Here is a 72,089-nt window from a genome sequence, read left to right as displayed (position 1 = left end):
TGATTTGGGGCTTGGTTCCCACAGAAACTATAATCTATCAATTACTTGAACCTGTAGCCAGTATGATTTGGAGACATGTTCCCACAATATATTGGTGTTAAAAGGGATCAGCGACCTCTGACTACACAACAATGTAGCCTTTGCTAGTTTGTTGTAAAGATGTGAGGTAAACCAAGTATGCTATTTCCATCTTCCTTCCATTTATGTTTTCCTTATTTGGAGACAATTCCAACCTCCACCAACATTTACAATTTTCATTTAGTGTTTCATTACCTCACACTTGCCTGCCTTAAAATATTTATTAATTAGTTTAAAGCCTACTTTTTCCTGAAATATTTATATCTTAAGAAGGGTGAGTCTTCAGATGAAGTTCAGGAAGCATTTTGTTGGTGTGTGGCATTTAATTACTAATCAAAATAGGATTTAAGTGCCATACATGTTGATTCCAATGGAAAAGGAATTACTTGTTTTAACTTAAATATATAAAGTGGCAACCTGGTCATTATGAATGTTGTGGTGATTAATCAACCTATAAAGTTACTTTTCATTCTCACTCTAAGTCACACTGATTAAGGTTTGTTTGTTTTGTCTTGTTAACACAGCAAAATGTAATGACTTCCTTGATTAAACATATGTTTGATTAAACATGGTGAATTATTGGTAAGCTACCTTCTGTGCCCACCAAATTTCAATGTAGCCATGAATACAGGAAAATCAGAGAGAGAAGATTCTGCCTACATTGATATGCTTTCTTATCTATGAGAAACCTAGTAAGATACAGCTTCATGGAGTTTAGAACAGACTAGCCTTGGAAAATATAAAACTTATATGCTCTAGTAAAATTCACTGCACAGGAGGCAGATTCATGGGTATTTTTGTTGACCATTTAGTGTAACATCTGAAGATTTGGTCAATTTCATATTAAAATGAATAAACGTAATATTTTGAAAAAGTGTATGTACATTTTTCTTTTGCTTTTCCAAACACACAGTTGTAATTCTACTCTGCCTGAGGCATCCATCGGTCTGAAGGGGAATTAGAGTTTGCTACAGAAGAAACACAAAGACTAAGACCCAAATAATGTTCAGCTTTTGACATTGAAAATTAGGTTTTTGCCCAGCCCACAATCCTGAAGCTTTTCTCCTATGTATTTTTCTAATATTTTTGTATAATTTTTTTTCTAAAAAATCAGATATCAGTTCCTAACTGTTTAGCTGATTAGCTGTTTGCCAAGTGATTAGCTGCCTCTCTGTCCTCCTCCTGGTCCCTGTGGTTGGAGAAGCTACAGGATGGTGTGGAATCATTCACACTTAGCTTGTGATGGGCCAGGTTGCTTCATCTCACCTTGGGAGTTTACTGGCCCCTGGCAAGATCTCAACCCGCCAAGAGCTACAGTGTGTTATTTCATCCCCCATTTTTACGGAATGGGTCACAGGCAGGGTGAATAGTTTAAAAGCACACTCCATTTGTAGCTTTATCTCAGAAAATATTCATAGTTTTACAGCCTGAAGCGATCTTCTCATAGGGAATAGGCTAAAACCAAGGAAAGTTGTGATTTTCTCCAGTTTATAGAAGCTTCAGCTTCTGAATCCCAGCATGGGCTCTTTCCATTGTCCCCGCAAAACACCAGCCAGCTGACTGCGGGTCACTCCTTAGAGGACCATGAGCTACCTAGTAGCCCACCTTGACCTCTGCCCCAGCACAGAGAGCAAACAGCCCTGGCAGCTCACAGAATCTGCCAGGTTTTAGTAATTTAACCCAGTGCTCTCAAGAGGATCTGCTGCCCCAATGCCCAGCAGATGGCTGGCCTGGGTCTTCCTGGCAAGGGCTCCAAGCATCCTGCCCTGGCAGCCAGACAAGAGGGCACCCAGGGCTGGCGGTTTGCCTTCTGAAAGGACTGGGCAGGAGAATCATGTCTCCTTCCCATCGGGGTGGGGTAACGGTAGGGGCCTGCTGAGAGTGCCAGGTCTGTGCGGACCCCACTCATCTGGAGGCAAGCACTAATTCATATTCTTTCCTTTCTTCAGCTGGCATCTTGGGGAACACCTGCTGGGTGTGTGTCCCTGAATTAAGTGTTTTGAATTCTGTGCCAGCTTTTCTATTTAACCTCTTTCCCAGCACAGAAGATGCTCTTAAAAATCTTTCAGTTTCAGTGGACACCATCATCAATTTAGTCCATTGACATAGGTACCATCACCACCCCTTTCTGTGAGGAGAGCAGCTCTTGCTCCCACAGCCTTAGCTGATCTGCCCATGAGCAGAAAGTCATGCACCGAGCTTGGTGGAGAGAAGACACTGTAGAAATGGAAGGTTGTTTGGGTGTTTTTGATCCTTATTTACTTAGTGAAGTACTTGTGTTTTTTTTAAAGTTTATTTTATTGAAGTATAATTTATTTACACTGTTGTGTTAGTTTCTGGTGTACAACAAAGTGATTCAGTTATATATATATACATATATATGTATATATATATATTTTTTCATATTCTTTTCCATTATGGTTTATCACAGGATATTGAATATAGTTCCCTGTGCTATACAGTAGGACCTTGTTGTTTATCCATTCTATATATAGAATTTGCATCTACAAATCCCAAACTCCCAATCTATGCTTTCCGCTCGCCCCTTGGCAACCACAAGTCTGTTCTCTATGTCTGTGTGTCTGTTTCTGTTTTGTAGATAAGTTCATTTGCACCACATTTTAGATTCCACATATAAGCGATATCATATGGTATTTTTCTTTCTCTTTCTGACTTACTAGTAAAGTACTTGTTGTTGCTCATCTGCCCTATAACATGTTGTCAACAACTTTCCCTAGTACCATCTTGGGAAGTTCAGTTGGGGTATGAGGGCTCTCAGGCTCTCTTTTTATTATTCAGTTTAATTAAAAAGGGATAGTCTATAGTGGAATTATTGACTTGAGCAGATTCTTATTAGCTGGAGCTTGCAGGAACAATGGAAGAGCCTTGAATGATTTAGGTTGGGCCAGCCCTATTATCTGAAGAGGTTTGGGGACCACCTCCTTCTCTTTCTCCCAACCTCACTTCCTCAGGCAGCCCAACACAGATTCATTTTCTCCCCTGGGTCTACTTATTAAACATTTTCCAGTTTCCTTTGTCTGAGATTCTCCGACTAGCCCTGCCAACCACTGGGCTCTTTTCTAGTGTCTCTGCCCCCCAGGGAGACAGCATTTCCTTAGGGTCTGTGGCATTTCCTCAGCCTAGTGCTGAAGCGCCCTAAGATTTGCGAGCAGCTGACCTAATTTGGCTGAGGCAGGACAACTTTGTTCATAGCTTTCAGCTGTTCCTGCAGGGGCAAGGCGTTCACACTCATTGTGTGGCAAATAGTCATTTCTTGCAGGAAGAAAGTGCTATCGCTGCTCTCAAGTACCATAGCTCTCAGCTTGCCTGGATTTTTCTTATGATGAAGCATATTTGGGGTTCTGTCCTGGTAACGTGTTAAAGAGGAGATGTTTGTCCCCTTGGTGTTCTTGGTGAGCTGTAGTGGGGCTAGGAGGTCAACACTAGGCCAGCCCTGTGCTGGGAGGGGTGGGTTTGCCCACCCTGGGCATCCCTGTCTTCAGCATTGCTGTCAGAACACAGGACAGTTGACCTGACTCTCCTCACCCAGCTCTGGCCCCACATACATCCAGTGACCCATGAGGGCAGATGAGGAAGCCTCTGAAAAACAGCATGGGAGCTGTGCTGGATCCTTGCGGGGATGCAGGGTTTGTGGTCCTGACCCTGTCTTGTTCTACAGCCTGCACATCACTTTAAGGCCAGTGTGGTCCTGGATCTAGCAGGATACACGGCAGTGTGCTCATGGAGTCACCCAATTGCAGTCCAGCTCTCTTCCTGGGCAGCTCAGGGCACCTCCTTCTAGGTGGTGAGCAGTGCAGGTCTAAAGGAAGCCTACCCTGCTCCAGTCTACCACTTCTTGGTGCAGGCTAATGTTAATTTGTGACTGGAAAAGTGGTGATGTGCACTAGACGTAGTCACCAAAGCCATAAGCCCCAGCAGTCCCTAGGACACAGCATTTATTGGGCCAAAGGTGTAGGCTTGAGAGTCATGTAAGGGCAGGATCTGGCAAAGGGCTCCAATTTGTCTGTTTTACGTTTTCACCTGACTAATAAACAGATCTAATTTAAAATAAAGTATCAGTATTAGGGTTCTCAATGCAATTCCTAGATGGTCCCAGGCTCTGGGACTTATAGACAGCAAGAGCTGTCTTGGTCAGCTTGGATGGTCTACATGGAAGCTGGGACCAGGTGAGGGACGCACCTGTACTGGGTCTGTGGCTGTCTGTGCCACATGAGCACCCACAAGCCAGTGTGAGGAGGACATGAGGAGCCACAATGGACAGGCAGATGTGTAAGACCAGGTGGGGACCCTTCTGGTCCTCTGCACACTCACAGTCACCACCGGCCCCCAACTCAGGGGACTGTGGCAGGCAGTGTGGGGCGGATGTCTTGGGTGTACAGGCCTGGTCAGAGGATGAGAAAACATAGCCAGTGAGTGTAGCCAGGGCAAGTGGGGAGGACTTGTGTGTTAAATGAGAGAACTGAGCTGTGAACACGAGCACTGAAGAATTTGAAAGGCTTAGAAAGTGTTTACATGCCCTGTTACTTCCTTCTATTTTCCCCTCTTTGCTTGAAGTTCCCTGTATATGAAACAGATAAGAAGTTGATTAGGCCTGTTTGCCAGAGACCTGCCTGTGGGCCTGCATCTCATGGTGCTATCAGCTACCAGGGCCTCCTCAGACAGGAGTGCCCAAGGTGGCGGCCAACTGTCTGTCTGTCCGCGCTTACCTTCAGGGGACCTAGAGTGCAGCCTATATTTCATGCCCAAAACACTGACTCGACTATATGCACATGCATCTTTCTTTCAGAGAAGTCCATCCTGCCTTCTGCCAGGCTGCTGGCACTAATTTTGTTTCAAGAGTCTTGGAACATCTTCTCTATGTGCAGAGTTCAGTAAATATGATGGATTCATATGTAAATAAATTATTTTTATTAGGAGAATATATTGATTTGCTACACATGAAATAGGAGTTCAAAAAAATCCAAAGGCTCTGTAATGGATTTTAAAGACTTAATGATGTTTATTGTATAATGAACTAAATTGCTATAATTTTGTATCATGCATGCCTTTCCAGCATACGACCAGCAGCTTCTAAATAAAACTAGATTATATCTTTAAAATAATGTTTTTGCGTAGCCCTGAATCCTGAAGATTTTCTCTGATATATTATTGTAATAATTTTTGTCTAAAATTGTTTTCTAAAAAGTTAAAAATTTATATTTACATTTAAGTCTATGATCAATTTTGAGTTAATTTTTGTATAAAGTGTGAGGCTTAGTTACTATTTTTTCTGTCTTTGAATGTTCAATTGCTCCAGCACCATTTGTTGAAAAGGAAAAGTAAGGCTTGATAAATCAGCCCTTATCAAAATTAACAATTTGCTCTAAGACCTTATGAGGATGAGAAAATAAAGCAGACTGGGAGAAAATATTTCTAAACCACATATCTGACAAAGGACTTGTATCTTGAATGTATAAAGAAGCCTCAAAACTCATCCGGAAATAATGCAATTAGAAAATAAGCAAAAGACATGAACAGACATTTCACCAAAGAGAATATGCAGGTTATAGATATGCACCTGAAAATATCTTCAACATCATTAACTATCAGAGAAATGAATATTAAAACCACACTGAGCTATTACTATATACCTAACAGAATGGCTAAAATAAAAAATAGTGACAACACCAAATGCTGGTAAGGATATGAAGAAACTGGATCACTTGTTACTGCTTCTAAGAATGTAAAATGGTGCAACTCTGAAAAAGGGTTTGGCAATTTCTTATAAAACTAAACATGCCACTGCTCTGTGACCAGCAATTGTACACTTGGCGATTTATTGCAGAGAAATAAAAAGTATGTTCACACAGAAACCTGTACACTAATATTTACAGCAGATTTATATGTAATAGCCAAAAATTGGAAACCACTCAGATACCCTTCAAAAGGTCAATAGTTAAACATGTTGTGGTACATTCCTACCATGGAATACTATTCAGCCATAAAAAGAAACAAACTATTGAAATATGCAACAACTTGGATGGATCTTAGAGAAAATGTGCTGTGTGGAAAAAAAGCCAATCCCAAAAGTTTATACACTGTATGATTTCATTTTTGTAACACTCTTAAAATGACAAAATTATAGAAATGGATGACAGCGATTACCATGAGATAGAGATGGTGGGCTGTAACAGATAGAGGGTGGATATTGCTATCTCTCACATGGCATAAACAGGACCTATTGTAGTTAAGTGTTTGGCTTGAGAATTTGTAAAATGTAGTCACTAAAATGGAATCAAAGTGGCTTTGATTAGTGACAGTCCAGCTGAAAGTCCAAGTAAGCAATTTCATATAAGATAAAACCAGATTGGATATTTTTGCCCTGTGCTAACAAGTGAGTTGCTCCTCAAGAGGAAAGTAACATTAGCCAAAGACAAAAAGGAAATTATATTTTCTGTGTACTTATTCTATAATTGGGGATATGATTAGTTATCAAAAAAGCATCTATTCTTAACAGGTTTATTCTCTGTTAATTATTCAATCCAACTTGATTAAATTGAATCTCTGTTAACTAGAGGTTTGTCTTAAAATTTCATCCTACTGCTCAAAAAAGTAAGAGATTTCCAGGTTAACCAACAAAAAATAATTTGTTCCGGAACTGAATTTATTTATTCTTCATTTTAGAGAACATGGCAGTACAGACCCATAATAAAATGATAAAAATACCACAGAAAATTAGTAAGGACAAGGGTGGTCAATTAACACGAGTTCAAAATGTTTAACTATTATGTAAAAACTATTTAACCTTACTGAAAAATCAAAGAATCATAAATAGAAATAATGAGGTTCCATTTCTTTTACCCATCAAATTAAAGATTATCATTGCTACCATTTTGTCTGAGCTTGGGGAAATAGGCAATATCAAATATCACTGATAGGGCGTAAATTGTTACACCTTTCTAGAGTACAATTTGCCAGTATTATCAAAATCTCCCAAAACATGATATACTTTGACTAAAAAATACTGTTTCTAGAAGTTTATGCAAAAGAAAAAAAGCCAAGACAAATCCAGAAAACATATATACTAGGATGCTCATTGAAACAGTATCTAAAATAAAACAAAATGTCTTTAAAGAGTAAAAAGACCAACAATAGGGGTGTGGCTAAACTATAGTGCATCGATGCAGTGGGATACTCTGGAAGAATTAATGATAACTTGTCTTTATGTTTATTGACCTAGAAAGAGGTTCACAAATGTATTTCTAAGTGACGAAAACAAATCAATAACTATATATATATATATATATATATATATATACACACACATATATATAGTTATAGCTTAAAAAACATGTGCATACATGCAAACACACAGGTAAAGAAGGTAAAGATACCTTGAAGTATATACACAATAATACTTATCTCTTGGTGATAGGATTATAAAACATGGGACATAGTGGGGAGCTTTTCTGTGTTTTTATTAATTCTTTCAACAAATATGGATTTTTTTTAAGAAAAGGGAATACTTTCTTTTTGTATGAAAGAAAGAACATCAAAGCAGGTTAAATGAGATTCTGCTTAAAGGTGAAACAGCAGAACAGGTTATTTATGATCTCAGGAGTCTATGATTTGTTGGTTATTATCTTGCATATCAAAGGCCAAAACATGTACACTGAAATGATTGTGAAATCTATACAAATGACCTTTAGCCATTAAAGCTTATTTAACATAATATTCACTAGTAGCTATCTTGTTACATCAAAATTAAATATGATTTAAAATAGTTAATTTCAAGTATGAATCATAGATTAGTGATCAAATGTAAATCATAAAACGGTATTTTTCTGTCCCTTACTCAGGAAATTATTTTTATGGGTATAGTTTAAGCAGAGCAGACGATAGATAAGTGAGAACATTGAAAGGAGATTCCAGGTGGTAATGGGAAGTAAATTAATAGTCTTTCTTCCATATTCTGGTGATTCTCCTTTGAGATGTGGTTTCTTATCCAATTTCCACTAACATTTAAAAAATTGATATTCAGCTCTGAAGGCTATAAAATGTCAAGTAATATATTTAGAAGTTTAAGATTAGTTTTTGCACAGTGAACTGGGGTTGAAAAGCAGCTTAATTCAGAGATTTTGAATAGCTTTTTCTAAAATAAAAATAAAAACAGTATCTTTTATAACTGACCTTTCCAGTTCTTTTAATGTATGCCAAAGTCCAAAGACTCTGAATAGGAATAGTTGAGGTTTCACCATTTTCTTATGTTGTGTGTTTAGTAAACGGTCTTCTAATGCATGCAGCCTAGGTTTGGTAAGGAAAGCAGACAACCATTTTAGAATAAAGAACCTAATGCTTTGGCTATGCACATTCTCTAAATCTAGTTGTCTTCAGGTTGCTTTACAAATAAATAGCTTTTGGGTGGGGGAAGTAGCACCTTATTAAGATAATTCAACTCAGTCAATATTCTCATACTGGTCCTCCTTTGTAAGACAAGCACGATCCAGGTACTCAATAAATGCCAGAGAGAACTATAACTATAAAGGTGAAGAATGTCTTTTTCTTAAAATTTGATTATTTACCATAAATAAAATGAGAAGAAGAATTTTCTCTTTGTTAATATATAAATATATGTGTATTTTTATTTTTAAAAAATTAAGGGTGGGACTAAGATAAGAATGGTAATATATGGCCAATTAACCTGCTGAGCACAGGAAGACAATTCTCTGGTTACAAATTCTTTCAACTGAGTATTGTAGGGCTTGAGGTAGATATTCTGTATGATGACTTATGGGTCTACTATCCTACGATTTAACATTTTTTCTATTTCTCATATCAAATATATTAATCCTACTGTGATTTTATAGTGAATGTATCCAGTGGAAAGTTCTAAGGAAACATTTTCCACATTGGTGATGATTTGTATGCATCAATATTAATTTTAGAGCTTTTTGTCAAAATATTAATTTCCTTAGTGGCATAGTTGAAGGGTATACAGCTAGTTCTTTAATGATTAGAGATATTCATTTGTTGGGCTATACCTAACTGTATGCTAGGGAATACAATAGTCTAAAATATATAGCAATATTTTACCCACAAGGATCTTACAGCCTTGTTTATATTAGAATATGTTTCTTCCAACTGTAATATATGTAGGTATATATCAATGAATTCTGTATCTTTAATTAGTGTAATAAGAAATTAAATGGTTAATAGGGTTGATTTTCAATTAGTTTTAGGTGATTGAATGCTTGTTTAGTGCACCTCCCTGTTCTTTTAGCCTGACCTAAAATATGAATATTTAAGAACTCAAAATATTAGAAAGCATGTGTATTAATATACAACTCTTACATAGAACATTCTTCAGTTTCACCACATTTTCCTCCTGAATTATCTAGGGACAAAATGACAATTTCTTTATTTATATTGGAAAAGAGTTGGCATTTCAATTATTTCTAAAAAACTGTCTAATTACACTGTCCATTACATTAAATCAGCTTTTGATTGATTTATGACTCAGATTACAGTATTTTATCATGGAATAAAAGTTCTTAAGAAAATGATTTCAGGATTATTATGGTTCAGCAATATGGCCAAGAAAAGTTTGTATATTATAGAAGACAACTACTAAAATACAAGTGTGGCAAAGAGTTCCCCTAAACTTCAATTATTATTGCACATCAGAAAACTTTTTCAATGTTTGTTACCTTACAAACATTCTGTAATAGACTCTGAGGATAATTTTAATAAATATGGATAATGGAATCTGGTGCAATATTTTTTATTGATAATCTGTGAGCTGGACATAAAGAAGAAACTGACCATTAATTTTTATTATGCAAATAGTTCACTAAGGTGTCTATTTCCCTACCTGTATATTTCTCATTTTAATACAGACAACTTCCCTGAAAGAAAGTGCATACCAGCCATTAGATTAACTGTTCAGAGGATTTCAAACTCCAGAGGGCCTGTTAAATTCAGCTTTATGTTGGCATAAGTATCTGCAATTGTGTTAGCAATTTACATTTAGGAAGAGCTGAAGTCCTCTTCTTTCTTCTTTTTCTTTTTTTCTTTTTCTTGCACTTGTATGAATAAATCTGCTTAGTCACAGTAGGAAATTAAATGAACTAGTACTTTTTCCATATATATATGTTAGCAAACGGTATTTGTTATTCTTTCTGACTTACTTCACTCTGTATGACAGACTCTAGGTCGATCCACCTCACTACAAATAACTCAATTTCGTTTCTTTTTATGGCTGAGTAATATTCCATTGTATATATGTGCCACATCTTCTTTACCCATTCATCCGATGATGGACACTTAAGTTGCTTCCATGTCCTCGCTATTGTAAATAGAGCTGCAATGAACATTGTGGTACATGACTCTTTTTGAACTATGGTTTTCTCAGGGTATATGCCCAGTAGTGGGATTGCTGGGTCGTATGGTAGTTCTATTTGTACTTTTTTAAGGAACCTCCATACTGTTCTCCATAGTGGCTGTATCAATTTACATTCCACCAACAGTGCAAGAGTGTTCCCTTTTCTCCACACCCTCTACAGCATTTATTGTTTCTAGATTTTTTGATGATGGCCATTCTGACCAGTGTGAGATGATATCTCATTGTAGTTTTGATTTGCATTTCTCTAATGATTAATGATGTTGAGCATTCTTTCATGTCTTTGTTGGCAATCTGTATATCTTCTTTGGAGAAATGTCTATTTAGGTCTTCTGCCCATTTTTGGATTGGGTTGTTTGTTTTTTGATATTGAGCTGCATGAGCTGCTTGTAAATTTTGGAGATTAATCCTTTGTCCGTTGCTTCATTTGCAAATATTTTCTCCCATTCTGAGGGTTGTCTTTTAGTCTTGGTTATGGTTTCCTTTGCTGTGCAAAAGCTTTTAAGTTTCATTAGGTCCCATTTGTTTAATTTTGTTTTTATTTCCATTTCTCTAGGAGGTGGGTCAATAACGATCTTGCTGTGATGTATGTCATAGAGTGTTCTGCCTATGTTTTCCTCTAAGAGTTTGATAGTGTCTGGCCTTACATGTAGGTCTTTAATCCATTTTGAGTTTATTTTTGTGTATGGTGTTAGGGAGTGTTCTAATTTCATTCTTTCACATGTAGCTGTCCAGTTTTCCAAGCACCACTTATTGAAGAGGCTTTCTTTTCTCCACTGTATATTCTTGACTCCTTTATCAAAGATAAGGTGACCATATGTGCGTGGGTTTATCTCTGGGCTTTCTATCCTGTTCCATTGATCTATATTTCTGTTTTTGTGCCAGTACCATACTGTCTTGATTACTGTAGCTTTGTAGTACAGTCTGAAGTCAGGGAGCCTGATTCCTCCAGCTCCGTTTTTCTTTCTCAAGATTGCTTTGGCTCTTTGGGGTCTTTTATGTTTGATATTATGTGGGGCTGGGAGGTCTCTGGTGGACCAATGTCCTGAACTCAGCTCTCCCACCTCAGAGGCTAAGGCCTGACACCCAGCCAGAGCACCAAGACCCTCCAGCCACATGGCTCAGAAGAAAAGGGAGAAAAAGAAAGAAAGAAAGAAAAATAAAATAAATTTATTAAAATAAAGTATTAAAAATAAAAAAATTAAAAATTAATAAAAACAAGAAAGAAAGAGAGCAACCAAACCAAAAAACAAATACACCAATGATAACAAGTGCAATAAACTATACTAAAGAAAAAATATGTATAAAACAAGAAAACCCAAAAAAACAAAATAATGGTCAGATAGAACCCTTGGACAAATGGCAAAAGCAAAGCTATACAGCTAAAATCACACAAAGAAGCATACACATAGACTCTCACAAAAAGATTAAAAGGAAATAAATAGAGAAGGAGAGAAGATGGCGGAAGAGTAAGACGCAGAGATCACCTTCCTTCCCACAGATACATTAGAAATACATCTACACGTGGAACTGCTCCTACAGAACACCCACTGAACGCTGGCAGAAAATGTCAGACCTCCAAAAGGCAAGAAACTCCCCACGTACTTGGGTAGGGCAAAAGAAAAAAGAAATAACAGAGACAAAAGAATAGGGACGGGACCTGCACCAGTGGGAGGGAGCCGCGAAGCAGGAAAGGTTTCCACGCACTAGGAAGCCCCTTCGCGGGCGGAGACTGCAGTTAGTAGAGAGGGGAAGCTTCAGAGCCACGGAGGAGAGCACAGCCACAGGGGTGCGGAGGGCAAAGCAGAGAGACTCCCGCACAGAGGCTCAGTGCCGACCAGCACTCACCAGCCCGAGAGGCTTGTCTGCTCATCCGCCGGGGTGGGCGGGGCTGGGAGCTGAGGCTCGGGCTTCGGTCGGATCGCAGGGAGAGGACTGGGGTTGGCGGCATGAACACAGCCTGAAGGGGTTAATGCACCACAGCTAGCCAGGAGGGAGCCTGGGAAAAAGTCTGCAGCTGCCGAAGAGGCAAGAGACTTTTTCTTGCCTCTTTGTTTCACGGCGCGCTAGGAGAGGGGATTCAGAGCGCCTCCTAAACGAGCTCCAGAGACGGGCACGAGCCGCGGCTATCAACGTGGACCCCAGAGACGAGCATGAGATGCTAAGGTTGCTGCTGCTGCCACCAAGAAGCCTGTGTGTGAGCACAGGTCACTATCCACACCGCCCCTCCCAGGAGCCTGTGCAGCCCGCCACTGCCAGGCTCCCGTGATCCAGGGACAACTTTGCCGGGGGAACGCAAGACACGCCTCAGGTTGCCGCAACTTCCCGCCAGCCTCTGCCGTCGCAGGCTCACCCCACATCCGTACCCCTCCCTCCCTCTGGCCTGAGTGAGCCAGAGCCCCCAAAGCAGCTGCTCCTTTAACCCCGTTCTGTCTGGGCGGGGAACAGATGCCCTCAGGCGACCTACATGCAGAGGCGGGTCCAAATCCAAAGCTGAACCCCGGGAGCTGTGCGAACAAAGAAGAGAAAGGGAAATCTCTCCCAGCAGCCTCAGAAGCAGCGGATTAAAACTCCACAAACAACTTGATGTTCCTGCATATGTTGAATACCTGAATAGACAACGAATCATCTCAAACTCAGGAGGTGGACTTTGGGAGCAGGATATATTAATTTTTCCCCTTTTCCTTTTTTTGTGAGTGTATATGTATATGCTTCTGGGTGAGGTTTTGTGTGTATAGCTTTGCTTTATAATAGCTTTATTTTACTTCACTATATTATATCCTCTTTCTTTCTTTCTTTCTTTCTATTTTTTCTCCCTTTGACTCTGAGCCGTGTGGAAGAAAGGCTCTTGGTGCTCCAGCCAGGCATCAGGGCTGTGCCTCTGAGGGGGGAGAGCCAACTTCAGAACACTGGTCCACAAGAGACCTCCCAGCTCCATGTAATACCAAACGGCGAAAATCTCTCAGAGATCTCCATCTCAACATCAAGACCCAGCTTCACTCAACGACCAGGAAGCTACAGTGCTGGACACCCTATGCCAAACAACTAACAAGAAAGCAACACAGCCCCATCCATTAGCAGAGAGGCTGCCTAAAATCATAATAAGGCCACAGACACCCCAAAATACACCAACAGACGTGGACGTGCCCACCAGAAAGGCAAGATCCAGCCTCATCCACCAGAACACAGGCACTAGTCCCCTCCACCAGGAAGCCTACACAACCCACTGAACCAACCTTAGCCACTGGGGACAGATACCAAAAACAACGGGAACTACGAACCTGCAGCCTGTGAAAAGGAGACCCCAAACACAGTAAGATAAGCAAAATGAGACAACAGAAAAACACACAGCAGATGAAGGAGCAGGGTCAAAACACACCAGACCTAACAAATGAAGAGGAAATAGGTAGTCTACCTGAAAAAGAATTCAGAATAATAATAGTAAGGATGATCCAAAATCTTGGAAATAGAATAGACAAAATGCAAGAAACATTTAACAAGGACGTAGAAGAACTAAAGAGGAACCAAGCAATGATGAAAAACACAATAAATGAAATTAAAAATACTGTAGATGGGATCAATAGCAGAATAACTGAGGCAGAAGAACGGATAAGTGACCTGGAAGATAAAATGGTGGAAATAACTACTGCAGAGCAGGATAAAGAAAAAAGAATGAAAAGAACTGAGGACAGTCTCAGAGACCTCTGCGACAACATTAAATTCACCAACATTACAATTTTAGGGGTCCCAGAAGAAGAAGAGAAAAAGAAAGTGACTGAGAAAATATTTGAAGAGATTATAGTTGAAAACTTCCCTAATATGGGAAAGGAAATAGTTAATCAAGTCCTGAAAGCACAGAGAGTCCCATACAGGATAAACCCAAGGAGAAACACGCCAAGACACATATTAATCAAACTGTCAAAAATTAAATATAAGGAAAACATATTAAAGGCAGCAAGGGAAAAACAACAAATAACACACAAGGGAATCCCCATAAGGTTAACATCTGATCTTTCAGCAGAAACTCTGCAAGCCAGAAGGGAGTGGCAGGATATACTTAAAGTGATGAAGGAGAAAAACCTACAACCAAGATTACTCTACCCAGCAAGGATCTCATTCAGATGTGATGGAGAAATTAAAACCTTTACAGACAAGCAAAAGCTGAGAGAGTTCAGCACCACCAAACCAGCTTTACAACAAATGCTAAAGGAACTTCTCTAGGCAAGAAACACAAGAGAAGGAAAACACCTACAATAACAAACCCAAAACATTTAAGAAAATGGGAATAGGAACATACATATCGATAATTACCTTGAATGTAAATGGATTAAATGCTCCCACAAAAAGACACAGGCTGGCTGAATGGATACATAAACAAGACCCATATATATGCTGTCTACAAGAGACCCACTTCAGACCTAGAGACACATACAGACTGAAAGTGAGGGGATGGAAAAAGATATTCCATGCAAATGGAAATCAAAAGAAAGCTGGAGTAGCAATTCCCATATCAGACAAAATAGACTTTAAAATAAAGACTATTACAAGAGACAAAGAAGGACACTATATAATGATCAAGGGATCGATCCAAGAGGAAGGTATAACAATTGTAAATATTTATGCACCCAACATAGGAGCACCTCAATACATAAGGCAAATACTAACAGCCATAAAAGGGGAAATCGACAGCAACACAATCATAGTAGGGGACTTTAACACCCCACTTTCACCAATGGACAGATCATCCAAAAGGAAAATAAATAAGGAAACACAAGCTTTAAATGATACATTAAACAAGATGGACTTAATTGATATTTATAGGACGTTCCACCCAAAAACAACAGAATACACATTTTTCTCAAGTGCTCATGGAACATTCTCCAGGATAGATCATATCTTGGGTCACAAATCAAGCCTTGGTAAATTTAAGAAAATTGAAATCGTATCAAGTATCTTTTCCGACCACAACGCTATGAGACTAGGTATCAATTACAGGAAAAGATCTGTAAAAAATACAAACACATGGAGGCTACACAATACACTACTTAATAACGAAGTGATCACTGAAGAAATCAAAGGGGAAATCAAAAAATACCTAGAAACAAATGACAATGGAGACACAATGACCCAAAACCTATGGGACGCAGCAAAAGCAGTGCTAAGAGGGAAGTTTATAGCAATACAAGCCTACCTCAAGAAACAGGAAACATCTCGAATAAACAACCTAACCTTTCACCTGAAGCAATTAGAGAAAGAAGAGCAAAAAAACCTCAAAGCTAGCAGAAGAAAAGAAATCATAAAGATCAGGTCAGAATTAAATGAAAAAGAAATGAAGGAAACAATAGCAAAAATCAATGAAACTAAAAGCTGGTTCTTTGACTAGAACAAATAATTTCACAATGTGTATGGAAACACAAAAGACTCCGAATAGCCAAAGCAATCTTGAGAAAGAAAAACGGAGCTGGAGGAATCAGGCTCCTGGACTTCAGACTATACTACAAAGTTACAGTAATCAAGACAGTATGGTACTGGCACAAAAACAGAAATATAGATCAATGGAGCAGGATAGAAAGCCCAGAGATAAACCCATGCACATATGGTCACCTTATCTTTGATAAAGGAGGCAAGAATATACAGTGGAAAAATGACAGCCTCTTCAAAAATTGTTGCTGGGAAAACTGGACAACTACATGTAAAAGAATGAAATTAGAACACTCCCTAACACCATACACAAAAATAAACTCTAAATGGATTAAAGACCTAAATGTAAGGCCAGACAATATCAAACTCTTAGAGGAAAACATAGGGAGAACACTCTATGACATAAATCACAGCAAGATCCTTTTTGACCTACCTCCTAGAGAAATGGAAATAAAAACAAAAATAAACAAATGGGACCTAATGAAACTTAAAAGCTTTTGCACCACAAACGAAACCATAAACAAGATGAAAAGGCAACCCTCAGAATGGGAGAAAATATTTGCTAATGCAGCAAGTGACAAAGAATTAATCTCCAAAATTTACAAGCAGCTCATGCAGCTCAATATCAAAAAAACAAACAACTGAATCCAAAATGGGCAGAAGACCTAAATAGACATTTCTCCAAAGAAGATATACAGATTGCCAACAAAGACATGAAAGAATGCTCAACATCATTAATCATTAGAGAAATGCAAATCAAAACTGCAATGAGATATCATCTCACACCAGTGAGAACGGCCATCCTCAAAAAATCTGCAAACAATAAATGTTGGAGAGGGTGTGGAGAGAAGGGAACCCTCTTGCACTGTTGGTGGGAATGTAAATTGATACAGCCACTATGGAGAACAGTATGGAGGTTCCTTAAAAAGCTAAAAATAGAACTACCATACGACCCAGCAATCCCATTACTGGGCATATAACCTGAGAAAACCATAATTCAAAAAGAGTTATGTACCAAAATATTCATTGCAGCTCTATTTACAATAGCCAGGACATGGAAGCAACCTAAGTGTCCATCCACAGATGAATGGGTAAAGAAGATGTGGCACATATATACAATGGAATATTACTCAGCCATAAAAAGAAACAAAATTAGTTATTTGTAGTGAGGTGGATAGACTTAGAGTCTGTCATACAGAGTGAAGTAAGTCAGAAATAGAAAAACAAATACCATATGCTAACACATATATATGGAATCTAAAAACATAAAAAATAAAATGGTCATGAAGAACCTAGTGGCAAGATGCGAATAAAGACAGAGACCTACTAGAGAATGGACTTGAGGATATGGGGAGGGGGAATGGTAATGTGGGACAAAGTGAGAGAGTGGCATGGACATATATACACTACCAAACGTAAAATAGATAGCTAGTTAGAAGCAGCCACATAGCACAGGGAGATCAGCTCTGTGCTTTGTGACCACCTAGATGGGTGGGATTGGGAGGGTGTGAGGGAGGGAGACACAAGAGGGAAGAGATATGGGGACATATGTGTATGTATAGCTGATTCACTTTGTTATAAAGCAGAAACTAACACAGCATTGTAAAGCAGTTATACTCCAATAAAGATGTTTTAAAAAAAGAAATTAATTCAAGAATGCTGTCTAGACATGAAAACAAAAAACAAAAAACAAAAAAAACCCAGTATAGTTCTGGCATTAAGATAGACATATAGATGAATGGTACAGAATAGACAGTCCAGAAATTAATCCATGCAATCAATCAACTGATTATCATCATAGGTGCGAAGAATACTCAATGGGGAAAAGATATTCTTTTCAACAAATGGGGCTGCGAAAACCACATATCCACATGTAAAAGAATGGAACTGAACACATATTTTATACCATATACAAAAATCAACTCAAAAGAGGTTAAGTAGTTAAATATGACACTTTAGAAACATCAGGTATGGATAGAAAACTTCCAGAATATGTTTTATGGGAAATTCAGTAAGAAAGAATGTAGATAGTGGAGGACAGGCAACATTCGAAGACATAATGATTAATAACTATCCAGATTTTATGAAAATAACCAATCATTTCCAGACAACATAAATAAAATAGAATTTATACTTACACAATTTCTTATTTTTTTAACTTTTTATTTTATATTGGAGTAGAGGTGATTAACAATATTGTGTTAGTTTCAGGAGTAAAGCCAAGTGATGCAGTTATACATATACATGTATGTATTTTTCTTCAAATTCTCTTCCCCTTTAGGTTGTTTCATAATATTGAGCAGAGTTCCCTGTGCTATGCATTAGGTCCTTGTTGGTTATACACTTTAAATATAGCAGTGTGTACATGTCAATGCTAAACTCACTATCTATCCCTTCCCCCACACTTACCCCCTCGTAACCATAAATTTGTTCTCTAAGTCTGTGAATCTGTTTCTGTTTTATAAATAAGTTCATTTGTATCATTTTTTAAAAGATTCTGCATATAAGCAATATCATATGATATTTTATTTCTCTGACTTCTTTCACTCAGTATGACAATCTCCAGGTCCATGCATGTTGCTGCAAATGGCATTATTTCATTCTTTTTAATGGCTAAGTAATATTCTATTGTTTATATGTACCACATCTTCTTTATCCATTCATCTGCTGATGGGCATTTAGGTTGCTTTCATGTCTTGGCTATTGTAAACAGTGCTGAAATGAACATTGGGGTGCAGGTATCCTTTTTGAACCATGGTTTTCTCCCGATATATGCCCACAAGAGGGATTGCAGGATCATATTATAGCTCTATTTTTAGTTTTCTAAGGAACCTCCATACTGTTCTCCCCAGTGGCTGTAACAATTTACATTCCCACCAATAGCGTAGGAGGATTCACACCCTCTCCAGCGTTTCTTGTTTGTGGATTTTTTGATGATAACCATTCTGACTGGTGTGAGGTGATATCTCATTGTAATTTTGATTTGAATTTCTCTAATAATTAGCGATGTTGAACATCTTTTCATGTGCCTCTTGGCCATCTGTTGTCTTCTTTGGAGAAATGTCTATTTAGGTGTTCTGCCCATTTTTGATTGGGTTGTTTGTTTTTATGATATTAAGCCCCATGAGCTGTTTGGAGACTAATTCCTTGTTGGTCGCACCATTTGTAAGTATTTCCTCCCATCCTGAGGGTTGTCTTTTCATTTTGTTTATGTTTCCTTTGCTGTGCAAAGGATTTCAAGTTTAACTGGGTCCCATTGATTTATTTTTGTTTTTATTTCCGGTACTCTGGGAGACGGATTGAAAAGATATATGCTGCAATTTATATCAAACAGTATTTTGCCTATGCTTTCCTCTAAGAGTTTTATAATGTCTGGTCTCACTTTTAGGTCTTTAATTCATTTTGAGTTTATTTCTGTGTATGGGGTTCTAATTTCATTTCTTTATATGTAGATGTCCAATTTTCCCAGCACCATTTATTGAAGAGACTGTTTTTTTCTCCATTGTATAGTCTTACCTCCTTTGTCATAGATTAATTGAACATAGGTGCTTGAGTTTATATCTGGGCTTTCTATCCTGTTCCATTGATCTGTATTTCTATTTTTGTGCCAGTACCATAAAGTTTTGATTAATGTAGCTCTTGTAGTATAGTGTGAAGTCAGGGAGCCTGATTTCTCCACCTTCATTTTTCTTTCTCAAGATATTTTTGCTTTTTCAGGGTCTTTTGTGTCTCCATAAAAATTTTAAGATTTTTTGGTTCTAGTTCGGTGAAAAATGCCATTAGTGATTTGATAGGGATTGCATTGAATCTGTATTTGCCTTGGGTAGCATAGTCATTTTGACAATATTGATTCTTCCAACCCAAGAACATTGTATATTTTTCCATCTGTGTCCTCTTTGATTTCTTTCATCATCATCTTATAGTTTTCTGAGTACAGGTCTTTTGTCTCCTTAGTTAGTTTATTCCTAGGTATTATATTGTTTTAAATGCAATGATAAATGGATTTTATTTTAAATTTCTCTTTCTGATCTTTCTTTGATAGTGTACAGAAATGAAACAGATTTATGTGTATTAATTTTGTATCCTGCAACTTTACCAAATTCATTGATGTACTCTAGTAGTTTTCTGGTAGCATCTTTAGGATTTTCAATGTATAGTATCATGTCACCTGCAAACAGTGACAGTTTAACTTTGCCTGTGAAGTCATTTGGTCCTGGACTTTTGTTTGTTGGGAGTTTTTAAATCACAGTTTCAATTTCAGTACTTGTGATTTGTCTTTTCATATTATTTATTTCCTCCTGGTTCAGTCTTGGGAGATTGTACCTTTCTAAGAATTTGTCCATTTCTTCCAAGTTGTCTGTTTTATTAGCATACAGTTGCTTGTAGTAGTCTCTTATGATCCTTTATATTTCTGTGGTGTCCATTGTGACTTCTCCTTTTTCATTTCTAATTTTATTGAATTGAGTCCTCACCCTTTTTTGCTTGATGAGCCTGGCTAAAAGTTTATCAATTTTGTTTATCTTCTCAAAGAACTAGCTTTTAGTTTCATTGATCTTTGCTATTGGTTTCTTTGTCTCTATTTCATTTATTTCTACTCTGATTTTATGATTTATTTCCTTGTACTAACTTTAGGTTTTGTTTGTTCTTCTTTCTCTAGTTGCTTTAGGTGTAAGATTAGGTTTTTTATTTGAGATTCTTTTGTTTCTTGAAGTAAGATTGTACTGCTATAAACTTCCCTCTTAGAGCTGCTTTTGCTGCATCCCATAAGTTTTAGATTGCTGTGCTTTCATTTTTATTTGTCTCTAGGTTTTCTTTTTATTTCTTCTTTGATTTCTTCAGTGATCCATTGGTTGTTTAGTAGCATATTGTTTAGCCTCCACATTTTTGTGGGTTTTTTTTACAGTTTTTTTCTTGTAGTTTATTTCTAATCTCATAGCATTGTTGTCACAAAAGATGCTTGATACAATTTCGATTTTCTTAAGTTTACTGAGGCTCACTTTGTGGCCCGGCATGTGGTCAATCCTGGAGAACGTTCCATGTGCACATGAGAAGAATGTGTATTGTGCTGCTTTTGGATGGAATGCTCTGTAAATATCAATTAAGTCCATATGATCTAATGTGTCATTTAAGGCTTGTGTTTACTTTTTGATTTTCTGTCTCGATGATCTCTCCATTGATAAAAGTGGGATTTAAAGTCCCCCACTACTATTGTGTTACTGACAATTTCTCCCTTTATGACTGTTAGTATTTCCTTATATATTGAGGTACTCCTATGTTTGCCACAACAAACATATAGAATTGTTATGTCTTCTTCTTGGCTTGATCCCTTGATCATTATGTAGTGTCCGTCTTTGTCTCTTATAACAGTCTTTATTTTAAAGTCTATTTTGCCTGATATGAGTATTGCTACTCCAGCTTTATTTTTATTTCCATTTGCATGCAATACCTTTTTCCATCCCCTCACTTTTAGTCTGTATGTGTTCCTAGGTCTGAAGTGGGTCTCTTGTAGACAGCATATATATGGGTCCTGCTCTTATATCCATTCATTCAGTCTATGTCTTTTGGTTGGAGCATTTAATCCATTTAGATTTAAGGTAATTATCAATATGTATGTTCCTCTTTCCATTTTCTTAGTTGTTTGGGGTTTATTTTTGCAGCTCGTTTTTCTTCCCTTCCTCTTTTGTTCTCTTGTGTTTGGATGACCACCTTTAGTGTTGTGTTTGGGTTGCCTTTTCTTTTGTGTGTGTGTGTAAACTGTAGTTTTGGGGTTTGCTTTCCCATGAAGTTTTGATATATCAGACTATATATAAACAAGATTATTTTTAGTTCCTGGTCTCTTTCCCACTTAGAGAAGTTCTTCTAGCATTTGGTGCAAAGCTGGTCTGGTGGTGCTGAATTATCTTAGCTTTTGCTTGTCTGTAAAGCTTTTGATTTCTCCATCATATCTGAATGAGAGCCTTGCTGGATAGAGTATTCTAGGTTGTAGGTTCTTTCCATTCATCACTTTAACTATATCATGCCTCTCTTTTCTGACCTGCAGAGTTTCTGCTGAGAAATCAGCTGATAACCTTATGAGAGGTTTGATAACCTTATTCAAAATTGTAGGTGAAATAGGACAATAAGAAAAAAACTGAGAGATTTTACAACTAACACACCTTCACTGAAATATCAGTTAAAAGTTGTACTTCAGGAAGAATAAAATTGAAACACATTAAGTAAGTATCTTTTAAATACATAAACTTTACATAAACTTTAGCTCATTTATTCATTTGATCACTACACAAAACTACATGCAACAATGTAGGTAACTCTCAAAGCCTAATTCTTTGTGAAAAGGGCAAATTACAGAAAAAAACATGAAATATGATATCATTTATATCATTATACACAGTTTAAGCATGCAAAATTGATATGTATTATTTATGGATACTGCATATGTAACAAAATGTTTTCATAAATCAGTATAGTATTTACCAATAGGGAGAAAAGAATGGCATTGGGCAGAGGTACATATCAAACTTGAAATATATTATTATTAAATTATTTTCTGAAAACACTCTGAGAAAATGCCAAAATATTAAGATGGTATAGAGCTTATTGATAGGTTCACATATTTTATCAAATTTTCCTCTGAAATTTTCTGTATTATTGAAATTTACATAAATAAGGGAATTAATTTTAAAAGCTAATAGCAAACACAAGTCTTGAGGAAGAAGCATCCTTTCTATGAATGAAATAGACATGTCCTAAAATACTGCATCCTTTAAAAAAGTAATTAAGTGCATTGATTAATATGAAAGCATGCTCGTATAACAACTAAGCTGGACCCCTTCCCCATACCACACAGAAAAATTAACTCAAAATGGATGTAAAATCTAAATTGTAAGAGCAATTCCACTTCTAGCTATATACTCCAAACATTGAAAGTGAGAACTAAAACAGATACTTGTAAACCAATGTTCTTATCAGCATTATTCATGACAACCAAAAATAGAACTATACACACACACACACACACACACACACACACACACACACACACAGTGGAATATTATCCAACCTTTACAAGCTGAGGCATGCTACAACATGGATGAACTCTGAAAACATGCTACTATATGGATGAACTCTGAAAAAAATATTCTAAGTTAAATAATCCAGACAGAAAAGAAAAACATTATATGATTACAGCTATATAAAATCCTCAGAATAGACAAATTCATAAAGACAGAAAGTAGAATAGAGATTACCATAGTATAGAAATAGGGGGAATGAAGAGTAATTGTTTAATAGATGCAGAGTTTCTGCTTGGGATGATAAAAAATTTCTGGAAATGAATAGTAGTAATGGTTTCATAACATTGTGAATATAATGTCACAGTTATAAATGGTTAAAAGGGTAAATTATGTATATTTTACCACAATAAACATTTACAACACAACAACAAATAAATTTACATGTAGCATGAATCTTTAAGAAAGTTATTTCTGAGTAGTTTATACAGAACAGAGTTTTTCAAACTCAATTCTAAAATTTGACCTTCTCGAATTGGAAAAAATTCTGAAAAATTTTCTTTGATTTCCTAGTTTTTTAGAAAGGGAATTGCATTTTGCACATTTTCATCTGGTGTCTTCTAAGTTTAAAACAGTTTCTTACTTGGTCATGACTGTCAGAATATACTTTAAAGAGTATGACCTCTGTCTGTCTCCTTGTTAATTTATTTGAAAGTTGTAAAAAGAGAAATGTATATGTAAAAAGAGAAACTTTCTTCTGTCCTGTTAGAAAAAGGAGAACCATTTGGAATCAGTATCCTGTCTGAGTAATTCTTAGTATGTGATTTACAAAAAGTAGGCTATCTTCCTTTTGAAATTTTGACATCAAGCAGAACTAAATAGATAGTTGTAGCTAGCATATGCTTGGGCTGGAGAAGGAGATTGGACAAAGGAGCAGTGGTTGGAAAGAACAGGCTGAATTTTGTCTTCTACTACAGGGTCCCCAACCCCCAAGCCACAGACCGCTACCAGTCCACAGCCTGTTAGGAACCGGGCCGCACAGCAGGAGGTGAGCGGCAGGTGAGCGAACGAAGCTTTATCTGCTGCTCCCCATTGCTCCCCATCACTCACATTACTGCCTGAACTATCCTCCCCTCCCCGCCCCGTGGAAAAATTGTCTTCCATGAAACTTGTCCCTGGTGCCAAAAATGTTGGGGACTGCTGTTCTACTAGATGGTTCCTCAAGTTCCTTCTACTCTCTCTGGGCAATGATATGAGCATCCTCGATTATAGTGATATTCATAGTTCCTAGGGAATTCACATGTTAATATTTACCACACAAGCTTTCTTGAAACATTCATAATTTAACATGAACAAAGCAACCCATCATTGATGTTTAATTATTTTCTATTTTAGGATTTTTCTTGTGGAATTTTTTGAGTTCCAGACATTCATTACTTAATTGAAATTAAGAGGAATTTCTCATCCTGAACATGATTTTGGGAAAGTAAATTTTTATGAGGCAAGATGGTAACCTCTGAAAGAGTCCTCAAAAAAATAAAAATTAACTGAAATGCCAAACCACTTAGAAACAAACACAGAAATTAATGATAGTAAATAGATTATCACTAGTGTAGGATACCTCATTATAATGACTGTGAATTTGTACAGGGAAACAATGAATTTAGCATCTCATACTAGAGAGGAAAAAGCAGGAGAATATCATTAACCTTTGGAGTGAGGAGCAACACATGAATGTTCTTGTGATTTGTTGTGTTTTTAAGCTATTAGTGGAAAATTAACCTGATTGATTTGTCTACAGTATTGAAGAGAGGAAATGGCACAATATAAGTTATATTGAAAAATGCAGACAGAATAGAGAATATGTTCTAACATATGCATCTGCAGAGATAGGTGGTAAACACAGATCTGGATAAAGCACTTTAAATACTGCTCATGATATTTTCACTGCCTTTCACTAACTCAGTATTAAGTAATTTTGAAATTGTTTTCCAGCTTAAAGGCTGGTTTTTTTTTGTTGTTTTTTGTTTTTCTCACTTATAGGGCAGAGCATGCTTTCCAGCCCAGGATGTCAGAATATGCATTTAAAATGCTAGATTAACTCTTATTATTTAAAAAAACAATTAGCAGTCTAATACACCAGTTAAGATAAGAGCATTTTCTGAACCTCTGCCTGGAAAGGGAGATGGCTCTTATTTCGGAAAATAATGAGAGTTTTCAGTTTCACATTTGAATGCTTTCCAATGTTCCATTTGAATGATTTCAACTTGATCAATAAATGAGATTTTGATTCAAAAGAAACTACCATGCAAATTTCAAACTTAGAGAAGCATGTAGTACAACAAATGTGATAAAATTTAGTTAGAAAAATGGGCACTTGACAGGTGGTGGTATATTTTCTGCAGGGTAATTTTTACTTTCCTCCCTGCCTGCTGTTTAAATTTTATACTATCTGAAAGCCCCATTGTGGCAGTTCTACTCATCTACACTATTATTCAAATAAAATCTTTCTGTTTAGGATACAGCCCTGGAAGAGTGGAGAGTGAGTGCTCTTTATTTTCCATTTGAAAAAATTATTATCCATGAAAATAAATGCAACCCAGAAATGAATGTCTATTGTATTATTTTTTGACACTAAATGACCCCATTTATCACTAACTATACAGAGATTATCTAAGGAGATGATCAACTTAAAAATAATGAAAATTTATCATTTATTCACAATTTAAATCTTTTTTTTAGTAAAGTGGCTTTAGTAAACTAATGAAATACCAACTAGTTGGTATTCAGTCCTAACATGATTTTCATTTTTGGTGGTTGGATTTAGATAATTAAAAAATAAGCTGGAAATTAAGAAAATTAAATTATTTGTTTGAATAGACCACATTTTTAGATGTTTTCCTTTGTGAAGAATGCTAATTGAAAATCTTAACTTGTGCTCTATTCCCACCACAGTCATTACTGAGACAAAATAACTAGCAATATTTTATCTAATTAATAACCTAGATGAGCAGACAGAACTCTTGCAGGAAATGTGGTTTTAAGTATAAAACATGATTATTTTCTTTCATTAGTTTTCTTTATATAAGTACCCTAAAATCTCAATTGGCTTTGCAGGGCTACTAAATATTCCATCATCAAACAAAATGACAAGGACACAGTCCAAGAGGGTATTAGATCACATACTCACAGGAGAGGACCCTACTCTTACTCTTACATCTTCTTGTCTTACTACCTGTTAATCTTGTTTAAATTAAAATGCCTCCATAAGGAGACAGAAACACTCATAGTCTGCACTGGAAAATTGCTTTTGTTGACATCATAGGAGGAATGATCCAAGGATGTTAGGTCTGGTAATGATGGTGACCATACAATAATAGCTGCTTGTACTTATTATTAAAACAAGATCCCAGATATATGTTGGATGCTGTATGAAGAGAAAGTTTGAAGTGGTTCTATTTTCAAACATAATTCTGGTTATATGGTGGGCAGAATTTAACTCAGGCTTACCTATGAGGGGAAGACTCTGCAATTCTATAGCTTCACAAAGAGTTGATATGAATTGTGAGGGAGATTCTTACAACTTGAGCTAATTCCCCCTCACCAAATGATAGGTAAAATCCTTACTGAAGGCTAGCTTAAGACTGAAAGAGGTCACATGAAGTTTCATCCTTGGGAGTGTGATGAAAAAGAAGTTGTTCTCAAAAGTTTAGTTTATTGTAGTATATTCCAGGAGTTGTTTATTCCTAATTTTTTTGCACAATTGGAAAAGACACCTTTGGTATTTCTATGTCTTTCACCCTTAAAGGCAGAAGTGTCCCATGAGTAAGGCGATGAGGATGGAAAACTTTGGCACAGTATTTAGGGTGATGGTGAACATAGCACTGTACCTGATTCCCCTTATCTCAGCATAATTAGAATTCAATTTTAAACATTGTCAGATATCAAATTATGTCATTAATGATATCCTAAGGCTCTGATTTTAGGTGTAATTCTTTTGTGCCAGCCTAAAATCTGTAAGTTTTTCCAGGCTCACACTCTCCTAATAAAATCCCCACTTACTGGGTTATCTTATTGCTCTTCCTTAAATATTGAAATAATATGGAATCTGCTTCCTATCTCCACTGTGGAGGGAATTATCCCAGGATTATTACACAAGGTAAATTTCTTCTCATTCACTTTTTTTACAGCTTTGTTTAGACATATTTCACATACTACACAATGTACACTTTAAAGTGTTCAATTCAATGGTATTTAGTATTTTCAAAGAGTGTGCAACATATCATCAAAATCTAATTATGTTGAGCATATTTCCATGTGACTATTGTCCATTTCTACATATTCTTTGAAAAAGTATCTATTCATATCCTTTGCCCTATTTTAATTGGGTTATTTGTTATTTTACTAGTGAGTTGTAAGTGTTGTTTATATATTCTACATAAAAGGCCTTTATCAGTTAAATGATTTGCAAATATTTTCTCCCATTCTCTGAGTTGTTTTCTATATTTCTTGAGGTTATTCTTTAAGGCACAAAGGCTTTAATTTTGATAAAGCTTCTTAACCTATTTTTTTTTCTTTTGTTGTTTGTGCTTTTGGTGTTGTATCTAAGAAAACTGTCTAATGCAAAATAATGGATATTTCAGTTATGTTTTCTTTCTAAGAGTTTTTTAAGTTAATCTCTTAAAGTTTAAGTCTTTTCTTCATTTTGAGTTTCTTTGTCTATATTGTGTGGGGAAGGTAGTCCAACTTCATTATTTTGAAGGTATTTTATTAAGTTTTCCCAGCACCGTTTGCTCAAAACACTATTCTTTTTCCCATTGAATATTATTGACAACCTTGTTGAAAATGAATTGACTATAAATGTGAGGGTTTATATGTGGAATCTCAACTCTATTTCTTCTTTTTTTGCCTTTTGTTCTATTCAAGCCCTCAGCAGATTGTATGATCCCACCCACTTTTGGTGGGCAGTCTACTTAACTGAGTCCATTGATTCAAATGTTAATCTCATCCAGAAACACTGTCACAGACTCACCCAGAAATAATGTTTAATCTCAGCAACCCATGGCCAGTCCAGCTGACACATAAATTAACCATCACAAGTCCATCCCACGTAATCTTAAAACTAACCATCACAAGTCCATCCCACGTAATCTTAAAACTATATACTTCTCTTTAACAATACTTAATCTCCAATCTCCAAATAAAGACAATAACAAGTTTATAATTGCACCCAGCATGATACAACTATCCTGTGTACAACTAAAACTACACTAACTCCTTCCCCAGGAGAGGAAGGTAAGTGTTTTAGCAGTATTTACTCTTCTCTTTGATATACAATGCCTTAAATACTATGATGTAAAATTAACAATACTTAAATACTATGATATAAAATCAATACATCTTGTGTTACATGATTGGGGAATAAGAGAGGAAAGAAAACAAAGACATGTTATACACACATACATATATTTATAGTAATATATGACAATTGCTTTTATCATTTATGCAACTGGTCTTTGGTCATAGCTGGTATTTATAATTATCTTCTGCCACTATCCATTCTGTATTCCCTTTTGTTTCAGCAAGCATCTCAGCCTTCTTAGTTCTTTACCTGATGAAGTGACCCAAAGTTTAATTCCTGAATGGTCTGGGAAATTACTAGTCCTGACTCTATTGGGTTGTTGTAGTTTTCCATTGACCTTAATTACAGGACCTGGTAATTCTAAGTGACGCCCTAAATGATCTCCTGTATTTCAGACATTATCTTGCTTACTTCTATTGTGGAGTGCTAGTACAATTTCTCCTTGATAGTCAGGATCAGTTACCTAGCTTACACAGCAATGCCCTTTTTTCCGTGTTGATTCAGAGGTATGAGAAGCCGAAAGTAGCCAGGTGTCAGACTGAGCTTCCAGTTCCATGGAATCATTGTTGTATCTCCTGGTAGAAGCATTCCTCCCTTTGGCTTCTGGGTCATGAGAGTGTAAGGTCACAGGAACAAGGATCAGAAATGTTGCTGGTGCATTGTTAGGGGTAATAGTGAGTGATGCCATTCCCATTTCCACACTTTGATTCCTGAACCTGTGAATCCTGGCTACTGGAAAAACAGCATCATATACTACATGCTGATTAAGAGCATATATAACCTTCTTGTCCCAGCCCTACAAGGTATTGTCACCTAACTGTAACTTTAACTGAATCTTAAAACGGTCCTTCCACCTTTCTATCAAGTCAGATGCTTCAGAATTATAGGGAACATGGTAAGATGAATGAATTCCACAAGCATGTACCCATTGTTGCACTTCTTTTGCTGTTAAATGAGTTCCTTGATCAGAGTTAATGCTGTATGGAAAACCATGATGGCGGATAAGGTAAGTCCAAGAGTGGTGGTTTTGGCAGAATCATTGTGTACAAGGAAGGCAAATCCATATCCAGAGCATCTATTCTAGTAAAAATAAAATACTGCCCCTTCTGCAATGGAAGTAGTCCAACGTAATCAACCTTCCACCAGATAGCTGAATGATCACCCTGGGAAATGGTGCCTTATCAGGGACTAAGTGATAGTCTCTGCTATGGGCAGATTGGACACTCAGTGGTGGCTGTAGCCAGCTTGGTCTTGGTGAGTGGAAGTCAATATTGCTGAACACATGCATAACCTCCATTCCTGCCACCGTGGCTATTTTGTCTCTAGACTAGTTGGTGATGACAAGGGTTGCTGAGGGAAAAAAGCTGACTGGTATACACAGAGTGGGTCATCCTATCCACTCAATTATTAAAATATTTTTTGTTGAAGTAAGGTAAGTATTCACATGGGACACATATCTTTACATTTTTTGCCCATTCAGAGAAGTCAGTCTACATACCTCTTCCCCAAATTTCTTTATCACCAACTTTCCAATCATGTTCCTTCCAAGTCCCTGAATATTCAGCCAAACCATTGGCATAGCCTATGAATTGGTATATAATCACATATTTGGCCATTTCTCCTTTGAAGCAAAGTGAAGAGCCAGGTGAACTGCTCAAAGCTCTGCCCACTGGTAGGGTTTCTTTTTGCCATTGTCCTTTAGGAATGCCACAGATAGGGGCTGTAGTGCTACAGCTGTCCACTTTTGGTGGTGCCTGAATATTGTGCAAACCATATGTGAGCTAGGTTTCAGTCTTCTTTTCCTCTGTTAACAGATTGTAGGGAACTCCCCATAAGACCATTGGTACAGGGTGGGAGAAAGAAGGCAGTGTGGCAGAAGTGGGGACCATGGGCATTTGGGCCACTTCTTCATGTAACTTACTTGTGCCTTCAGGGTCTGCTGGAACCCAATCACATATATGGCAAATTTATTAACATTCTCTATTTTTAAGTTTTCTCATTTGTAGAGTGAAAATTCTAATAAAGGTAACTCACAGAGATATTGTGAGAAGTAAATGAGTTAATACATGTAAATCTTAAAATAGTGCTCCACACATAACTGTGATTCATCAACGCTAATTAATGGTATTGTCATTATCCTATTTCCTACACGAAATCACAATTGTTAGTTTACCAATTTTAAAATCATTTGGTATGTTTGGCTTACTTTTGTTACTTAATTTCAACCTCCAAAGCCTTGAAAACTCTGCCAATTTTATTGTCTTGACATATTTCCCCGTCTTAACCATCTTCAAAGTCAAGTGTTTCTCAAATTGTGGATGTTAGCTAGATCATCGCATCAGGATCATTTGGGATGCTTGTTAAGACTACAGATTCCTAGGGACTTCCCTGGTGGTCCAGTTGTAAAGAATCCACCTTCCAATGCACTGGACAAGGGTTTGATCCCTGGTCAGGGAAATAAGATTCCACATGCCACAGGACAACTAAGCACACGCCCCACAACTACTGAGCTCATGTGCGTCGAGAGAGACCAAGTGTCACAACTACAGAGCCCATGCACCCTGGAGTCCACGCGCCACAACTCAAGAGAGAAAATCCACATGCCACAACTAGAGGGAAGTCTGTGCACCACAACTACAGAGAAGCCAGCATGCCACAATGAAGAGCCCACACTGCAATGAAAGATCCCATGAGCCTCAATGAAGATCCCGCATGTCACAACTAAGACCTGACACAGCCAAAAAAGTAAAGAAAATAAATAAAAAGAATACAGATTCCTAAACCTCACCAAGAAGGTGAAAGACCTATATGATGGGAACTACAAAACATTAATAAAGGAAATTGAAGTAATTCAAAGAAATGGAAAGATATCCTATGCTCTTGGATTGGAAGGATTAATATTGTTAAAATGACCATACTACCCAAAACAATGTATAGATTTAATGCAATCCCTAAAAAATTACTCATGACATTTTTCACAGAACTAGAACAAATAATCCTAACATTTATATGGAACCATAAGAGACCCAGAATTGCTAAAACAATCCTTAGGAAAAAGAACAAAGTAAGAGGCATAACCCTCCCATACATCAAACAATACTACAAAGTTACAGTAATAAAAACAGCATGGTACTGGCACAAAAAGAGACATATGGATCAAATGAACAGAATAGAGAACCCAGAAATAAACTCACACACCTATGGACAATTAATCTTCAACAAAGGAGGCAAGAATATACAATGGGGAAAAGACAGTCTCTTCACCAAGCGGTGTTGGAAAAGTTGGACAGTCACATGTAAATCAATGAAGTTGGAACACACCTTCACACTGTACACAAAAATAAACTCAAAATGGTTTAAAGACTTAAATATAAGATATGACACCATAAATCTCCTAGAGGAGAACGTAGGCAAAATATTCTCTGACATAAATCATACCAGTTTTCTTAAGTCAGTCTCCCAAGGCAATAGAAATAAAAGCAAAAATAAATGAATGGGACCCAATCAAACTTACAAGCTTCTGTACAGCAAAGGAAACCATAAACAAAATGAAAAGACCACCTACAGACTGGGAGAAAATATTTGCAAATGATGCAACTGACAAGGGATTAATTTCCAAAATGTACAAACAGCTCATACAACTCAATAACAAAAAAACAAAAAAAAAACACAACCCAATTGAAAAATGGGCAAAGACCTAAATAACCATTTCTCCAAAGAAGAAATACAATGACAAATAGGCGCATAAAGAGATGCTCATCATTGTTAATTATTAGAGAAATGCAAATCAAGACTACAATGAGGTACCACCTCATACTGGTTAGAATGGCCATCATTAAAAAGTCTACAAATACTAAATGTTGGAGAGGATGTAGATAAAAGGAAACCCTTTTACACTGTTGATGGGAATGTAAATTGTTGTAGCCTTTATGGAAAACAGTATAGAGGTTCCTCAAAAAACTAAAAATAAAGTCGCCATATGATTCAGCAATCTCACTCCTGGGCATATACCCAGACAAAACTCTAATTCAAAAAGATACATGCACCCCTATATTCATAGCAGCACTACTCACAATAGCCAAGACAACCTAAATGTCCATTGACAGAGGAATGGATAAAGAAGATGGATACATATATACAATGGAATATTACTCAGCCTTAAAAAGGAACGAAATAATACCACTTACAGCAACATGGATAGACCTAGAGATTATCATACTAAGCAAAGGAAGTCAGAAAGAGAAAGACAAATACTATATAATATCACTTATATGTGGAATCTAAAATACGACACAAATGAACATATCTATGAAACAGAAACAGACATAGGGAACAGACTTGTGGTTGCCAAGGGGGAGGGGGGTTGGGGAGGGAAGGATTGAGAGTTTGGGATTAGCAGATGCAAACTAGTATATATAGGGTGGATAAACAACAAGATCTTACTGTAGAGCACAAGGAATTATATTCTATATCCTGTGATAAACCGTAATGGAAAAGAATGTGAATAAGAATATATATGTATAACTGAGTCACTTTGCTGTACAGCAGAAATTAACACAACATTGTAAATCAACTATACTTCAATAAAATTCTTAAAAAGTCAAAGAAAATAGATAAAACTAAATGTAATAATATGTTTTATTTAGACTAATATATCAAAAATATTATTTCTACATGTAATTTATATAAAACTGATTTCTGGGGTATTTTCACATACTTTTTTTTTTTGTATTAACTCTTTGAAATCTTATAGTACATTTCAATTCAATATGTAATCGGTGTAAACATTTTTTTTTAAATTCCTGAGCTTGACTCCAAAGGTATTGAATCAGTCTTTTGTGGATAGGGTACAGAAAATTGATTTTTTAAACTGATTCCAAACACGTTTCTAATGTGCACTCAATTTTGAAAACCATTGTTCCAAGTACTTGTGAATAGATAGTTAGTAATTAAAGGGTAAGAGTCTCAAGATACTAGCACAATAGCTTCCATGCCATTCTCTTGTAATTAGAAAAATACTTTCGTAAGCAACTGCTTTGCCCTTCTAATCAAAATTCTTGACCAAATTTGTTCAAAAATTATCTGTAATAGGAAATGAGCAGTGGTGAAAATAAGGGAGAAGAAGATAAGAAGTTTATGGAATATTATGAAGAGATATTTCTCTATTTTTGATGATTGACTATGTAGACTGTGTGGTTCCTAGTAGAGACTAATAATGTTAACTGACAATACTTGAAACATTATCAGTGGCTTCCAGGGAGCAGGAAGGGAGTAGGTAAGTAGGTTAAAAAACTCACTTGTTGACTCAAGAGTCCAGATGTGCTTAATAAGCACAGCAAATAAGCAGAGTTTTCATGACGCATAACATTGCCATTCAATGTTCAGTGTTGTCAGTCAATTATCATATTATGTTTATGCTTAAAAATACCATATTTTATATTAAAGATGTCAGGTTCATATTTTAAAATATTATAATGCATTTATATATGTTTTCTCTGTTAGAGCTGCAGAGAGAGAGAGAACATGATAGCACAAGAGTGACAACGTTACTTAAAATATGTATATCTTGATTTCTTGTATCTCCTAGGACAAGTGGTTTGGAGAATATTAAGTTTATATAAACTACATATCAAATTTATAATATTCATTTTTACCTATATAACATAAGGATTATAGAGAAACTTTTTTTTTAAATTTTATATCTGAGATTGGAGAATGAGAATATAGCCTTGATTTACAAACATGTTCATGTTCTTTCCCCACCCACCTAATGTGGCCTTTCTTTACAATTTATTCCCTATATAATGGTGGTCCAAACACAGTTCTGGCCTCAATCATTAACACTTGCACTACTGCAGTAAGTTCCTAATTGGTCTCCTTGCCACTGGCCTCTCATTTCTCCAGGATATCAGTATGTCAATACCCCACTTGAAAACCTCCAATGTTTTCCTGTTGCTTCATAAATCAAATCCAAACTCCATAGTAGAGTATTCAAGGGCCTAGATCCATCCTACAAACCAAACTAAACTTCTCCGAATATGCCATACATTTTTAGGCCTCCTTTCTCTATTTTTATAGTTTTAACCTGGAATGACTTGTATATTTTTTAACTAAAATTTATTAATATTTCAAATTTTAGTTAAAATGAGAGCACAATGAAGCACTTTCCACTTGGTCTAATCAAAATTATTCATCCTTTCTTTTGTGCTATCATAGTATTTATTTCATTGGGTTTTATTATATTTAATGCTGTCTGTCCCTGTAAATTATAAATTACATGATGCTATTTACCTAATTATTAACATACCTTGGCGGTATCTAATATGTGTTTATTGAAAAAATGATTCTATTTAGTCTAGAGAAAAAGGGGCATTTGTAGAAGAACCCTGAGATCTCAATGCAAAAATGATGTGTCTCCATGAGTCTTCACACTGATGTATTTCTGAGGAAACAGTCATGTGCTTTTTAAAAATACTCAGCTTCAAATATAGTTAGGCAAACTGAAAACGAAACTTGCCCTGGGTAGATAAATATCATTTTTCTCTAAAACAGCTCTATTCTTTCAAAGTTATAAAATAAAAGCTAAGTCGATTTGAAAGAAAAATTTCCAGATAAGAGTTCAAAGTTTTTAATGGGAAGTGAGAAAGTAGCAGTTACAGCCACACTGAAACAATTCAGCTCTCTTAGCTCACCACCGTTAAAGTGAAACATTTAAGTAAACCAGCAAAGTTAGAATCAGAAATTTAAACCAAATAATAAGATTTGTTTGGATCGTTACAATGACCATCAGTAATTAGCTTAGTTCTTTTCTTTCTCTAACACTCATATTCAATTCATCTTTATTCTTAAGAGGAAAATTGGCATTGCATTTGCAACCAGTGTGGAACATTGTAGACTCTTGAGATAAATTACCTGTAACTCCAGTATTATGTAAAATTTTTGATAATCCTCATGAAAACCTTTAATTTAAAACATTAAGAAAACAGAATTTTAGAAGCCAAAAAGTCTAAAAGCCAAAATTTTAGAAGCCTTTGGGAAATATCTTTGTCTTTATCATAGAGTCTAAAATATGCATATAAGATTGAGATTAAATGTCCTTTTTGCTTTGAGAACTCAAAAATTCTTTGTAGTGATTGTTTCTTGGCAGTTTTAAAATATATTTTTTTCTGTATTGTTCTGAAGATGAAAAGACTTTCACAGAAACTACAATGGACAATTCTGCTGCATTCGAAGAACCCATAATCTTCAGAATATTTACTGTTTTATGCATACCATATAGATATAGATATGGGTATGTGTATAGATATGATTATAGACATAGATATGTCTGTCCATTTTGGGAAACCAAGTCTTCACCAATATGTTGCCATTTTGGCTTCCATAACACTAATACAAACATTTAAGTAGTTAAAGCTCCGGCTAATATTAGTAACTATTCACAATTTAAACGATTCTGTTAATGTATTCAGAAATGACATGGCCAATCTGAAATATTGCTATTTAGTGAAATTACTAAAATGTTAAGATCAGCTTTATTGCCATTAGAAAATATTACTTTAATAAAAGTAAGCATAAATGAAGCAATTATTTGACCTAAAGTAGAAATTGTTTTCAATATTTATCACCACTATTTTTAAGATTTTATAGTTTTCAATTTATGAACCTAAGTTGAAGTTGGTATGCTGAATTTTGGTGCCTCAAAAGTTTCATATACTGGTTAATTTTCACATGTCCAACTTTGTCTTTTGCTCTTGTAATACAGTTGATTATACTACTAATTGAGATCTGAATGAAAGCATTTAAAAACACTGGTTACAGTACTAATGCATTTTAGAGCACTAGTATGCAAATTTACTGATTTTTAAGTTAACTTTCCCACTACATAGCCAGATGTTTCTGCTCGCAATTCATTTTATTGTTCTATGTGAAAGGAAGTGGCATATAAAGCTGCAAAAGCCATTTACTGATCCATAGAATAGATACAGCTTCTTTGTATGAAGAAAAAAATTTCCATACTCTGCTTCCATTAGTGACTTACTGTGAAGCTGATTTAGATAGAGTACTAAATTAGAAACTGGGGTAGGATGCTCTCTGAGCTCAAAAATAGGAAGCTCCCTTAGTAACATCTTCCAGATTACCTTCTCTCCCTGAACGTCACCTGACTACCACTAGAAGACCTGTATCTGAAAATAGAAAAAAGATAAGTTTAGCAAGTTTGACGATGACAATGACTAGATTGAATCACCAGCAGCTTTCAGATTGGAATGGCTGAAGGACTAAGTAGAAGATGAATAAATGGAATACATTTGATTACTATGGTAAATCTAATCTTCATTGTGTGGGAAGTAAAAGCAGAGGGAAGCTCATATATGGGAAAAACAAAGAGGTGTCAATGGACTGGAGGTCCTTACAAGGTCAGAGAAGAGATATAATGCCAATAGTAAAGCTAACAAGCTGTAAAGGAAAGAGTTTACATATTGCAGTTTCAGGTTTTAGTCCTAGATGTGGCCATGGGGGAAGGTAGCTGAGGTGGGGTGGAAATCCATATGAACATCAGACTCAGCCAGAACAGTGAAGTGGTTTGAGACAGAGATGACAGTCTGGTAGATAACATAATTTAAAAAAATCACTGGCACATTACTGGAAGAGTTGAAAGCACAGAAGCATCAAGCATACAGTAAAAAATTAACTTGTTTTCTAGTTAAGACAAATGTATCATAATTGTCATATCTTCCTTTGATGCACAAATGCATTAGATAGAATCCTCCTCATCCTTTCATAGCATTAGCTGTATCACCATCAATGCTGACAACTATGAAAAAAGGTAATTATTTGAATAGTCTATTGATGTTGAAATGATTTTTTTATAAATGGTTAACAAGGCAATAGCTTATAATGTAAATCCCTTAAGTAAATTGTGTAAACCAATTTAGGTAGTTTACCCGACTTGTAGTTTAAATGTATTTCCTAGCCTTGGAAACTTAACCTTTTAAATTCAAAGATGTAAGATTAGTTTGACTTAAAATTTTAACAAGATTTATGTTAAAGAGGTTGTATGTTCCAATCAAATTTTGAATGACAGTAATTTTTTAGGATATATGGAAATATCACATGCTTAAATATTCTTAGTATACTTACCAACCCAGATAACTAGATAATTTAATAATGCTTTCTGATTTATCATTTTCTCATTTGTTCACCATGAATTTTTTTGTGTTATGATGACAATTCTCAGAAAAAGTTAGGAAATAGGATGTGCTGTTGCGAAAATAGCACTCGTTTGAACGTCTGGGAATTTTATTCTAGTCCCAGATCCTATTTTATCTAACCATACAATAATTAACATTACTTCCCTAAAACTTAATTTTATTATTTGCAAAATGAGGTAATTTGACACATGAATAACCTCTGACATTCTATGGCTCAAAATTTCTCTTGAGAACATCTCTCATTCATTCCACTTTTGCCCTTTGTCTTATTTGGATATTATTCTTCCCCAATGCCATAGTCAATGCAACCACAAACATGGCTGTCAAATATTTTCCACCATGGTATCCTATGTTCAAGAGTTTTGTTGTCCCTTCTTTTCTTCCAAGATCAGAGGATAGAGAATGTGGAGAATGGTATTTCTTTAGGCCTGAGTTCCTTTACTAAAAATCTTCAAGTCAGTGCATATACATAACTGCCTTCATATAATGTCGACCCTTTAAGGACATGATTTTTACTCATACCTCAATGATTTGCCTAATATAAATTTTTAACTGACTTTTATATAGGCAAATGTTAGTAACTGCTTTCCATTCCATTCCCATGCAGGTCACTGAAGACTCAACCAACAACCTGATTTTATTCTGTGGTTTAATGCATTTAAAACCAAACTGAAATATAAGAAGACTTTATTCTCACAAGAATAGAAATTGGCAAGATACTCTGCATGATAAGGTATCTTAGCAATGAACCATATGTTCCTCTTAAGAGACAGAAAATAAGAAGCCCTTACCATAGCTGCTTTTATCAATAATGATAGATTCAACCACAAAACACCTACTAGTTTTTTTGTTTTAATTTATTTTTTATTTTTTATTTTTAAATTTATTTATTTATGGCTGTGTTGGGTCTTCATTTCTGTGCGAGGGCTTTCTCTAGTTGTGGCAAGTGGGGGCCACTCTTCATCGCGGTGCGCAGGCCTTTCACTGTCGGACCTACTAGTTTGAGAGACTTATAGTGTCTATGAGTTGAAGCAAGATATAAGCTACCTCTCAATAATTTGAGTTGAAGGTAAATTTTAGATTTGGGCCATTTTTTCCTTCAACAAATGCTTCAACTTGTGAGTGAGTCCAACCACAGTAGGACAGATTTGAAACTTTGCATCTGATATTTCACAAAAGTTAGGTTTGGGGGAAAAATGAATAATGAAATTTTTTTCTTTTTTTAACAGATTTGGGAAATAAACAATAGAGGCGTGCCAAAGGAAAGTAGAAAAGTTTGGAATTATTGGATAATTCACAAAAACATTTTTTAAGACAGCTTAATGAGAGATGATCATGGTCAATGATGTTATTAAACTTTAGAAATAAAGGTTAGAATCTTTTAAGGGATGTTTGTCTAAAAATATTTCTCTATTTATAGCTATATTTGCCCATTCTTATAACAAGGAAAAAACTGTCTAAATCCAACTTTATGTTTAAATAAATATGGGCTGCATGAGAGCTAGTACGGTACCTTATTTATCGATGTATCCTTGCATATAGACATTTAAAATGTTTCTTAAGTAAATGAAGGAAGGGAGAAAGGAACAAAGAAATGAGTGCTAATTTTCTGGAGGACTTACTTTGAATATGCAAAGATTTGAAATAACAATGCCATTAATGGACATTAATGAAAAAACTGTTGAAATTCAAATAAAGTCTGTAGTTTGTTAATAGTCTGGTACCAATGTTAATTTCTTAGTTTTGACAAATGTACCATGGTCATGTAAGATGTTAAATTTAGGGGTAAATCAGTGAAAGGTATACAGGAACTCTATCTTTGCATCCTTTCTGTATATCTAAATTTGTTAAAACATTAAAAAAATAAGCTTGCCTTCAAAAGTTTATAAATGGTCACTGGAGACATATAAGGTAGTAAATAATAGGTGTTTTAATATCCAGGCAGTCCTCAGTTTATATGGTAGTGTGGAACTCTAAAAATGACTGTGTGCCCTGAAGCCTTTAATAATTAATGAAAAGCAACTTTAATGAAAACAACTTTAATAATTAATCAGAAAATTCACAATTGTTCTGTGACCTCTCCCATGTTTTGTCAAAACAAACAAACAAACAAAAACTCTCTATCAATTATAAATGTATAGGAAAATAGAAATAGTAAAACTAATATTTATTTCACTGTCATTTAAAACATTAGAAACATTGAAAATTGAGGTGTTTTAAATTTTTGTAAGAAAACTTATCAAGAGTGGTTTCAACCAGAGAGCATCTTTTCTATACTTTGGTGAATTGTCTACTGTTTTGTAAGTTTGGATCAGCTTCCAACATTTTATCCTTGTGCTTTCAATGTTTGAAATATCTCTGAGAGTTCCTTTAATATGAAGTTTTGGCTGATATAATTCCTCTGGGTCATCTTTACCCTTTTGGTTTTCTCATTTATATCAGTAAGTTCCCCTTCACCAAGTTCCTCCAGCTGCATACCTGGAGCTTCTTGGGCAGCTATTTCTTCTATAATTGCATTTATGTTTGATTCTAACTTCACTTCAGTGTTATTACTTCTTGTTTCTTTGCTGCACTTGCATCTTCATGGGCCAATTCCCTCTTTTTTTCTCAAATAGCCAAAGATAAAGATGAATTTTATTTTTTTAAATTTTTATTTTATATTGGCCAATTTCCTCTTTTGATTGTCTATTTTTGTAGATTGTCACAAGGGTTTATCATTGGGAGACAGAAGCCAACACAACTACATGCTTTGCTGCTATGTGTCAACTAAAAACATGGACAGTGAGCCAATCACCAACAGGCTTTGAAAGAAATGATATGATTGGTCACTGATTATGATGTGACTGTTATTTATGTAGTGATTTGTGGACTGAAAAGCTAGTTGTAAAGTTTGTACTTTTATGCAATTACTCACAGTTAAGGTACCATGGTAAAACACAAAAACCTGAACAATAATTTTCATAGCAGCATTATTCATAATAAACAAACGTGGAAACAACCAGAATGTCCATCAGCTGATGAATGGATAGACAAAATAAGGTATCTTTACACAATGTAATATTATTTGGCAATAAAAGTAATGTACTCTGACACATGATGCTACATGGATGAATACTGGAAAACATGTTAAGGGAATTGAGCCAGTCACAAAGGGACATATATTATGTGATTCTATTTATATGAAATGTCCACAGAAAGCAAATATTTAGAGATAGAAAATAGATTAGTAATTACCTATGTTTGGGAAGTTTGGAGGAAATAAGGAGTGGCTGCTAACGGATAGAGAGTTTCTTTTTGGCGTGATGAAATTATTCTAAAACTAGATTGTGGTGAGGGTTGTACAGCTCTATGAACATACTAAAAACTAATCATACACTTTAAATCAATAAATTTTATGGTATGTGAGTTATATCTCAATAAGCTACACATACACACACTGCCTAACAGAAATTTGTGCATATAAGAACTGTAGGAAGTAAGGAATGCCTGTATTAATAATGGTCTTTGATTGTTAACTAGTAAGATACATAGTCGAGAGGTTACTTAAAGGAGGTAATCTAACCTCTCTTTAAAAACTGAAGTGTTGTGCTTTGTTCTAATTATTAATGGAAACTAATGTTATATAGGAACTATATTTACATACTATGCATCTAAAAATGATGCATAGTAAGTGTTCAGTAACTAGTTATTAGTTTTTATATTATCTAAAATATTCATTCATTAAAGTTTTTTTTACCAAGTGTGCTTGTGAGGAACAAAAATAGCAGAAAAAGTAAATATTACTTTGTAGACAGCTAATATAAGAATTTTAATTTTACCTTAAAACTTTAAAAAAAACATTCAGCAAGCACTTTGTTGTTGTTGAAATGACCTTTGCAAAAGGAAATTACTTGGATTGTATAAGGAAGTTTAGGAATGTGGTGGGAAAACAAGATTCATGAAACTAAGATGGGATAGAATATTCTAGACATAAGGTACTGGAAGTTTTTGTAAGAGACTGTATGTCTATGTGGGTTTGGATTTGGTGGTAAAGGAGAGGAAGAGTAAACATAAAGAATGAGTCAGAAGAAATAATACAGGTTGAAAGTTTTGGTTGTGGAGCTGAAGCAAGTAGAACTTGAAGTGGTGAGTTCTTCACTTGTAGTTTCAACAATAGTAACCAGAATTAAGAATTGAAAAAATCATTGTTTCACTCCCTTGCTTTTAGGAAGACATGTATGGCAATCTATTTATATCTAAAGAATATGATTCTTTACACCTAATACATGGCCTGTTATAAACCCTGGTATAGAAATATCAGTTCATTTTTACTTGGTATTTCTTAGCTTGACTCTTAGGAAAAAAGAAATTAGATACAGGAAAAGTTAGTATTCTTTTGAATACCATAAAAATATCTTATTCAGTTAGATGTCCTTCAACATTTTTCATTTTTTTCTTAACAGAGTAACAGACTACAGTGTGAAAAGTTGGCATTCATTTCCTTTGAAGGGTCTTTGGCTTTATCACAAGTATTCCATAGTTCAGTTTGTATAAAAATCTTTGAAATCCTTAACTGGCTATTTAATGACTTTCTTCATCTTAATATTTAGCCACAAAGAATGATACTTACCTCATCTGCTAAAAGAAATTACAGATGAATCCCTAGGTGAACAATACTGAGGGTTTTATATCAGCAATATACTTTTTTGTACTTGGAAGACCATGGAGATTAAATTTCTTATGACAATACATTTTTAAATGAAACTTATCCTATAATAAAACTTGCTACTGACTAAAATAAAATGACTTTATTTCTCAAATTTTAAAAGTTCAATGAGAGACAGTTGAAGAGACTATTAGAAGGATGAGTGATGAATGTAATTTACTTCATAACAGAATTTACTTTTATCCTTGTTTCTCAAAATGAAGAGAAAACTACCTCCAATTCCACTTCAAAAACTAAAACATAACAGAAAAAAAGTACATGTCAGGCAGGGAAGACATTTCAGTTACATAGTTTGTGTCTCTAAGGAGACTATATTTTATTTTATTATTTTTGTTTCTGTTTATTGATAAATTTTTGCATTACAAATTTAACAGTATCAAATTCTTGAAGTTTTTTTTTAATGTCTTTATTCTAATTATCATTGTTGCGTAACAAAATACCCCAAAACTCACTGACTTAAAACAACACAATCATTTATTTTTTCTTATGAATACACAATTTGGTCAGGGCTTGGTGGGGACAACTCATTTCTATTCTATGTGGCATTAGCTAGGGCATCTCCACAGGAACTGGAGAATCCTTTTCCAAGTTGGATCACAAATATGCTAGCAAGCTGATGGTGGCTGTCGGTTCCGTTCTGTGTAGCTCTCTCGGCAGAGGAGCTTTGGCTTCTTCACACTGTAGTCTCTAGGTTCCAAGAAAAAGCATCTCAAGACACAAGTGGAAACTGTAGATTTCTTAAGGCTTCAGCCCACAAAATGACAAAGTACCACTACAGCTGTATTTTGCTGATCAAGCAACCACAGAATTCAAATTCAAGGAGAGCAGACATAGACACTCCCTTCTTTGGCAGAGTTTCAAAGATTTTATAACCATGTTTCAAAACCACCACAGGAAAATAATATACAGGGAAAAATAGAACCTGCCCATGAGGTGAGCTCTTACAGTTTATTGTCCCAAAGAAAATATTTTATATTTTATCTTAAAAGCATATATCCAGAGTTTAGCTGAGCTGCTCCATGGTATCGCTGCCTTGGCATCCAATTTATTTGGCCAAGTCGTTTGCAGGGACCTTACACTGACACTAGCCCCCTCATGCAAGCACAAACCCTAGATAGCAGCCTGCAGAGTCACAGGCAAATAAAAATTCTTAGTGTGCCTTATATGCCCCTTAGATATGAATCCCATGGGGATCACCAAAATCCTGCTCTTTTGGTTTGAATTGACCAATCCAGCCCTAACCCAGGATTACCAAAGCACTCCACCCATGGACCCTAATAAAGGCATATGCCCCAGGTCCTGCCTCTCTCTCTCTGCACTCTGCCTTGATGTCCCCATGTGGTTCCTTGAGGTATGCCATGTACTTATTCCAGGACCTGTAAGTAATAAACTTATCTAATTCAATTTCTCTTCTGGTCTTCCGTTGAACCTCAGCTCACCATTGGCACCCACTTTATAAATGTGAATTTAAAACCACGATTATAAGCTAGTCTATTTTTACCTAATTTACTATTACTTTGTAGTGAAATATCTTATTTCCAAGTGTGAATAATCTCAAAATATGCAGATACCAATATACAATCAAATACTATAATATTATATTCTCTAATGGTTAAAGTAATAAATTGATTCAAGTCAATGTAAAATTTAAGTATGACACTTTTGTAATGAGGATCTGTTTATACAGCAGGAGTAGGTGGCACAATTTAGGAGTGCTCAAGATATAGACTGCTTAAAATATAGTATTCTGTCCCAGACTCTGAACATCCTACTGTTAGAGTCATTTGGTTCGTTTCAGTATCTCCAGAAATCTCTGAAAAAGTGTAGATGTCAACTGGAAGTGTACGACTTAGTTTTCTAACAAGCAAGTTCTCATATGGAAGATATATTTAGACATTGGACATAAGATTGGTCAAAGTTTAATAGGAGGAAAGAGATATATAAAATGTTGGCATACTGCCCAAGGATAGCTGAATACAGCAGGGAAGGCTGTACAACATATTTAGGGTGACCATTTTATTTATCATCCAAATGGGATACTCTTGAGCGTCAACAAGAATAATAACTGGTTGAGATGCTGGAGCAAAAGGCTCTAACTAGGATCTGTTTAATCCCCGGCAAACAAATATTTATGGTTTTACTAAGCACAGAGCTTTAGTGCACAAGCTCTGGAAACAGAGAGAAGTGAATTCAAGCCATGGTTCTGCTACTTAAGAGTTATGTGAACCTTAGCAAGGTATTTAGTCATTCACATCTTCATTTCTCTTATCTCTAAAATGGGATAAAATTACCTACCTGAATGATTTGTTATAAAGATTAAATAATAGAAGTTAAGAATTTAGTACATGGTAAGTATTCAATAAATGCTGTTATTTATTAATGTTTTTTCTGATGCTGTCGTTATTGATATTGGTGATATTGTTGCTAATGTTATTGAGATGCCAAGGTATACAAAGATATGTTCTTATCTTCAAATAGTTGACAATCTGTATTATTTGGGGATGCAAAGTTAGCATGCTGAAAATTATCAAGTGCTGTAGATTTAGTAGTTATCTGATTTTTTTATTCTGCTGAGGTTTATTTGGGGCTGTGTTCTCATAATGACAAACAATAGCTTCAGTGGAAACTTCTTTGGTTCTACTCTTGCTGATTTGTGAGGCTTTCATCTGGGGAGTCAGACTACATATAATTCAGAACAAGTTGAGGGAGGTGCAATAAATAACAACTTTTTCCCAGCCTGAGAGTTAAGAAATATAAATATAAAGGAATAAGATATATGGTGGTCAAAATCCACCTTTATTGGATACTTTCTAATTTTGAACCTCAATATCACATAGACCTTGCTACCATTTCCCAGACAATGCTCAGCTCCTATAGGCTTCCCCATATGGGCAATATGCCCCATAAGACTTACTAAATGGAGGGGTAGAGGAGAAATGTACTCCGAAGATAAATCTCCTCCAAAAGAAAGAGAAGAGGAAGGGGCCAGGCTATGCAGGCCATGTTTTTCCTTACAAACTCACTAATCAGATAAGTCCCTTTATCTTTTTAGAGGCTGAATAAGGGGTAAAATTAGGCCAGAGATGACATATGGGTTTCATTCTATATGGAAGAAGGCATCAGGAGTAGGGAAAATGTGTTTCTGTCCAAGAATTAGTTTCAAATATTTTCATGAACCTGTATTGCAGAACACACCTAGTTTTTATATGTAAATAATATAAAATATAATCACAAATTTAACAGTAATATATCACCTTTGCAATGAGTATATTTATGCACATTCTTAGTCCTTTATGATTATTTCCAAGATATAGAATTTCTAGACACCTTTTTAATGTTTTGATATAAATTACCTGGTTGTAACAGGATACATTTTTAATGTTTTGGTTTACTCATTCCTGATGTGTGGGAACCCATCTCTCTATCACTCTCTTTCTCTTTCTTAAATTAGTTATGAAGCTAACAAGCTAAGTTTTTACTGCCTTTATTTTTCCCATGTGTTATACTTAAGCCATCTTTACCCATTTGTGCTATTCTTATCATAGCTGTAGGACAAACATCTCTCCACAATTGATCTTTAATATTAACCTGAGGAAATGGATAACTTAACAGTAGATATGATCTGCATCTGTTTCATAATTAAATTTTATTTATTCCCTAAGGAAGGTAATTTTTCTTTTAACCTGATAACTAACTACTGGTTTGTACAATACTTACTGTTAACTTACTTAAACTTTTCTTCTCTGGGTAGAGAATATCTGTGAATTAAAGACTATATCATTCATTCACTAATTCATATGTGTATTTAATTAATATTTAATAATGTTGACTATGTGTCAAGAATTGTGCTAGAGCAGGAGATATATTAGTGAATGAGAAAAATACAGTTCGTGATATTACAAAGCCATATCAACAAATTTAATAATGATCTCAGGGAATTCCCTGGCAGTCCAGTGGTTAGTACTCTGCACTTCCACTGCAGGGGCCTGGGTTTGATCCCTGGTCAGAGAACTAAGATCCTGCAAGCCACAAGGCCAAATAATAATAATAATGATAATTTCAGCTAGGACTTTTTTGCTAACTAAAATTACTCTTAACTAAAATTACTCTTAAAGTAACCTAAAATTATTTTAGAACAATAGTAAATACTTTAAAATATCAATATGAATATTTAATTTCTTAGAGTTATTTAATAGGCTGAGAGCTTGATAGCTCTAAATAAATTACAGACTCACTATTGGAAGCATTACCTGAAGACTGGCCAAATCTAAACCTGGGGATCTTTGACAAATAAATGGATGACTGTATATTCTGGGGACTAAAGAAAGTAATTTATCTTGTGTGGTGTTATCTTTCTTTAGTGATTCTTGTGCATAGGTTATTCACTAAAATAAAAATGGGTTTTCTCATGGACTTAATCCAATTAGTTGATAGGAGTCCTTGAAGTCAAAAGGATTCTTTATTTTGTAAGTTTTTATTTATGAGACTACAGCTTTTTAAAAAACAATCATTTGATTCATTTTAAATTAATTCTATTTGTAATTCTCTGTGTGTATGTGTGTGAGTAACCTCAGACATTTAACATTGGACTCTATATAAAACACCTTAGATAAAATGTTACCCCCAAAAATATTGAGTTCTTCAAAGCCCATGTCCTTGGAACTCACAGTTTATCATAAAATGGTTCTGGATATAAATTAAGTGCCTCGAGATTCCTAATTAGAATATATATTTTCAACTTTTTTGACCTGACAGCTCATTTTTTGTTTTTTAATTCAAGGTGATAACAGTGGTCTTCTGTTTGATGATTGTCTCCATTTTAGTACTTTTGAAATACTTTTTATGTTTGCAATTTTCCACAATGCTGAATTATATGTTGAGAATTATGTATCACACATATTTTTTTGTTTCCTTTATTTTGGGGGTTTGATTGTTTTTTGTTTTTCTTTTTGGTTTGTTTGGTATTTGGTCAAACTCTAGAATATAGCTCTCAAAGTATTAGAGGTGCTGGAAATTTTTCTTAGTGATACCAAGTGTCCAGTAGACCCTTCTATTCCACCATGGTATGCAATTCCCCAGGGAGGGATTAGATCTGAATGGCCGTGATAAAAATTGGATGTGATTAAGAGTAAATAAATATGACCTGTGAAGTTCATAAAGACTGCTATATGATTAAATAGATGCATATATTTTTCACTTCAATCAAAATAAATTAACCAACCATACATGTCTATCCATACTACATTCATTAACCTATATTTTAAGTACTAAACATGGTGTTTAAAATAATAAATAATCCAGGATCTTCCTTACTTGCTCCTCTCCTGCTTCCCTTCACTGGAATTAACTAGCTTCCTGCCTCCACCTCCTGCTTTCAGTCATATTCATACTTCTTTGGATATTTTGTTTGTTTTGTTTTGTTTTGTTTTTAAACTGATAATTTTGGTATCTAAATCTTGTTCCTTTACAATAATTCATTTTCATTTACTTCACTAGTTTTATCTGGCATAAGCTATCTTGGGCAATTTACCTTTTCTAGCCAGTTCCTCATAAGCCAATACTGGCTCTAGTCCATAGTCAGTGCTCTGGCTGGTATGCTCATTCCTCCTTACAAGGAGAGGAAAGAGGTGACTATACACAAATTTTTAAATTAATTTATCTTCATAATGTTTCCAGAGAAAATGAATGAGTTTGACCAGAATTTCCATCATGTCTAATTTGGTTACATCCATGTACCACCTTCATGTTTCATGCTTAAGCATTCAAGCACCTGACTTGAGTATTGAACGATGCCTTACTAACTTCTGAATGATTTTGTTTATTGATACAACATCCAGAAAATTTACTGAATTTTTAATTCTTTCAAATAATTTCAATATAGATATTCCTGGATGTTATTCAAATGCAGATATTCTTGGAATTTCTATGTACAGAATTACAACACCTGCAAATAAGATTTGCCTCCATTCTTTTGCCCTTCTTTCTCTCTCCCTCTTTCTCTCTCTCTCCCTCTTTCCTTTCCACTCCCTTTCTATATATACATATATATATATATATATTCATTTGAGAGTAAGTTACCAACATCATGCCTCTTTACCCCTAAATATTTTAATGTTTATTTCTTAACAATAAGAACATTCCCTTTATAACCATAGTGAAATTATAAAAATCAGAAATTTTTAACACTGTATATTATAATACTACTATACAATTAAGAGACCTTTATTGTTATTTTGTTCTGGTCCTACCTAAACTAAAATCATATATTTCCTTGAGTTATGGTGTTCTTTCAGTTTTCTTTACTCTGAAAAAGTTTCTTGGCCTTTTTTTGTCTCTTTTGACATCAACATTTTTGGAGAAAAGAGGTTAAATATATTTTTATTGAGGTAGAGCTGATTTATAATATATTAATTATAGGTATACAACATAGTGATTCAAATTTTGTATATATTATGCTCCATTTAAAGTTATTATAAAATATTGTTTATATTCCCTGTGCTGTGCAATATGTTTTTGTAACTTATTTATTTTATATATAGCAGTTTTTTCTTTGTGGTAAGTTCTTTTAGTTTTTATTACCATGATAATAATGGACTCATAAAATGAGTGAGAATGTATTTTTCTTTTAATTTCTGGAAAATTTTGTATAGAATTGATTTTATTTCTTCTTCAAAGTAGTTGTAGAAACCACTATTGACAACATAGTGCTTGGAGTTTTCCATGTGTCAAGGTTTGTAACTATGAATCCTTCTCTTTTTGGTTAGATATACAGTAAGGCTTTTCAGGTTATGTACCTACTTTTGTATGAACTTTACTAGTTTATGTCTTCCAAGGAGTGTATGCATATAATATACTAGTTAAATATTTAAGTCTTTCACACTATTCTTTTATTATCCCTTTAATACCTGAAGTGTCTATAGTAAAATCTCTTTTTACATGATTTTGTTAATATATATCTTCTCTCCTTTTCTCCTGATCATTCTGGCTAGAGGATAATGAATTTCATTGACCTTTTTAAAAAATTAAATTTTTATATCATTTATATTTACCCAGTTATGATTTTTGATTTGTCTGTTTCTCTATTCAGTTCTATTAATTTTTGCTGGATGTATTTTGAAGATTTTTCATTAGGTGAATGCTCATTTAGGTTTTTAAAATTTCCTCTTGATGAATTGAGGTATTAATAGCTATGGATTTTTCCTTTTTGCTTTAGAATCTATGTTGCCTGATATTAATATACCCACTCTAGTTTTCTTTACATTTATGTCTGAATTATGTATATTATCCAATATTTTCTCCTGACGTGTTTTTATATACATGGTGTGGGATTTTTTTGTTTGTTTGTTTCTTGTAGACACTGTTTTGTTGTTGTTGTATGGCTTTTGTATCCAAAATGACAGTCTTTTCTTTCTTGGTGGGAGGGGTTTGTCCATTTACATTTGTTGCAATAATTGATATTGTCAGTCCTAGTTGAGCATCATGCTTGGTGTTTACTGTTCTTTCATATTTTCTTTTATTGTTATTATATTTCCCTTTTTGATTAAATAAGAATTTTATGATTTTATTTTAGCTACATCATTGGATATATGAGATCTTTCGGTTGTTTTGGTATTTATTGATGGCTCTTGGTAACATAGCAATAATACATAGAATCAATAAAATATCAGAAAATGAAATTAAGAAAATTCCTTTTACAACAACACCAAAAGACTACAATGTTTAGGAATACCTTTACCCAAGGAAACGTAAAAACAAAAACACTTGTAATTCAATAATTTAAAGACAAATAGCACAATTTAAAAGGACAAAAGATTTGAATAGGTAATCTCCAAATAATATATGCGATTGGCAAATAGGCACATGGAAAGATGCTCAAAATCATTACTCACTAGGGAAATGTAAATCAAAACCACAATGGGATACCACTTTTTTATCTACTCTGATGGCTAATTACAAGAAATCAGACAATAATAAATTTAGCAAGGATGTGGAGAAATTGGAATCCTTATTTATTTCTGTTGGGAATGTAAAATAATTCAATGAACCCTTTTAGAAAACAGTCTGGCAGTTCCTCAAAAAGTTAAACATAAGTGTTGACATATATACACTACCAAATGTAAAATAGCTAGTGGGAAGCAGTTGCATAGCACATGGAGATCAGCTCAGTGCCTTGTGACCACCTAGAGGGATGGGATAGGGAGGGTGGGAGGGAGATGCAAGAGAGAGGGGATATGGGGATATATGTATACATATAGCTGATTCACTTTGTTATACAGCAGAAACTAACACAACATTGTAAAGCAATTATACTCCAATAAAGATGTTAAAAAAAAGGTTAAACAGAGAGTTATCATATTATTCAGCAATTCTACTTCTAGATATATACCAACAAAGTTGAAAACATGCATCTCCACAATAATTTGTACATGAGTATTCATAGCATCATTATTCATGATAATCAAACTGTTAAAATAACCCAAATATCTGCCAATTGATAGATGAAGAAGCACAAATAGTAGAATATTTTCAGCCATAAAAATGAAGTGCTGATACCATGCTGCAACATGAATGAAACTTAACATTATGATAAGTGAAATAATTCAGACATAAAATACCACATAATGTATTATATTTATATGAAATCTCCAGGATATGCAAATCCATAGAGATAGAAATTATATTAGTGATTGCTAGGAGTTGGGGAATGGGACAAATGAGGATTGACGGCCATGGGTATGTTTTTTTCCCCCCAGGGTGAAGAAAATGTTCTGAAATTAGAACGTGGTGATAGTTAACAGTCTAGTAACCATACAAAAACCACTGAATTTTACACTTTAAAATGTGAATTTTGTGGTATGAATTATATCTCAATTAAAAATTACGATAGTGGAAAATTCAGAGATTACTTCATTGAAAATTTTCTTTAAATTTTTTTCTGGAATACTTTTCCTTTATCATATCTAAACTGTCACACATGTGATAAATTACTTTTTTTCAAAGTGAAATTTATCTATATCAAGTTAAATTAATTTTTTCATGTGTATGTGTATACCTGTAACACCTCTCCATTTCTGCAGTCAGCATCTGATATAAGGTCATCATCATCATACTTATTAATTTTACAAGGCAAGGGATAAATTTCATAGTGAGATACTTTTAATGGGCTTCAATTTTTTTAATAATATCTTAATAATGTTTGTATTGTAATTATTTCATTTTCAGTATGTAGAGAAGGGTAAAAATAGTATGTAGAACCATAAACAAACCAAACTAACCGCAATAAGTTTTGATATGAAATCATTATGTTAAATGTATTTATATGTGTGAACTATGATATGAAAAATCTCATATAAGGGTAATATAATTCTTAAGTAAAAAATCTAGTTGGTAAAATAATTTTAAAAATTTGTGTTAGCATCTTAAAAATCAACCTAAATGTTATAAAAATTAACAAATTTTTTACAATAATACTATAAAAAAATCTCTCCAATTGTGTATTTTATGGAAGCATTAGTTGTTAAGGTGGTTCTTTTTTATTTTATTTTATTTTATTTATTTATTTATTTATTTATTTATTTATTTATTTATGGCTGTGTTGGGTCTTTGTTTCTGTGCGAGGGCATTCTCTAGTTGCGGCAAGCGGGGGCCACTCTTCATCGCGGTGCGCAGACCTCTCACTATCGTGGCCTCTCTTGTTGCGGAGCACAGGCTCCAGACGCGCAGGCTCAGTAGTTGTGGCTCACGGGCCTAGTTGCTCTGTGGCATGTGGGATCTTCCCAGACCAGGGCTCGAACCCGTGTCCCTTGCATTGGCAGGCAGATTCTCAACCACTACGCCACCAGGGAAGCCCAAGGTGGTTCTTTAAAAAAAAAATTATATCATAGGGTTGCTGTGATAATTAAATGAGTAGAAGTAGGACACTACCTTAACAAATATTAGTGTGAAATAAAATTCATATTTTATGGCAAGATAAGAAAAATTTAGACATAAAAATTTTCTCTGCCCTTTGGCCTCCTCTCTCCCCTCTACTATGCATTGTGTATCTGCATTATGCACCGACCAAACCTCCTGCATTGGCAGAAATACCCGCTCAACCATAAATAGGAACATTCTCCTAGCACCAACAAGGCAACTCCTTAAAAGATAACATTCCTTTTCTTTTAAAAATTTTTTTTTGAAATATAGTTGACTTACAATGTTGTGTTAGTTTCAGGCGTACAGCAAAGTGATTCAGTTATACATATGTATATAGATTCTTTTTTAGAATTCTTTTCCATTGTAGGTTATTGCAAGATATTGAGTATAGTTCCCTGTGCTCTACAGTAGGTCCTTGTTGGTTATCTATTTTATATATAGTAATAGTGTGTATATTTTAACCTCAAACTTTTAATTTGGGATAACATTCCTTCTTGACCTTGTAAAGGATTATGATGACCTACCACTTTGTACTTGCAGATCTGAATTGTATAAACTGTCAATAATACCTCATTTAATGTACATCTCTCTGTCTCAGAAAAACTTGTATAGCTGTGCTTTGACTACTAATGAGTGGAACAGTTTTGGAGCTTTCTGAGATGCTGTTCCCAGGTTTTAATCTCAATTTGGCTTGAATAAAATTTTCCATTTCTTTCTTGGATCAACTGATTAATTTTTCTGTTGACATTAGTTATTATCGTCCCAGAAGTGTGTGAGCTTCTGAAAGCAGAGATTTTGAATATTTAATTCACTGCCTTTTCTCTAGCATCTAGAAAAGTGCATAGCATATGAAAGAGAGTCAATAAATAATCATTGAAAGAATGATGTTGAGTGAATGAAGGTGCTAGAGGAAATGGTCTTAATCTCCTCTTTATCACCAAAATTTGTGAAGCTCTTTTGAGAATTCTTAATGTAAATTGAGTTTTTCAGTACAGCTCCTAGTAGATTTGCATCCCTAAAATCAAAGCTAGGATGACTCACTGACTTTACTTGGTCCTGACAGTTAAAGGAACCAAGTTCCTGTGGTCAAAAATGAAACATTTTCAAGAGTGACTTTTAACAATTAGAAAACACAATGTGGAGCAGCTTTCTCTGACACTTTCCAGGTTGTAATTCTGGAGTGATTAAAAGGTGGCTTTGCCTGCATTGTCAAACTAGCCACCTTCTATAGTGATAGCTTTACTAAAAACATTCTCAAACATAATCACCCTTCTTCTTTCATCCATTCCAACTAGGGATTATATGTTTTACGAAAGATAGCATTACTAGCCCTATGTCTGCTTCTGCCACTGATGATTTTCACCGTGATGCTCAATATCTTGAGGGAGCAAGATTTGGTAGTGGGTTAGTAATTTAACATCAACAAAATAGAAATATTAAGCTGTTGTTGTCCTTTGAGCAGTGAGAAGTGTGACAGTAAATGTCAAAGATAAGTATGTCAATTGGCAATTGTATTGCTTTTAGTTTTAATATGAAGCGTAAATCTGCCAAATGGAGAAACACCCACAGTGCGCAATAAGTGAATTCTGACAGAACAAATTGGTTTTCTCTCCATCACTGATGCTGTATTATCTAAAAAAAAAAAAAAAAAAAGCAACATGGTTGCTTAGAAGAGTATCAGAGAATGGTTGTTTCCGGCAATCAAATACAGTTTGTCTAAAATCTGAGGAGCTTGAGGCTACAACATAATAAAAGAGAGATTACACTCTTGTGTTCCTGATCAAAGGTGCCTGCTCAGTTGACTACTTCTTTGTCATCACCTGATATCACATCTTTGATCCATGTCTAATGCTCTCAACAAGCTACAACAAAGCCTTTCAGTTTTAGAATATGCTTTTTAAAATTTCTGTGCAGTTTTATTTTAACAATGTATCAAATGTTATGCCAGATAATCTAGCAGGGTATCTTGCACATAGTAGGCATTTGGAAGCAGCAGGATATCATGGTAAAGGGCAGTGAACTAAGACACAGCTCTGTTACAAATTGTTGTATACTCTTGGACAAGACATTCTGTCACCTCAATGAACATTTGTTCCTAATTTGTAACATGGATCTGATATTTTCTTTACCGATTTATGTAAGTGGCAAGTGAGATAATTTATTAGAATGTCCTTTGAGGAATTTAAGAAATATGCAATAGTAAGTAGGAAGTACTTATTACTATAAAGTTAATTTGATTTACTTTCCAATTCTGAAAATGAACTTATTGAAATAATTGGGATATTTCTCATTTAAAATGTGTATATATATATATATATAAAATAATTTAAATATCTTTATTCAGATGTTTCAAATTACTATATGGAAACAATTCTAGACTTAAGAAACTTGTAAAAATATCACAGAGGTTTCCTTATCCCCTTACTTAGTTTCCACTAATGTTAATATCTTACATAACCATAGTATACTTATGTGAAATAAAATTCATATTTTATGGCAAGATAAGAAATATGTAAACATAAAATTTATTCTCTGCCCTTTGGTCCCCTCTCTCCCCTCTACTGTGCATTGTGTATCTGCATTATTCATCGACCAAACCTCCCCATAGGCAGAAATACCTGTTCAACTATAAAGAACAACATTAGCTTAGCACCAATAAGACAACTCCTTAAAGATAACATCCCTTCTTGATTTTGTAAGGGGTCATGATGAGGCTTAGACACATTATTTAATATAGAGCTGTCTCTAGATTTTTTGATGATGGCCATTCTGACCAGTGTGAGATGATATCTCATTGTAGATCTGATTTGCATTTCTCTAAAGATTAATGATATTGAGCATTCTTTAGTGTGTTTGTTGGCAAGCTGTATATCTTCTTTGGAGAAATGTCTATTTAGGTCTTCTGCCCATTTTTGGATTGGGTTGTTTGTTTTTTTGTTATTGAGCTGAAAGAGCTGCTTGTAAATTTTGGAGATTAATCCTTTGTCAGTTGCTCCATTTGCAAATATTTTCTCCCATTCTGAGGGTGGTCTTTTGGTCTTGTTTATGGTTTCCTTTGCTGTGCAAAAGCTTTTAAGTTTCCTTAGGTCCCATTTGTTTATTTTTGCTTTTATTTCCACTTCTCTAGGAGCTGGATCAAAAAGGATCTTGCTGTGATTTAGGTCATAGAGTGATCTGCTTATATTTTCCTCTAAGAGTTTGATAGTGTCTGGCCTTACATTTAGGTCTTTAATCCATTTTGAGTTTATTTTTGTGTATGGTGTTACGGAGTGTCCTAATTTCATACTTTTACATGTACCTGTCCAGTTTTCCCAGCACCACTTATTGAAGAGGCTGTCTTTTCTCCACTGTATATGCTTGCCTCCTTTATCAAAGATCAGGTGACCATATGTGCGTGGGTTTATCTCTGGGCTTTCTATCCTCTTCCATTGATCTATATTTCTGTTTTTGTGCCAGTACCATACTGTCTTGATTACTGTAGCTTTGTAATATAGTCTGAAGTCAGGGAGCCTGATTCCACCAGCTCCATTTTTCGTTCTCAAGATAGCTTTGGCTATTTGGGGTCTTTTGTGTTTCCATACAAATTGTGAAATTTTTTGTTCTAGCTCTGTGAAAAATGCCAGTGGTAGCTTGATAGGGATTGCATTGAATCTGTAGATTGCTTTGGGTAGTAGAGTCATTTTCACAATGTTGATTCTTCCAATCCAAGAACATGGTATATCTCTCCACCTATTTGTATCATCTTTAATTTCTTTCATCAGTGTCTTATAGTTTTCTGCATACAGGTCTTTTTTCTCCTTAGGTAGGTTTATTCCTAGATATTTTATGCTTTTTGTTGCAATGGTAAATGGGAATGTTTTCTTAATTTCTCTTTCAGATTTTTCATCATTAGTGTATAGGAATGCAAGAGATTTCTGTGCATTAATTTTGTATCCTTCTACTTTACCAAACTCATTGATTAGCTCTAGTAGTTTTCTGGTAGCATCTTTAGGATTCTCTATGCATAGTATCATGTCATCTGAAAACAGTGCCAGCTTTATTTCTTCTTTTCCGATTTGGATTCCTTTTATTTCTTTTTCTTCTCTGATTGCTGTGGCTAACACTTCCAAAACTATGTTGAATAATAGTGGTGAGAGTGGGCAACCTTGTCTTGTTCCTGATCTTAGTGGAAATGGTTTCAGTTTTTCACCATTGAGGACGATGTTGGCTGTGGGTTTGTCATATATGGCCTTTATTATGTTGAGGAAAGTTCCCTCAATGCTTACTTTCTGCAGGGTTTTTATCATAAATGGGTGTTGAATTTTGTCGAAAGCTTTCTCTGCATCTATTGAGATGATCATATGGTTTTTCTCCTTCAATTTGTTAATATGGTGTATCACGTTGATTGATTTGCGTATATTGAAGAATCCTTACATTCCTGGAATAAACCCCACTTGATCATGGTGTATGATCCTTTTAATGTTCTGTTGGATCTAGAAACAATAAATGAGGGAGAGGGTGTGGTGAAAAGGAAACACTCTTGCACTGTTGGTGGGAATGTAAATTGATACAGCCACTATGGAGAACAGTACGGAGGTTTCTTAGAAAACTGAAAATAGAACTACCATACGACCTAGCAATCCCACTACTGGGCATATACCCTGAGAAAACCATAATTCAAAAAGAGTCATGTACCAAAATGTTCATTGCAGCTCTATTTACAATAGCCAGGACATGGAAGCAACCTAAGTGTCCATCAACAGATGATTGAATAAGGAAGATGTGGCACATATATACAATGGAATATTACTCAGCCATAAAAAGAAACGAAATTGAGTTATTTGTAGTGAGGTGGATGGAGTTAGAGTCTGTCATACAGAGTGAAGTAAGTCAGAAAGAGAAAAACAAATACCGTATGCTAACACATATATATGGAATCTAAGAAAAAAAAGGTCATGAAGAACCTAGGGGTAAGACAGGAATAAAGACACAGACCTACTAGAGAATGGACTTGATGATATGGGGAGGGCAAGGGTAAGCTGTGACAAAGTGAGAGAGTGGCATGGACATATATACACTACCAAATGTAAAATAGATAGCTACTGGGAAGCAGCTGCATAGCACAGGGAGATCAGCTCGGTGGTTTGTGACCACCTATGGGGGTGGGATAGGGATGGTGGGAGGAAGGGAGATGCAGAGGGAAGAGATATGGGAACATATGTATATGTATAACTGATTCACTTTGTTATAAAGCAGAAACTAACACACCATTGTAAAGCAATTATACTCCAATAAAGATGTTAAAAATAAATAAATAAATAATATAGAACTGTCTTTGTCAAAAAACTTATATTACTGTGTTTTGACTTCAAACACGCAGAACAGTTCTTGGAGCTTTCTGAGATGCAGTTCCCAGGTTATAATCCTCAATTTGGCTCAAATAAAAATTTCCATTTCTTTTTTAGATTGACTGATTAATTTTTCATTGACACATTAAACCCAGGAAATTAAATTTAGTGCAATACTGTTAACTAATCTACAGAATTTATTTTACCAGTTTTCTCCCTAATACCCTTTATCTGGTCCAGGATCCCACAGTTCATATCTATTTAGTACTTATATCTATTTAGTCTCCTCCAATCTAGATCAGTCCCTTGGTCTTTCTTTGTCTTTTATAACTCTTGAAGAGTACTGATGTGCTATTTTGTAGAACGCCCTTTTATATTGGGTGTGTCCAGATTTTTTTCAATTAGTCTGAGTTATTTTTAGTAAGAATGTTACAGTCATCACAGCTAAATTGTCCTGATGTCTTTTCTTTTTTCTCTTTTTTCTTTTTCATTGTAATGTTGGAAGCAGTGATTTTCCCAACCACATTCTCAGGTGTAAACTGGAAGCACATGTATTTTTTTTCACTGTAGTTTGTGCTCTCTCTTTACAGATAACGCTGTGTGTGTGTGTTTGTGTGTGTGTGTGTGTGTTTTAATTTTTAGAATTAGAGTGGGTTTCTCTGTCTTCAAGTTATAATGAGTGTATAATCTTTGTGTTGATTTATTTTTATTTTACCCTTCTTGCTGTTCTTTATGGCTGTAATGGATATCCTTCTCTTCAGCACCTGGAAGTGTACTTTCTATATATATTTATGTTACTATCTCTTCACACTAACAAACTCTCATTTATTAATCTTTTAAAGGGAAGTGTGTGTTTTTCAGATAACAAGTGTGTTAAGAAGTGTTATGGGATAAAAACTAATATGCAAAATGTGTTAAAATTTGTATCCCCACAATCATAGTGTCTCGTGGGTACTGAGAATATTTGCAAGTGTTGAGTTATAATCTCAATGTAAATTTAGAAAGTTGAATGTTGTTGTTCCACTAACAGAAGATCATTCAGACTGTATGATGAACTTGATGTTTATTCTATTATATTCTCTGCTGTGCAGAGAAAAATCTTGTCCTGATTCATTCTAGTGTAATTATAGTCTATAACTACCATTCAATGTTTTTAATTTAAAATCATCTATAATAATTTTGCATGTTGGTGTATATGTACCAAAACTTGTAGAACAGTAAGTGTCCTAATGGGGATCTTTGGAAATGCTCTGAATTCCAAATATTCATTTCCTGTCATTGAGTATCACCAAGATTTAATGCACCAAAAAATAAAATTAAATATTTAAATGCAATTATCCAAGTTTATTTTCCTCCCCCATTTTGGTATGACACAATAGAACAAGAATCATAGTTGTAGCTGCATATTAGGGACTACCTAATAAGGTCTTATTTGAATGTCCTAGCATTTGCGATATATATATTTAGGCTTGGGTTATATTCAAAGCAAAAAAAAAAAAACGAAAAAAAAACCAAAATAAAACTTAGGACAAATTATGCATTCAGAGACATATTTCTTATTATTAATATGATTAGCTCTACTCATCCATATGAAATACAGACTATAAAAATCTGAAACATTGCCCAAACTGATGACAGTTATTAAGCTGGTTTGTATGTTGAAATGAGCAATTTTAAAATGTGTAGAAAAATTGACAAGCTGCACAGCTTTTTCATAGTAAAGTTTTGCCTTGTAAAGGTGAAAACTCTTTTGACAAAAACAGGCCTTCAAACTTTTTATTAAGTAACAATTGAGTTCAAAGGAAGCTATTTTTATGTGTGAAAATGAGTTTGGTGGCCTCAGTCCAGGTTCTAGCAAATATTTGTCCATTCAAAAATAATTTTCTTTGTACATTTGTGTAATTATTGGAGAATATTCTGTACTCATCATATGATGCATTTTGGGAAATTTAGACTTTTGCTCCTTAGGGAAAGGAAAGCAGCAACTCTCTTTCTTTGCCTGCATGGAAGAATTTTTGTAAAGTGCTGCAGTTGCCAGCTCCTGTCTTCAGCAGGACAGTGTTTTCCAAGTTAGAGTTTCCTAGAAACATTTTAGGAGATAATAAAAAGTGTGTTTTGATACTGGAGATAGTGCAATAAGATAAGAAAGTAAATAGAAGGTATTCAGATGGAAAAGGAAGGTGTAAAATGTCATTCACAGATTATACAATTGCATATGTAAAAAAACCCAAATAATAGATTTTTAAAACTCTTGAAACTAATAAGTAAGTATAGCAATGTTGTGGGATTCAAGGTTAATATACAAATATTACTTGCCTTCCTATACTAGCTATGAACAGTTGAAATTTCAAAAGAAACAATGCTATTTACAAAACACCAAAAAGTGAAATGCATAGACATAAATCTAATAAAATATGTATAGAATCTATGTGGGGAAAGCTAAATAACTGTGAAAGAAATCAAAGAATATCTAAATAAGTGGAAAGATATTCCAGGTTCATGGATTGAAAGATGCAGTATTCTTAATATGACAATTTCTCTCAAACTGATCTATAGATTCAATTAAAGTCCCAGTAAGCACTTTCGTACCTATCATGAAACTGATTCTAAAGTTTATATGGTCATTTTTTAGTATACTAACAACAAAAATGAAGAACAAAGCTGGGTTATTCACATTACTTAGTTTCATTACTTTAAACTACAATAATTAAGGCAATATGGTATTAGCAAAAGAATAGACATATATGTCAATGGAATAGAATCAGTCCATAGATAAACCCACACAAATATAATCAATTTATCTTTGACAAAGGAGCAAAGACAATTCAATGCACAATTTTAAATATTTGATTTGTTGAAGATATTCTTAGAAGAAGAATGCCAAGTCTTGGGCTGGGAGAAAATATTTGGGAAACACATATCAAATGAAGGATTTTTGCCCACAGTGTACAAAGAACTATTAAAAGCTGACTAATAAGAAAAAACAAAATCCAATTTTTAAAATAGGTAAAAATCTATGTATTTACTTCAACAAATAAGATAAGCATCTGAAAAGATGCTAAACATAATTTATCATTAAGGAAATGCAAATTGAACAACAATAAGATACTACTACATACCTCTTAGAATGGCTATAATTATTGCTAGTAAGGATGTGGAGTACAAAGAACTCTTATTGCTTGCTGGCAGGAAGGTAAAGAGGTATAGCCCTTTTGGAATACAGTTTAGTAGTATCTTACGAAGCTAAACATAATACTACCATGTGATCCAGAAATTGTGTTTCTGGGTATTTATCCCAATGAGTTAAAAACTTATGTCCACAGAAAATTATGAACGCAAATGTATATAGTAGCTACAGTCATAGTCCACAAAAACTGGAAGTCCCCAATAAGTCCTCCGATGAATGGATAAAGAAACAATGGTACATCCATACAATGGATTAAAACAAATAAGCTACCAAGCACCCTCCTCAATGCCCCCCCCCCAATTAATGTATCTTTAATGCACATTGCTAAGAGAAAGAAGCTAGTCTAAACAAGCCAGATATTACATGATTCCAATTATATGATATTCTGGAAAAGTTCAAAATATAAAGATGTTAAAAAGATCAGTGGGGATTTTCAGTTTCTGACCTAGAAAGTATGGAGCTAGGAAGTCACCCCTCCCAATCAAACACACACACACACACAAAACACAGAACAAATGGAAAATCAACAACTCTGCCTAAGTCAGTCAGAGAACTGAGGTCATAGGGCAAATCATTTGTCATCAAAATTAAAGAGACAGACAGAACAATACAGAGAAACACAACTTACCTGAGCAGAAGTCCTGGAGCAGAAAATTCCATGAAAACTTGTACTGAGATAGGAATGATTAAACTGTAATTGAAAAATTACTGGAGGTTCAGTGTGGACAGTTTGAGAGTAAAAGTACCAGGGGGTGGGGAAGAAAAGTGACTCCCCACACCTTCATGAGTTTTACCACCAGGACTCAACCAGGTTATTACATTGAAAGCTGAGAAAACTCCTCCTCTGCTTCCAGTGGAAGTAGGGAAGAAGAAGCCATTTTAAAATATGCCCAGATAATTCTGCTCTTCTTAACAAGACATGCCCTCGAGAGAAACTATTTCACCAAAGCCTAACTCATCTTCAGAGAGGAATATACCCAACTCTAGCCCCCAGTAGTCTTTCTGTTCTACTTAAGGAGGAATCAACCAAGAAAAACTGAGAAGTGGGAGGAGATTCAAGATGGCGGAAGAGTAAGACATGGAGATCACCTTCCTCCCCACAAATACATCAGAAATACATCTACATGTGGAACAACTCCTACAGAACACCTAATGAACACTGGCAGAAGACCTCAGGCCTCCCAAGAGGCAAGAAACTCCCCACGTACCTGGGTAGGGCAAAAGAAAAAAGAAATAACAGAGATAAAAGAATAGGGACGGGACCTGCACCAGTGGGAGGGAGCTGTGAAGGAGGAAAGGTTTCCACACATTAGGAACACCCTTTGCAGGGGGAGACTGCAGGTGGTGGGGGGAAACTTCGGAGCCATGGAGGAGACCAAAGCAGCAAGGGTGCAGAGGGCAAAGCAGAGAGATTCCGGTACAGAGGATCAGTGCCGACTAGCACTCACCAGCCCGAGAGGCTTCTCTGCTCACCAGCCAGGACGGGTGGGGCCTGGGAGCTGAGGCTCCGGCTTCGGAGGTCGGATCGCAGGGAGAGGACTGGGGTTGGCTGCATGAACATAGCCTGAAGGGGGCTAGTGCACCACGGCTAGCCGGGAGGGAGTCCGGGAAAAGGTCTGGAACTGCCAAAGAGGCAAGAGACTTTTTCTTGCCTCTTTGTTGCCTGGAGCACGAGGAGAGGAGATTAAGAGCACTGCTTAAAGGAGCTCCAGAGAAGGGCGTGAGCCGCGGCTATCAGCGCAGACCCCAGAGATGGGCATGAGACGCTAAGGCTGCTGCTGCAGTCATGAAGAAGCCTGTGTGCAAGCACAGGTCACTCTCCACACCTCCCCTTCCGGGAGCCTGTGCACCCCGCCAGTGCCAGGGTCCCGTGATTCAGGGAGAACTTCCCCAGGAGAACACACGGCACGCCTCAGGCTGGTGCAACGTCATGTTGGCCTCTGCTGCCGCAGGCTCGCTCCAAATTCCGTACCCCTCCCTCCCCACAGCCTGAGAGAGCTTGAGCCCTGGAAGCAGCTGCTCCTATAACCCCATCCTGTCTGAGCAAAGAAGAGACACTCTCAGGAAACCTACACGCAGGGGCAGGGCCAAATCCAAAGCTGAACCCCAGGAGCTGCGCGAACAAAGAAGAGAAAGGGAAATCTCTCCCAGCAGCCTCAGGAGCAGCGGATTAAATCTCCACAGTCAACTTGATGTACCCTGCATCTGTGGAATACCTGAATAGACAAAAAATCATCCCAAATTGAGGAGGTGGATTTTGGGAGCAATGATATATATATTTTTTTCCCCTTTTTCTCTTTTTGTGAGTATGTATGTGTATGCTTCTGTGTGTGATTTTTGTCTATATAGTTTTGTTTTTACCATTGGTCCTAGGGTTCTGTCTGTCCATTGGTTTTGTTTTTTTTTTAGTATACTTTTCAGTGCTTGTTATGATTGGTGGATTTGTTTTTTGGTTTGGTTGTTCTCTTCTTTCTTTCTTTCTTTTTAATTATTAAAACAATTTTTTTAATAATTATATTTTGTTTTTTATATTAATAACTTTTTTATTTTATCTTTTTCTTTCTTTCTTTCATTTTTTCTCCCTTTTATTCTGAGCCATGTGAATGACAGGCTCTTGATGCTCCAGCCAGGTGTCAGGGCTGTACCTCTGAGGTGGGAGAGCCAGGTTCAGGACATTAGTCCACCAGAGACCTCCCAGCTCCACATAATATCAAATGGCAAAAATCTCCCAGAGATCTCCAACTCAATGCCAAGCACCAGCTCCACTCAGTGACCAGCAAGCTACAGTGCTGGACACCCTATGCCAAACAACGAGCAAGACAGGAATACAGCCCCAAACATTAGCAGAGAGGCTGCCTAAAATCATAATAAGGTCACAGACACTCCAAAACACACCACCAGATGTGGATCTGCTCACCAGAAAGACAAGATCCAGCCTCATCCACCAGAACACAGACACTAGTCCCATCCCAAGGAAGTCTACACAACCCACTGCACCAACCTTAGCCACTGGGGGCAGACATGAAAAACAACGGGAACTATGAACCAGCAGCCTGTGAAAAGGAGACCCAAAACACAGTAAGTTAAGCAAAATGAGAAGACAGAGAAACACACAGCAGTTGAAGGAGCAAGGTAAAAACCCACCAGCCCCAACAAATGAAGAGGAAATAGGCAGTCTACCTGAAAAAGAATTCAGAATAATGATAGTAAAGATGATCCAAAATCGTGGAAATAGAATGGAGAAAATACAAGAAACGTTTAACAAGGACCTAGAAGAACTAAAGAGCAAACAAACAATGATGAACAACACAATAAATGAAATTAAAAATTTTCTAGAAGGGATCAATAGCAGAATAACTGAGGCAGAAGAACGGATAAGTGACCTGGAAGATAAAATAGTGGAAATAACTACTGCAGAGCAGAATAAAGAAAAAAGAATGAAAAGAATTGAGGACAGTTTCAGAGACCTCTGAGACAATATTAAACACACCAACATTTGAATTATATGGGTCCCAGAAGAAGAAGAGTAAAAAAAAAGGGACTGAGAAAATATTTGAAAAGATTATAGTTAAAAATTTCCCTAACATGGGAAAGGAAATAGTTAATCAAGCCCAGGAAGCACAGAGAGTTCCATACAGGATAAATCCAAGGAGAAACATACCAAGGTACATATTAATCAAACTATGAAAAATTAAATACAAAGAAAAAATATTAAAAGCAGCAAGGGAAAAACAACAAATAACATACAAGGGAATCCCCATAAGGTTAGCAGCTGATCTTTCAGCAGAAACTCTGCAAGCCAGAAGGGAGTGGCAGGACATATTTAAAGTGATGAAAGGGAAAAACCTACAACCAAGATTACTCTAACCAGCAAGGATCTCATTCAGATCTGATGGAGAAATTAAAACCTTTACAGACAGGCAAAAGCTAAGACAATGCAGCACAACAAAACCAGCTTTAAAACAAATGCTAAAGGAATTTCTCTAGGCAGGAAAAACAAGAGAAGGAAAAGACCTACAATAACAAACCCAAAACAATTAAGAAAACCGTAATAGGAACATACATATTGATAATTACCTAAAATGTAAATGGATTAAATGCTCCAAGCAAAAGACATAGACTGGCTGAATGGATACAAAAACAAGACCCATACATATGCTGTCTACAAGAGACCCACTTCAGACCTAGGAACACATACAGACTGAAAGTGAGGGGATGGAAAAATATATTCCATGAAAATGGAAATCAAAAGAAAGCTGGAGTGGCAATTCTTATATCGGACAAAATAACCTTTAAAACAAACACTATTACAAGAGACAAAGAAGGACACTACATAATGATCAATGGATCAAGCCAAGAAGAAGCTATAGCAATTGTAAACCTTTATGAACCCAACATAGGAGCACCTCAATACATAAGACAAATTCTAACAGCCATAAAAGCAGAAATCAACAGTAACACAATCATAGTAGGGGACTTTAATACCCCACTTTCACCAATGGACAGATCATACATAATGAAAATAAATAAGGAAACAAGTTTTAAATGATACATTAAACAAGATGGATTTAATTGATATTTATAGGACATTCCATCCAAAAACAACAGAATACACTTTCTTCTCAAGTGCTCATGGAACATTCTCCAGGATAGCTCATATCTTGGGTCACAAATCAAGCCTTGGTAAATTTAAGAACATCAAAATCGTATCAAGAATCTTTTCTGACCACAAGGCTATGAGACTAGACTTGAATTACAGGAAAAAATCTGTAAAAAATACAAACAAATAGAGGCTAAACAATACACTACTTAATAACCAAGACATCATTGAAGAAATCAAAGAGAAAATCAAAAATACCTAGAAACAAAGGACAATGAAAACACGATGACCCAAAACCTACAGGATGCATTAAAAGCAGGTTTAAGAGGGAAGTTTATAGCAATAAAATCCTACCTTAAGAAATAAGAAACATCTCGGGCTTCCCTGTTGGCACAGTGGTTGAGAATCTGCCTGCCAGTGCAGAGGACACGGGTTCGAGCCCTGGTCTGGGAAGATTCCACATGCTGCAGAGCAACTAGGCCCGTGAGCCACAATTACTGAGCCTGCGTGTCTGGAGCCTGTGCTCCGCTACAAGAGAGGCTGTGATAATGAGAGGCCCACGCACCGCGATGAAGAGTGGCCCCCACTTTCGGCAACTAGAGAAAGCCCTCGCACAGAAACGAAGACCCAACACAGCCACAAATAAATAAATAAATAAATAAATAAACCCAAAGTTTAAAAGAGAAAAAAAAAAGAAATAAGAAACATCTCAAATAAACAACTTAATCTTACACCTAAGGCAATTAGAGAAAGAAGAACAAAAAAATCCCAAAGTTAGCAGAAAGAAAGAAATCATAAAGATCAGATCAGAAATAAATGAAAAAGAAATGAAGGAAATCACAGCAAAGGCCAATAAAACTAAAACCTTGTTCTTTGAGAAGATAAACAAAATTGATAAACCATTAGCGAGACTCATCAAGGAAAAAAGGGAGAAGACTCAAATCAATAGAATTAGAAATGAAAAAGGAGAAGTAACAACTGACACTGCAGAAATACAAAGGATCATGAGAGATTACTACAAGCAACTCTATGCCAATAAAATAGACAACCTGGAAGAAATGGACAAATTCTTAGAAAAGCACAACCTTCTGAGACTGAACCAGGAAGAAGTAGGAAATATAAACAGACCAGTCACAAGCACTGAAATTGAAACTGTGATTAAAAATCTTCCAACAAACAAAACCCAGGACTACATGGCTTCACAGGTGAATTCTATCAGACATTTAGAGAAGAGCTAACACCTATCCTTCTCAAGCTCTTCCAAAATATAGCAGAGGGAGGAACACTCCCAAACTCATTCTACAAGGCCACCATCACCCTGATACCAAAACCAGACAAAGATGTCACAAAGAAAGAAAACTACAGGCCAATATCACTGATGAACATAGATGCAAAAATCCTCAACAAGATACTAGCAAACAGAATCCAACAGCACATTAAAAGGATCATACACCATGATCAAGTGGGGTTTATCCCAGGAATGCAAAGATTCTTCAATATATGCAAATCAATCAATGTGTTCCACCATTTTAACAAATTGAAGGAGAAAAACCCTATGATCATCTCAATAGATGCAGAGAAATATTTCGACAATATTCAACACCCATTTATGATAAAACCTCTCCAGAAAGTAGGCATAGAGGTAACTTACCTCAACATAATAAAGGCCATATATGACAAACCCATAGCCAACATCGTCCTCAATGGTGAAAAACTGAAACCATTTCCACTAAGATCAGGAACAAGACAAGATTGCCCACTCATACCACTATTATTCAACATAGTTTTGGAAGTTTTAGCCACAGCAATCAGAGAAGAAAAAGAAATAAAAGGAATCCAAATCAGAAAAGAAGAAGTAAAGCTGTCACTCTTTGCCGATGACATGATACTATACATGGAGAATCCTAAAGATGCTACCAGAAAACTACTAGAGCTAATCAATGAGTTTGGTAAAGTAGAAGGATACAAAATTAATGCACAGAAATCTCTTGCCTTCCTATACACTAATGATGAAAAATCTGAAAGTGAAATTAAGAAAACACTCCCATTTACCATTGCAACAAAAAGAATAAAATATCTAGGAATAAACCTACCTAAGGAGACAAAAGACTTGTATGCAGAAAATTATAGGACACTGATGAAAGAAATTAAAGATGATACAAACAGATGGAGAGATATATCATGTTTTTGAATTGGAAGAATCAACATTGTGAAAATGACTATACTACCCAAAGCAATCTACAGATTCAGTGAAATCCCTATCAAACTACCAATGGCATTTTTCACAGAACTAGAACAGAAAAGTTCACAATTTGTATGGAAACACAAAATACCCCGAATAGCCAAAGCAATCTTGAGAAAGAAAAACGGAGCTGGAGGAATCAGGCTCCCTGACTTCAGACTATACTACAAAGCTATAGTAATCAAGACAGTATGGTACTGGCACAGAAACAGAAATATAGATCAATGGAACAGGATAGAAAGCCCAGAGATAAACCCACACACATATGGTCACTTTACCTTTGATAAAGGAGGCAAGAATATACAATGGAGAAAAGACAGTCTCTTCATTAAGTGGTGCTGGGAAAACTGGACTGATACGTGTATAAGAATGAAATTGGAACACTCCGTAAAACCATACAGAAAAATAAGCTCAAAATGGATTAAAGACCTACATGTAAGGCCAGACACTATCAAACTCCTAGAGGAAAACATAAGCAGAACACTCTATGACATAAATCACAGCAAGATCTTTTTTGACCCACCTCCTAGAGAAATGGAAATAAAAAGAAAAATAAACTAATGGGACCTAATGAAACTTAAAAGCTTTTGCACAGCAAAGGAAACCATAGACAAGACCAAATGACAACCCTCAGAATGGGAGAAAATATTTGCAGATGAAGCAACTGACAAAGGATTAATCTCCAAATTTTACAAGTAGCTCATGCAGCTCAATATCAAAAAAACAAATAACCCAATCCAAATGTGGGCAGAAGACCTAAATAGACATTTCTTCAAAGAAGATTTACTGACTGCCAACAAACACATGAAAGAATGCTCAACATCATTAATCATTAGAGAAATGCAAATCAAAACTACCATGCGATATCATCTCACACTGGTCAGAATGGCCATCATCAAAAAATCTACAAACAATAAATGCTGGAGAGGGTGTGGGGAAAAGGGAACCCTCTTGCACTATTGGTGGGAATGTAAATTGATACAGCAATTATGGAGAACAGTATGGTGGTTCCTTAGAAAACTAAGAATAAAACTACCATATGACCCAGCATTTCCACTACTGGGCATATACCCTGAGAAAACCATAATTCAAAAAGAGTCATGTACCACAATTTTCACTGCAGCCCTATTTTCAATAACCAGGATATGGAAGCAACCTAAGTGTCCATCGACAGATGAATGGATAAAGAAGATATGGCACATATATACAATGGAATATTACTCAGCCATAAAAAGAAACTAAATTGCGTTATTTGTAGTGAGGTGGATGGACCTAGAGTCTGTCATACAGAGTGAAGTAAGTCAGAAAGTGAAAAACAAATACTGTATGCTTACACATATATATGGAATCAAAAAAAAATAAAAAAGAAGAACCTAGGGGCAAATGGGAATAAAGACGCAGACCTACTAGAGAGTGGACTTGAGGACACGGGGAGGGGGAAGGGTAAGCTGGGACAAAGTGAGAGAGTGGTAGTGTATATATGGACATGTATACACTACCAAATGTAAAATAGATAGCTAGTGGGAAGCAGTCGCATAGCACAGGGAGATCAGCTTGGTGTTTTTTGACCAGCTAGAAGGGTGGGATAGGGAGGGTGGGAGGGAGATGAAAGGGGGAGGATATATCGTGATATATGCATATGTATAACTGATTCACTTTGTTATAAAGCAGAAACTAACACAGCATTGTAAGGCAATTATACTCCAATAAAAATGTTAAAAAAATAAAATAAAATAAAATAAAGAAAGAAAAGCAAAACAATGCTCACCATAAAAAACAAAATAGAAAAACTGAGAAATGCTTGTAAAGGCCACAGCCCAGGGGCACAAGCTCTGTAAAAGACTGAGACAGTTATAGGTAGATAGAATGCCTCCCTTCTCTCTCTATGCCTTACCACTACATCAATAGGTCTCTTATATAGTAACAGAATACAAGTTAAAGAAATGTAGCTTCCTTATGATTTTTAAGAAATCTCAAGGGAAACCCAAAGACAACAGGGGCAACAAAAACAAGGACAGCAGAAGAAATTTTAGCATCTGACACCTACAGCTATAGCAAACAGTAAAGACAAACTAATCCCTAGACAGATAAACATGAAACCTCACTCTAAAGGCCTACTAACCTCAGTTTTTTAACCAGTACATCTTGCAACAGAAATATTATAAAGCATACTAAAAAACACAAAACAGTTTGAAAGAGCAGGGCTAACATCAAAACAGAATTATATATTATGGAAATTTTGGAATTATTAGACTTGGATACAACAGTAAAGATTAATACACTAGGGCTCTAACAGAAAAAAGTTGAAACTATGCAAAAACAGATGGGTAAAGTAAACATGTGAGCAGACAAATAGAAGGTCAAAGAAATAATTAATTGGAAATGCTGGAAATCAAAAACAGCATCACAAAAATGAAGAATGCCTTTGATAAGTTCTTTAAATAACTGGACATGGCTGAGGAAATAATTATCAAGCTTGAAGAAATGTCAAAATAAACTTCCCAAACTAAAAAGTGAGGAGAAAATTAATGAAAAGAAAAAAAAAAGAATGGGATATCCAAGAATGTGGGAAAATTATAAAGTGTGTAACATAAACATAATAGGAATAAGAAAAGGAGAAGGAATACGGTAACAGAATAATGCAGAATAGCAAAGACAAAGAAAAAATCTTGAAAGAAGCCAGAAGACCAAACTAGACATAAAATAAATCAAAACAAAAACTTACCTATAGAGGAATAAGAATAAAAATTACATTGGGCTTCTCTTCAGAAACTATGCAAGCAGGAAGAGAGTATACAATCTAATGATTTGACATGTGTGTATACTGCAAAAAAAAAAAAAACACAATAAGTTTAGTTAATGTTAATCACCTTATATAGTTACAAAATTTTTCTTGTGATGAGAACACTTAATATCTACTCCCTAGCCCCCCACCAAAAACTACTCTTTTAGCAACTTCCAAATATACAACATAGTACTGTTAACTATAATAACCATGCTGTACATTACATCCCAGAACTTATAACCAGAAGATTTTACATTTTGACCACCTTCACCCATTATCTCCATGCCACTCCTGCCTGTAGCAACTACCAATCTGTTCTCTGTATCTATGAGTTTTTTTTTTAATTCCACGTATAAGTGAGATCATACAGTATTTGTCTTCTCTATCTGAATTATTTCAATTAGCAAAATGCCATCAAGGTCCACGTCCTCACAAAAAGCAAGATTTCTTTCTTTTTATGGCTGAAAAATTATATATGTATATATACATATATATATATATATATATATATATATATATATATATATATATATCCATCACATTTTCTTTATCCATTCATCTGTCCATGGAAACTTAGGTTGTTTCCATGTCTTGGCTATTGTTAATAATGCTGCAATTAACAAGGGGATGCAGATATTTTTCAAGGTAGTGATTTTATTTCCTTTAGATATATATCCAGAAGTGGAATTGCTGGATCATATGGTAGTGCCATTTTTAATTTTTGAGGAATCTCCATACAGTTTTCCATAGTGGCTGCACCAATATACAGGGTTTCCTTTTCTCCACATCCTCGCCAGGACTTGTTATTTCTTGTTTTTATGATAATAGACATCTTAACGGCTGTGAGGTGATATTGTGGTTATTTTTCTTATTAAAGTATTGTTGATTATAATATTATATTAGTTTTAGGTGTACAACATAATGATTCAGTATTTTCATAGATTATGCTCCATATGAAGTTATTATAAAATATTGGCTATATTTCCTGTGTTGTACATTACATCCTTCTTATTTATTTTATACCTACTAGTTTGTACCTCTTAACCCCCTTCACCTATCTTGCCCCTAAAATACCATACTATCCAAAGCAATGTTCAGATTTAATGCAATCCCAATAAAAATACCTATGACATTTTTTACAGAACTAAAACAAATAATACTAAAATTTGTGTGGAATCACAAAAGATCCCAAATAGCGAAAGTAATCTTGAGGAAAAAAAAGAACAAGGTATCATGCTCCCTGACTTCAGACTATAATACAAAGCTCAAATCAGAATGGTACTGGCACAAAAACAGACACACAGATCAATGGACTAAAATAAAGAACCCAGAAATAAACCCACACACATATGGTCAATTAATCTATGACAAAGAAGCCAAGAATATACAATGGGGAAAAGACAGCCTCTTCAGTAAGTGGTGTTAGGAAAACTGGAAATCTACATGTAAAAGAATAAAAGTAGAGCATTTTCTCACCCCATAAACAAAAATAAACTCAAAATGGATTAAATATCTAGATGTAAGACCTGAAACCATAAAACTCTCAGAAGAAAACATAGGCAGTGCACTCTTTGACATGTCTTAGCAATATTTTTTGGGGATCTCTCTGCTCAGGCAAGGGAAACAAGAACAAAAGTAAATAAATAGGACCTAATCAAACGTCAAAGCTTTTGCACAGAGAAGGAAACCATCAACAAAACAAAAAGGCAACCTACTGAATGGGAAGAGGTGTTTGCAAAGGTATGTCTGATAAGAGGTAAGTGTCCAAAATTTGTAATGAACTCATACAACTCAATATCAGAAAAAGCCCAACAAACTGATTAAAAAATGGGCAGAGATCTGAACAGGC

General features: G+C 35.3%; 1 long non-coding RNA gene across 1 annotated transcript; it reads right to left on the bottom strand.

Moving 5' to 3' along the window:
• Positions 1-34,732: 34,732 nt before the first annotated feature.
• On the bottom strand, positions 34,733-61,263 carry LOC309653128. Its single transcript, XR_014259001.1, has 3 exons — positions 61,242-61,263; positions 38,473-42,871; positions 34,733-38,314 (listed from the first exon to the last, which is right to left on the bottom strand). It is a non-coding gene; the product is annotated as an uncharacterized lncRNA (long non-coding RNA).
• Positions 61,264-72,089: the final 10,826 nt, after the last annotated feature.

The sequence above is a fragment of the Balaenoptera physalus genome (genome assembly GCF_965194825.1).
Source record: "Balaenoptera physalus genome assembly, chromosome: X".
Classification (NCBI taxonomy): Eukaryota; Metazoa; Chordata; class Mammalia; order Artiodactyla; family Balaenopteridae; genus Balaenoptera; species Balaenoptera physalus.
Note: the sequence above shows the minus strand (reverse complement) of the source record. Positions and strands in the feature narration are given on the sequence as shown.